Source organism: Lissotriton vulgaris, chromosome 12 (assembly GCF_964263255.1).
Source record: "Lissotriton vulgaris chromosome 12, aLisVul1.2, whole genome shotgun sequence".
In the NCBI taxonomy this organism is placed as follows: Eukaryota; Metazoa; Chordata; class Amphibia; order Caudata; family Salamandridae; genus Lissotriton; species Lissotriton vulgaris.
In genome coordinates this window covers 306,921,450-306,993,538 of record NC_141700.1, presented here as the reverse complement: position 1 = coordinate 306,993,538, position 72,089 = coordinate 306,921,450, and the positions used below count along the sequence as shown (strand labels likewise).

At 42.1% G+C, this 72,089-nt stretch overlaps 4 long non-coding RNA genes across 10 annotated transcripts; 2 read left to right on the top strand and 2 right to left on the bottom strand.

Moving 5' to 3' along the window:
- Positions 1-15,956: 15,956 nt before the first annotated feature.
- Positions 15,957-17,234, bottom strand: LOC147674017 (uncharacterized). 2 transcript variants are annotated; one of them, XR_015302543.1, is made up of 5 exons: positions 17,173-17,234; positions 16,935-17,066; positions 16,713-16,803; positions 16,507-16,609; positions 15,957-16,019 (listed from the first exon to the last, which is right to left on the bottom strand). It is a non-coding gene; the product is annotated as an uncharacterized LOC147674017 (long non-coding RNA). The 2 variants fall into 2 exon arrangements; XR_015302542.1 differs by lacking the exon at positions 15,957-16,019 and having other exon boundaries at positions 16,190-16,609.
- Positions 17,235-21,891: 4,657 nt separating this feature from the next.
- Positions 21,892-23,558, bottom strand: LOC147674016 (uncharacterized). 3 transcript variants are annotated; one of them, XR_015302541.1, is made up of 5 exons: positions 23,300-23,558; positions 23,108-23,165; positions 22,870-23,001; positions 22,648-22,738; positions 22,125-22,544 (listed from the first exon to the last, which is right to left on the bottom strand). It is a non-coding gene; the product is annotated as an uncharacterized LOC147674016 (long non-coding RNA). The 3 variants fall into 3 exon arrangements; XR_015302539.1 differs by having other exon boundaries at positions 23,108-23,558; XR_015302540.1 differs by adding an exon at positions 21,892-21,954 and having other exon boundaries at positions 22,442-22,544; positions 22,648-23,558.
- Positions 23,559-28,493: 4,935 nt separating this feature from the next.
- On the top strand, positions 28,494-30,160 carry LOC147674015 (uncharacterized). Of its 3 annotated transcripts, XR_015302538.1 has the most exons (5): positions 28,494-28,752; positions 28,887-28,944; positions 29,051-29,182; positions 29,314-29,404; positions 29,508-29,927. It is a non-coding gene; the product is annotated as an uncharacterized LOC147674015 (long non-coding RNA). The 3 variants fall into 3 exon arrangements; XR_015302536.1 differs by having other exon boundaries at positions 28,494-28,944; XR_015302537.1 differs by adding an exon at positions 30,098-30,160 and having other exon boundaries at positions 28,494-29,404; positions 29,508-29,610.
- Positions 30,161-34,429: 4,269 nt separating this feature from the next.
- On the top strand, positions 34,430-36,096 carry LOC147674014 (uncharacterized). 2 transcript variants are annotated; one of them, XR_015302535.1, is made up of 5 exons: positions 34,430-34,880; positions 34,987-35,118; positions 35,250-35,340; positions 35,444-35,546; positions 36,034-36,096. It is a non-coding gene; the product is annotated as an uncharacterized LOC147674014 (long non-coding RNA). The 2 variants fall into 2 exon arrangements; XR_015302534.1 differs by lacking the exon at positions 36,034-36,096 and having other exon boundaries at positions 35,444-35,863.
- The last annotated feature ends 35,993 nt before the right edge of the window (positions 36,097-72,089 follow it).

The window sequence follows — 72,089 nt, the reverse complement described above, 5'->3', positions numbered from 1 at the left end:
TTAGCTCTAATAAATGACATGCAATTGTATGAAATCTAATGTTTTTCCTGTCTGTTTTGTGCTGCTTATGAGATGGGGGAACATGATTTGTCTTTAATGGGATCTGGGACTGAGCACTATTCATTCATACATTTGACAAGTGTCAAGTTTTAAAAAGGTAAAAAAGGTATATGAAGAGGATTTATGAAAAATTAATTGAGATTAATGGTGAAATGCTAGCTCTGGGAGTAAAGCTTATAATTATTTTGTATAGAAAACAGAAGATGGTGTACATGCTCAGAAGAATGTTTTTTCTTGCAACTTCAGTAGATTTGATTCTTTGAGATCAACCTATACAGGTGTTTTTACCTAATCAATGTAGCTAAAGGCACCATTTCAAAGGCATAAAGGAGAAGGGATAGTGTGCACCCCAGCTGGTACCCCACTCAATAGGATGGGGGTAGAGAGGGTTCAATTGACCTGAACCTGAGCCCATGCTGTGGTGCATAATATTTATGTATGAGCAAGGAAGAGAGGACCAAAGATCATCTTTTGGAGAACCTGGAAGATAAGTGCAAACCAATCAAGTTGAAGGCCTCTTCAAAGTCTATCAATTCCACTGCAGCAGAATCGTAGCACTTTCCCACATTTGCCAATGCCACATGTGGGTGCTTGTTACAATTCTGGGTGCTGAATTCAGGCACAAACCCCTTTTGTCCTCAGTGAAATATGGATCAGGTTGTTTTTATCAATATAATGTCTACAGTTTTTTTTAGGAATGTGGTTTCTCTGTTGATTAGTGAGTATGGCTCTATGAGGCATATTCACTTGGAGGTTTATTTGGTTTCAGTATAACTGTCAATATGATGCCTCATGCAGGTTAAGACAATTTGTAGAGCCTCTCCATATATTTCCGGCAAGTAGGGGTTAAACGGGAAGAGTTGTGTTTGAAGAATTCCAGTGGGAACCATTGGGACACAGTGTTTTGCTAATAGGCATTCTAACATCATTTGTTACTGGATTTTAAATCTCGACTGTGAGTAAGTTGATATTGGTGTAAAATTGCTGGTGGTATTTTGGAAAGGTTTCTAAAATGTCAGGATAAATGGAGCCCGGGCCGGGGAATGTGAAGCTGGACCCAATGGAGGCCCGGGACAAACGCCGCTTGGAGGCGGAAAGCTCCCCCACGGGCTCCAGCCTGGGAAAAAGGGGCGACCGCGATTGGTCACTCCAGGCTATGTTGGGCCTCCCCCAATCAGGGGAAGAGGCCACAAGCAGCGGAGGGGTTAAGAATGGGGCAAGAGGCCCCCTTCAGCATACAACCCACTCACGCAGGCTTACGCTGTGTCCTTGGGATGCCTAAAGGCAGGTGAACTGAGGGAGCCAGCAGTGGACATTTTAGCCACAAGCAGAGTAGATGGGAGGCTCCAACAGGGCCCTTGGGATGCCTCACAGCAGAGGTACCAAAGGAGCTAGAGGTCAGAACTCAGGCTGGATAGATGTAGTACTTACTTGGGGTCCTTGGGATGCCACACGGCAGGGACCCGGAGGAGCAGGGATGGGCCAAGATGGGTCTGAAGGCAAAGGGGACAGCACTTGTGGCCAGAGAGAGTCCAGATGGACACACACCAAACCAGTAGCAAGTTGAAGCCTAACCCCTTACAACAGTGGCCTTGGTAATTGGGCCCCTCCCTAGGAAGAGATATGTCTGAGAGTAGATAACAAACAAAAAACGGACTAAATGAACTATGATGACAAATCAGTTAATGAGTCAATTGAAATGTGTGTATGACCATGAAGAGGAAATGGATTGGTGTCACTACAACGCAGGCTATTACAACGCCTGCTGTTACAACGCGATTTTTACATCGCATACCACTACAACGCATAGTGCTTTTAGGCGCTGGATAGTGAATTATTTAATTTACTATTCCAACTCCAGTCCCCGTGGATAGTAGGGAAGGTGCTGGATAGTAAATTAAATATATTCCCTACCCTAGAGCGCCCCCCAGCGCAATGCGTTGTAATGGTTTGCGTTGTAATGGTTGCGATGTAATGGTAGTGCGTTGTAATAAATGCGTTGTAAGTGATGTTCCCCAGAGGAAATGTTTAAATGTTATGTGTTAATAAACTGAGACCTTTTTTGGCACCAAACAAGTTGTCATTGGTGGTGTGAAGGGTCAAGGGCCACAGTTTGAAAAAAGGCTAAGGGAGGGGGAGGTAACTCGCCTCTTGGGAGGGGTTTGTTACTGGACTTATAAACAAGTTCCAAATCCTTGGTATTATTCTGTTCTCCATGTTGTGATTGGCACATCAATATAGGAGTTCTGCCCACTAGCTCATTTCTACCTCTTTTTTAACTCATTCATAAACCCTTTGCCTTCGTCTCTCTCTTGCTGTCCTTCCCAACCACTTTCTTTCTTTTGCTATCTTTCTCAGCCTTACACATATGTATAGACAACCACACTCTTGGTACCCTCTTGATCATTTTTTTGTGAAAAAAATATACCATGTTAAATGCCAGCCCATATCAATGGCATTAACTTTGGAATGTGTGCACATTCACATGCCAAAAAGTTGAATAATTCCAGGAGAAAAACCATTAGGAGAAATTAAAGTGTTGTGGAGTAACAATTCTCCTCCTTCCTGATTTTGTAATATGATATGGTCTTCCTCCATTTTACTTTTTTTTACTCTCTTCCTTTTACTCTCTCACACTTTGTTTATTTTCCATCCCTTTCATTGTTTCATTTCTCAGTCCTTATCTCCCTACCTTGGTCTTCTGTTGAAATAATGTCATCCGGATGGAGTTTGGTTTCAATTCAAGAATGTCTTTATTCAACCAGCCTAAGAATGACTTCCATGTGCTAACCATAACTCATAACTGCCACAGGTAGAATCACCACACTTCAGGAATTCACAACAGAACATTAATAGAAAAGATTCCAAAGAGTGTTTTACAAAAACAACATATCCATCCTGTTCACATAATACAAAAGCACATTGGAAAGAAACAAAACACCAAAATTACATGAAATATAAATCCAACATTAAAATTGAATATAAGAACTCCAGGGATATGCCCCCAGAGCAATGATAAAAGACCTGTGAATTAAACTTGCACATATTCCTCAATATACTTAAGTGATCTCCTCTCTCTCTCCTTGCACATCCCAAACTCACTCCTTCACCAGTCACAAAACTCCTTCTTACTTTTATATCATAACCACCAACTTCGGGATCCCTTCTTTATCATTCCACACTACTCAATGAGCCACCACTTGATTGGCCTCCGAACTCGCCATCTCCTGTCAACATAAATCCATTGAAATCACTTGCTATACCCTTCACCTCACACCAACTACCTTTTTGAGAAAGAGCTACACTGCACCTGTTCCACTTGGCTCCATTTTCCAGAACCACATGCCATTCATTCACCTTATTGACTTTGAAAGGCCCTCTGAACATTGAGAGACCTCTCCTCATATGTTGAGCCTTAATTTAACCCAAATTCAAACTTCAATTGGACACTGGAACCTTCTGACCAAGGAATGTACACTTTACATCACAGTGTTCGAATCCACTTGGTACTAACTTGGATCTAGGTTTCCAACCTCTCATAACCTCAGAGAAATGAGTGACAGACTATTTACAGTGGTAAGATGTGCCCACACCAACTCATTTATAGCACAGTGTGCGTTAGAGCCATCCTGAACAGTCATTAGGGTAGCCCCTTTCATCCTACAATTTGTCCTTTCAGCAATATCATGAGCTTGAGGGCTGTACAAATATGTGCAATGATGCTTAGTACTATTGCCACTCAAAAACGTCTTCATTTCCTCTGACAAAAGTTGAGTACTATTATCAGTGATTAGAGTATTGGGAAAACCCTCCACCCTGAAAATCTCTTCAAGAATGGAAATAATGTTTATTGTGGCAATTTCACACATAAACTTGATGTCCATCCACAATGAAAAAACATCCACCAGAACCTTTGCAAATCTTAACTCTCTACCAGCTAATGGGCCGATAAAAGGTTTGTGAGCAGTTTGAGGTTCGCAACCCACACATAAGTCTTAAAATTGTAAACACTCCAAACTGTGACCAATGCTTCATGTTCAATCACTGAAGAATTCTGTTCTTTCTCTGTCAATGAAAATGAAGAAAACACCAGAATGAAGAAAACACCACAGTCCTCACCACAGTATTGTATGCCGGCACCAATCCCTGTGGCGCTAGCAAAAACAGTCAAATAGATTGCACCTTAACATCAAATGGCATTATAATTCCTGCTGAACATACATTTTTCTTGATTAAACCAAAGCAATTCTCTTGTTCTTCGCCCCATCTGAATGAACATCCCTTCCTTAACTCCTCAGTCTTAACAGCAAAGTTCTCCATGAACATTGAGTAAGATTTAATTAACCCATAAATGATGTCAGTTGGTCCTTGTACTGAGGTGAAGGAGATGGCCTAATGCTAAATAAAAAAATCTTCCTCCTATAACTATATTATTATGGATGATTCTTCCACCTAATGTTTATAGTTGTCCCACAGATTATAGACCATTACAACATTTTATTTATTTATATTTTATCGGTATTAAAACAACATTCAAATCACAAATATATAAATGTAAAAATTATTTCATGTCTCGGATCAGTCCTGTCAGCACTGATCCGAGACATGACATTTTTTTTACATTGGAATACACTAGCTGTCAAAGATAGCCCAAACAGCATCCTTGGGAAATTAACTGTGCCCTCCATGGTAACAAATGCATTAAGATTTTGGGAATTTTTATATAATCAAATCTGATGATAAGCACTCCTCAAGTCTAACTTTGAAAAGACCTTAGCACCATTTAGCATTACTAAAAAATAGTTGGTATAAGTCTAGACTCCTCCCCAGCCTGGGTTTCTGCTAATGACTACCCCACACATGGAGCTCAGTACAACATGTCTTTATTCTTCAGTGTGTAACCGCGAACTCAACACACTAAAGCTGTGTTCACTTCACCACCCTCTAACATTTACATCACAGTTCTACGGAGTCCACCAGGACCCAAAAGGATTACTAAGTTAGACTACTATACATTTACCCCTCTGTTAAATAAAAATTACATTAATTTACAAATATATACAATTACAGCTCTTCAAGGAGTCTGCATAACACACATCCGACGGTGTCTTCTGAAACTGGGGACAGGCAGTTGAAGTGCCCATGAACTGCGTTGGTGATGCAGAAACAACAGCAACCAAGAAGTCTTCTTTGTTCTTTCAGGGCCAGTCTCTACATTGACATCAGTGCTTGACGAGCTATGAGCCACACGTCAGAAATTTAAAGGAATCTCATGTAATGGACTTCCTCAGACATTGGGCAGACACCAGGTGTCCTTTACTGGTCACAACATGAAATGCCTCAGCATTAAAGGGAGCATCAGATTTCCGTTTTCTAGGCTGATGAACAAGCACTTGATCTCCTCTAAAGTGAATGTGACATATTTTGCATGTGAGTGCTTGTCTGCATAGGTCTTCATTTTTCTGTTACGATCCAAGTCTCTTATACAGATTTCTTCCTCAGTACTTGATCTTCTGTTGGTCCATTGAGAATAAATTGGTTGTCATAGCTTTCCTGAACATTAAAGTTGCAGGGATTTCACCTGTGGTTGAGTGAGAGGTCAAATAGTAAGCTCAAGGAGTGGAGTTCAAGACAGTTTTAAGGTTGAGCTTTTCCAATACAGCATGCTGAACGACGTTCCTGAGAGTATTCATAAAAAGTTTGACAAGGCCATTGGCCTGGTGCCAAAGAAGTGTGCTCTTCTGATGTTTCACATTAAGATAACTAAGAAAGTCTCTGAATTCTCAAGTGTTGAAAGGTGGGCCATTGTCAGATGTTATGATCGTAGGAACACTCCAAGTCGCAAAGATGCTGTCTAATTCTACAATGACTCTTTCTTGAGTGATAGATGAGAGATCTTCTATCAATGGAAAATGGGAATATTCATCAACACTCACCATCAGGTGGTGTCCATTGACATAAAGACCGAAGAAATCAACAGCAGTTCTTTCCCATACGTGCTTTGGAAACTCTGACATGTTTAAGGTGTATTGACTGATTTTCAATAAAAGGCAATTACAGAGACGACAGCCCTTCAATTCTCTTTCAACTCTCATTGAGATGAGGAAACCAGACTCAGTCTCTGAAAGCTTGTTTCGTGGCTACTATTCCACGATATCCTGCCTGGACCACTTCCACTACCTGTTGTCGCAGACTCTCTGGAATAATAAATCCCAAACCTCTCAAGATAATGCAATCTTGAGTAATGGACAGTTTTTCTTTGATATTTTATACTTTTGGTCCTCACTGGCAAAAGATTGAGGGTGCTGGTTCCAAGATTGATGTGCAATAATGTCTTTGAGTTTTACCATGTCACTATCTTGTTTCCTCTGGGGTCACTCCCCCCAATGCTGTGTTATGATGACTCTCATTACTCAGTTCCGATAAGCAGATTACCATTTCTTGTCTTTGGCTTGCTTTGCCTTTAGGTGTCTGTTAGACCTGACATCATTGGCTTGAGTCTTTCCTCCATTTCTTCTGTTTGCCTCCACTGTTTACGATGTTTTTGCTGGTATATGCTTTGGGCACTGTGCCACTGCTGATCAGTGCCACAGTGCAAGTGCTCCCTATGTTAAATTACTGTATTGATTGAATTCCATGTTTGGCTTATTTGGTTTACTGTCAGTCCCTAGTCTAGTGCACCAGGAGTGCCAGGGCTTGTTAGTACAAATGCAGCTCGTGGGCTTGCAGCACCTGTTGTGCCACCCACAAGAGCGGCCTCGTAAAAGTATGTCTGAGGGTCTGCCATTGCCAGACCCACGTGCAGTCTAGTACTGTCACGCTAACTGCGCAAGTACACCTACTTGCCAGTCCCTAAACCTTCCCTTAACTTCATGTTAGTCACCCCTATGGTAGGCCCACGGGCAGGGTGCGTTGTAAGTATAAGGTAGGACAGGCTTGACCAAGTTGGCATGTCCTAATAGTGAATTACCGCCATATTCGTTTTTCACTATTGCGAGGTAACCTGCTCTCCATTAGTTAGAATGGGCTGCCAGGATTATTAATGCTATAATCCTAGCTGGTTCGGGGAGCATGGTGCAATGTCGAGTTTGGTATCCCTGAACTCGGGGTTTAATTACGCATCCGTTGGTGTGGATGGTTTTTGGACTCTGGGTTTGAAAATAGCACTTTTAGAAAGTGGCTATTTTCTTGTCTAACTATTTCTGGTTTTTGCTGGTTTGGTGTGTGTGTGACAGGAGCTGGGTGGCTCCGGAGGTCTGAATGAGTCAGTGTGGGATGAGTGGGACGTTTACGTTGAGAGTAGGGGGAGAGTAGTTGCTGATAGCCTGCCCTGCCTGATGCAATGCTGGCTCCATCTCCTGCCAGGCGACTGATGGCTCTGTGCCTGCCATGGACGATCCTGGCCCCACCTCCTACCAGGAGGCCGATAGCTCTGTTCCTGCCAGTGACAATGCTGGCTCTACCTCCTGCTGGGCGTCTGAGGACCCAGCCCTGCTCAGTGAATAGGCCAGGTGCCTCTGCCAGGCTCCACCCACAACAGACCCAGGATGTTGGGAAATTCCCCTGCATGGACAAAGGGATCAAAGCCAAAAAGGGGTATAAGAGAAGGACCCCTGAACCAAGAATTTAGATCACTTCTGACAAGGAACCCTGAAACCAAGGACAAGAAGCCTGCTGATCCAAGGACTTGCCTACCCCTTCTGCCAGTGTGCTGTTTGCTGGGGGGAATCCTGCATTGCTTCTTTATTTTTGCCAAGGAACCAGGAGAGAGGAACTGTGTGTGTACTCTCACGCTTTGCTAAGAAAATCTTCAAGGACTGGAAAAGTGCCAGTCTCCTGTTGAAGTCACAGGGCTAAAGGACTTCATATGCTTAAAGTGCTATTTGCTGGAACCTGTGAATCCAGCGGATCACTGAAATAATATCGACTACCAAAATATCGACTACCCAAAATATCGAGGAAAAAATATCTACAACCAAAATATCGAGTTTGTATGTACAAACAGGTAAGTACAAAAATATCGAGTACAAAATATCGTTGTAAAAAATATCGTTGTAAAAAATATCGACTTTACTGAAAACAATGTTTAATTACATTAATATAAAAAATTAATTACTAAAATATAATTAACAATACTTAAAATAACTTTTAATAATTAAATAATTAATGAAAGTAAAAAAATAATATTTTTTTAATCATATTTCTTAAAACATATATATATATATAGTAACAAAATTTAATTAAATAATAGGCAATATTGTATATGTACCCCAAAAACCCAAAAATGACCCTGAACCCTAAAAATACCCCTTTACCCAAAAACTAAAAACTGACCCTGAACCCTAAAAATACCCCTTTACCCAAAAACTGAAAACTGACCCTGAACCCTAAAAATACCCCTTTACCCAAAAACTAAAAACTGACCCTGAACCCTAAAAATACCCCTTTACCCAAAAACTAAAAACTGACCCTGAACCCTAAAAATACCCCTTTACCCAAAAACTAAAAACTGACCCTGAACCCTAAAAATACCCCTTTACCCAAAAACTAAAAACTGACCCTGAACCCTAAAAATACCCCTTTACCCAAAAACTAAAAACTGACCCTGAACCCTAAAAATACCCCTTTACCCAAAAACTAAAAACTGACCCTGAACCCTAAAAATACCCCTTTACCCAAAAACTAAAAACTGACCCTGAACCCTAAAAATACCCCTTTACCCAAAAACTGAAAACTGACCCTGAACCCTAAAAATACCCCTTTACCCAAAAACTAAAAACTGACCCTGAACCCTAAAAATACCCCTTTAATTTAACATAATTAGCAATTAATCTATTAAATTAAATTAATTACCAATTACATTTTAATTAAATACCATATATTATTTAATTACCAATTAATTAATTATTACTACCAATTAATAAATTTACATATTTAATTAATTATAATTAAATTACTTCCCACCCTATTCCCCTATAAACCCACAACCCGCTACAGAAAATACATTATTTTAATTTACATAATTAGAAATTAATCAATTAAATTAAATTAATTACCAATTAAATTTTAAATAATTAACATATATTATTTAATTACCAATTAATAATTATTACTACCAATTAATGAATTTACATATTCAATTAATTATAATTAAATTACTTCCCACCCTATTCCCCTATAAACCCACAACCCGCTACATAATAAAATTACACAATAATTAAAAAAATCATTAATTAAAAATAATTATAAAATAAAATGACACTTTTCACACATATTATTACATAAAAACACTATAAATAATTAAATATTATTTTAAAAACTATATTTTTTACTATCTAGATTATATACTTGGATATTTTCACTGTCTATATTATTTACAGTCGATATTACTTCACTTACCTTAAAAACGATATTTTGGCTGTCGATATTCTGTCTAGTCGATATTTTGTCCAAACGATATTTAAAACTCGATATTCTGTCCAAACGATATTTTGGAGTCGATATTATGTCTGTGCACCGAATCCAGCACCTCAGAAAGAACCAGCAATCTCGACGCCGACGGACGTCGCCGAATCCAGCTCGACATCGTGAGTAACGGCTCCAGTGTCCCGCTTCCTCGACGCCGGCCGCCGGGCCCGATCGACGCCAGCAGCAACGCTAGTGAGTAGTGAGTCCGGCTCCAGCTCCAAGGGACCCCGTGTCTGCACCGCTGCTGATCGCATCGACTTCGAAGCCCTCTCGACGCCGTGAGCGCTCACTCTTGCAACAGCATCATCGACATCGACGACTACTGAGGCCTGATCGACACCGACGACGCGACGCCGGATTGCTCGACGCCGCTGATCAGCGTGTGCTTCATTTTCCTAAGGTACTGTGTTGTTGGGGGTCCCTGTGACTCCGGGCCAGACGTAGCGCACCTCGCGGTCGACGCCGACCCTTTGGATTAACTTTGCCTCGACGTCGTGTGACTCCCGTGTGGGTTACATTGTTGCCAAGAACTGTGTTTCCAGGAAGAAGAGTGGCTTTTGATACGAAAGACTTTGTGCTGAAGAAGAAACTACATTTGAACTATTATTTTCCCTTCCAAGAGTATTTATTAAGATTGTGTATATTTTTGTCGTTATTGGGTCTTGTGCTAAGCCTTATATAAAAATCCTTATTTTTATAATACTACTGTGTCGTGTCCATTTGTAGTGTATTCACTTTATTACTGTATGTGGTCATAAATGCTTACCACACAGCCTCTGAGATAAGCCTGTCTGCTCTGCCAAGCTACCAAGGGGGTGAGCAGGGGTTATCAAAGGGTGTGATCCCCTTGCCCTGACTAGAAAAGGTGTGTCCCTATTTGTCAGAAGTGTATTCCTCTGCCAACTAGAGACAGCCGGTTCTATCATTGGCGGCAGCGGTGAGGATTTGAACCTTGCATTTATGACCCATGTGCAGTGATTAGTGTGCGCTACATAGTGAAAGCAGACCATAGCGCAGCCACAATCTAATTTGGAAGGATCCTATTTTTGTTCTCGGCTTTTCTGAAGCTTGATTTTTTGAACACTGCCAGTTTTGACCTTGAGTGACACCGGAGTCACTACCCCTGTTGTTGTTGTGGAGGAATTCGATAGAAGTAAAATCGAGGATTACACGTTAAATCAGCTGAAATCCTTTCTCAAGCAGTTTAAAGTTCCTACCAAAGGTCTCAAGATTAAGGAAAACTATCTCAAAGCATTGTAGGCCTGGTTAGAGTCCAGAGATCCCACTGATCCGGTGCTGGTACCGCCAGTGGAAGGGGATGAGGAGGCGCCAGTGAATGGGCCTGTGTCCTCTCCCGGTAGCAGTGTTTCCTCCAAAGGTCTTTCCCCTGAAGAAAGAGAAGAAAGGGCGAAAGAGCGAGCATACAACATGGAAATGGCAAGGCTTAAGATAAATGGGCAGTTGGAGTTAGAAAATGCAAGAGGTAGGAGAGAAGCTGATTTGGAGACCAAAAGGTTGGATTTTGAAAGAGAAAAGTTAGCTTTGGAGCGTGATACCAAGTTGAGGGAGTTGGAGATCCAAGCTCAGAAGTTAGAATTGAATCCCTCTGGTGGCAGCATCCCATCTGGGCCTGCAGAAAGTAGGTTTTATTTTCCCAAAGATGTGATAAAAGATTATCATAAGAATGAAGATATTGGTCAATGGTTTAAAGCATATGAGTTAGCATTGTTGGCCCACCGGGTCCCTGAGAAGGATTGGGGAGCGGGGTTGTGGGGTCGCTTTGTGAATGAGGGGAGAGATACCCTGTTAGACATGCCTGTTGAGGATAGGATGTCGTATGCTCATATGAAAGATGTTTTAATGTTAAGGTATGGCCTAACCCCAGAGAAGTACAGACAAGCTTTTAGAGAATGTAAGAAGTTGCCTGGTACGACGTGGGTTGAATATGTGTCTTTTTTTTGCAGAGCCATGGATGGTTGGGTAAAGGGCAGCAAAGTGGAAAGTTATGAAGCTCTTTATGATTTGTTTGCTTGGGAGCATTTGTCTAATAACTGTTTTCCAGAGCTGCACCCGCACCTTATTGATAGCAAGATATCTAACCCTAGAAAACTTGCTGAGGAGGCGGACCGCTGGGTCAGTACATGGGTCCAGAAGGGTCCAGTGGGAGACTCAGCCAAAGGTGGGCAGGGTCCCCAGCAGAAGAGTGGGGGGACAAGGGAAAACAGAAGGAGTTCCAGAAAGGGCCCCAAAGTAATCCCCAAGGGAACCAAGGGAAAGGTTCCAAGCCTCCCCCTGAGAAGAAGCCAGGGGCCCCGACGGGTAAACCTGTTCATAGGGGCCCACTGACATGCTACGTTTGTGGACAGGTGGGACACCGGTATTATGATCCCCAGTGTCCCATGAAGAATTCTAATGCACCACCACGTGCACCCCCCGTCAGTTGGCGAGTGTAGCGTTGGGAAGGGAGGAGATGGTTGCCCCTGGTGGGAGGGGTCCCGCAGAAATGTCCCTGGTCTCACTAGGAGACATGCAAATGGTCCCTCCACCCCCTCTGCCTAGTAACACTAATAAATATAGGCAGTGGGTGACCATTAATGGCCATAGAGTGGAAGCTCTCAGAGACACCGGAGCAAGTGTGACAGCTGTCAAGTGTCACTTGGTGTCCAGAGAGCAGGTGGTTCCCCACGCATTCTACCCTGTGATAGCTGCTGACAACTCCCAGAAAGAGTGTGAGGTAGCTCAGGTTTTCTTTGAATGGGGGGGGTTCAGGTACTCTTCAAGTTGCTGTAAGGCCCGCCATGCCTGTTGATTGTCTCCTGGGCAATGATTTAGAAGACTCCCCTTGGGCTAAGGTGGAGAGGGAGACACATTTGAAAATGTTGGGTGTGCCAGAGTGGGCGTGTGCAACCACTCGATCCATGACAGCAAGTAAGGGTGTTGATGGGGTCCCGGAGCCTGAAAGTATGGCCCAGGACCCAGCTGTGAAGAGAAGAGGCAGGAGGCGCGGGAAACCGGCCTCCATAGTTCCCGTGGTCCAGGAGGAGGTAGACCCTGAGGGGGATGCCCTGGAGCCCACAGGGGAACAAGTGGCCGAACTGGGAGACCTGCCCGAGCTGACCCACTGGCAGCAGGATGGTGGTCCCTCCAGGGAGCAATTTTGTGCAGAACAAAAGGTGTGCCCTTCTCTTGTGGGTATGAGGCAGCAGGCCTCAGCCCAAACCTCAGGTGATCAGTCAGAGTCACATTTTGTTTACTGGGAGAACGACCTCCTGTATAGCGAGCCTAAGGCTGCTGAGCCTGGGTCAGCCCGTGTGCTGGTGGTACCCCAGCGCTTCAGAGCCTTCCTACTGGGTTTGGCTCATGACATTCCGTTAGCTGGACATCTGGGGCAGGACAAGACCTATGACAGGCTTGTCACCCATTTTTATTGGCCTCAGATGAGAAGGGATGTAGACATCCATTGTAAAACTTGTCACACTTGCCGGGCAAGTGGGAAAAGCGGAAGGAAGCAGAAGGCTCCCCTCCAACCTTTTCCAGTGGTCAGTACCCCCTTTGACCGGGTGGGGATTGACATTGTTGGGCCCCTGGACCCCAAGACAGCCCTGGGCAACAGGTTTATCCTGGTCTTGGTGGACCATGCCACACGGTACCCGGAAGCCATCCCTCTCCGAACAGTGACGGCCCCCGTGGTGGGACGGGCACTGATGGGTGTTTTCTCCCGAATGGGGTTCCCCAGAGAGGTGTTGTCAGACCGGGGCACCAACTTCATTTCTAACTATATGAAGTCTCTGTGGAAGGAGTGTGGGGTAACCTACAAGTTCACCACTCCTTACCACCCTCAAGGTAATGGGTTGGTTGAGAGATTCAACCGTACCCTTAAAGGCATGATCATGGTTCTTGAAGAACCAATGAGGCGAAAATGGGACGTCCTCTTGCCATGCCTGTTGTTTGCTTACCGTGAGGTGCCACAGAAGTCTCTAGGGTTCAGCCCCTTTGAGCTTTTGTATGGTCACCCGGTAAGAGGACCTTTGAGTCTGGTCAAAGAAGGCTGGGAGCAATCTCCCAGGAAACCTCCCCAGGATGTATACAGTTACATGCTGGCCTTTAGGAACCAGACTCGGCGCTTCAGAGATCTTGCTCAGGCAAATCTGGAGGACAGCCAGGAGGAGATGAAGCGGTGGTACGACCGGAATGCCACTCTGGTTGAGCTTCAGCCTGGTCAGGAAGTTTGGGTCATGTCCTCTGTGGAACCTTGTGCGCTCAAGGACAGGTGGACTGGACCGTTTAATGTTGTGGAGAAGAAGAGCGATGTCACCTACTTGGTGGACTTGAAATCTCCCAGGAACCCCTTGAGGGTCCTGCATGTCAACCGTTTGAAGCCCCACTTAGAAAGGTCCGAAGTGGGCATGCTCCTAGCCACGGATGCTGGAATGGAGGAGGAGAGTGAGCCTCTTCATGACCTCCTGTCTGCAAAAGAGCAAGATGGGTCAGTGGATGGTGTGGTCCTCTCTGACACACTAACCCCTGAACAGCAGCAAGATTGTCGCTACCTGTTGGGGCAATTTCCTGATCTGTTTTCCTTGGTTCCTGGTGTCACTCATTGGTGTGTCCATGATGTGGACACCGGAGACAGCACTCCTGTTAAGCACAAGGCTTACAGGGTGACTGACAAAGTCAGAGCATACATTAAGGAGGAGGTCTCCAAAATGTTTGCCTTAGGGGTGGTTGAGTCCTCTAGCCGTCCTTGGGCCAGCCCAGTGGTCTTGGTCCCGAAGGCTGCAGCGCCTGGTGCTTCACCAGAACTTCGGTTCTGCGTGGATTACTGAGGAATCAATTCAGTCACCAAGACTGACGCGCACCCCATCCCCAGAGCTGATGAGCTCATAGATCGGTTGGGGGCTGCACGGTACCTTAGCACGTTTGATCTAACGTCTGGGTACTGGCAGATCGCCTTAACCGATGGGGCAAAAGAGAGGTCAGCATTCTCCACACCAGATGGGCTATACCAGTTCCGGGTGATGCCCTTTGGGATGAAGAATGTCCCTGCCACCTTCCAGAGGTTGGTCAACCAGGTCTTGGCTGGACTGGAGGATTTCAGTGCCGCCTACCTGGACGACATCGCAGTGTTCAGCGCCAGCTGGGAGGAACACTTGCGCCACCTCCAGGAAGTGTTGTTGGCCCTGCGCAGAGCAGGCCTCACAATCAAAGCCAGTAAGTGCCAGATTGGGCAGGGTTCTGTGGTGTACTTGGGGCACCAAGTAGGGAGCGGCAAGGTTGCCCCCCTGCAACCCAAGATTGATACCATCCTGGCTTGGGCACCGCCCAAAACCCAAACTCGGGTGAGAGCCTTCTTAGGTCTCACGGGTTACTACAGGAGGTTTGTCAAGGATTATGGTAACATTGTGCACCCCTTGACTTCGCTGACTTCCAGGAAGCAGTCACGAAATGTGATCTGGACTGACGCCTGTCAAACGGCCTTTGACACCCTGAAAGCTGCAATGTGCACAGCACCTATACTCCAGGCACCCGACTTTTCTAAAGAATTTATTGTCCAGACGGACGCTTCAGAGCATGGCGTGGGGGCTGTTCTAGCTCAGGTGAATGAAGAGGGCCGAGACTTACCTGTAGCCTTCATCAGCAGGAGGTTACTTCCCAGGGAAACGAGGTGGAGTGCGATAGAGCGAGAAGCGTTTGCTGTGGTCTGGGCGCTGAAGAAGCTAAGACCCTACCTGTTTGGGACTCACTTCCGGGTTCAGACAGACCACAGGCCCCTCAGATGGTTGATGCAGATGAGGTGTGAGAATCCAAAACTGTTGAGGTGGTCCATTTCCCTACAGGGGATGGACTTTACGGTGGAACACCGCCCTGGTACAGATCACGCCAATGCTGATGGTCTGTCCAGATTTTTCCGCCTTAGTGATGAGAACTCCCCAGGGGAAGGGTAGTTCTCCCCACATTTCAGCTGGAGGGGACACGTGTTAGACCTGAAATCATTGGCTTGAGTCTCTTCTTCATTTCTTCTGTTTGCCTCCACTGTTTACGATGTTTTTGCTGGTATATGCTTTGGGCACTGTGCCACTGCTGATCAGTGTAAATATTTATCAAGGACCCCCTGAGTACATGGAAATGAAGTTCCTAGACCAGGGAAAAGCAAATAATTTGATATGTATCAATCTAGGCAACAGAACGTAATAAGTGGTCGAAATGAACTGAGCTAAAACATAGGTTGTTTGTAAAAAAGGGGTAGTTCAATTTTATTCATAAATTCTTTTTAAAAAACACATTAAAATAATAATACATATTCACAAATTGTATGCGACATAATAAATCAACAATACACAGCAACACTTTAAGAGAGAAGGACAAATAATCCAACAAATGAAGGTTATATAAAATGAACACAGTTTTTAAGAGAGAAAGGTGTGGTTAAAATAATCTCTACGCGCGTTTCGGCGAACCAGCGCCTTCTTCTGGAGCAGCCACGATAGTATCTGAAATGGGAAAATTCCATAAAACAAAAAATATTATGTACAATAATGCATCAATTTATATTATGTTACACAGAGAAAATTAAAACAAACCCATGTTAGGCTAATAGTCTCAGACTTTCCATTATATTGTGACCAAGCTTATTAATATTACAATAATACTTTGACGGATTTCTTTTCCTTGCCTTAATGATCATCAAGAAAAATAGAAAAATGGAGTGAATCCTTTTAACTCATATATTCTTATATGAGATAATGGCCAAAAAAGGGAGAAGGAGTGGATACCTTTATACTAAATAGATTATTCCCAAGTTTTGGTGGTGAGGAAGCAGGGTTCTTACATAGGATGGCAAATGCGAGGAATCAAATGATTGATATTAGTGATGGAAAATACGAAATATTCTAAATGGTGGCAATTCGCAGCGTGCTATCAACGCGGGACTTAAACAATGGTATACAATACATTCATATCATAGATAAGGTCACTTACTTAAAAAACACGGAGTATATTAATGCTATTTGATGTTCTCAATCTGGATTATCTGTATAATGACTTTCTTTTCTTTGGTTAGGTGACGAAGATATTCTAGACCCTAAAAAACATAGACATTTCATGAACATTGATTGTTGTCTTAGTGTAGTCTATGATTTTCTAACCAGCCCATATTTAATGAAAGGACCAAGCTAGTGTTTTACCTATTTTAGTTAAGGTTTGCAGATAGATATTCCATAGTCACACGATGTAATTTGTTTGTCTTGATTGTTGATTTTTGAATTTCTATATTTCCTAGAAGAAATTATGAGTTCTTTTAGTTTATTGAATCTTTTCTATTTTTGATATTTTATATTAACTAGACAGTTAGTGAGGATACATTAGTAGTTTTTTGAAAACATTTTCATTTTCGAGGATGAAGGTACCTTAAGTGAGGAGTGGGATTTCAGTTAGACCCGCCTGCCGGAGTTAAAATTTATGGCCACGATAATGAATATTTTTGTGGATCCCAAAAGATATAGTCCTCCTGATGTGGAGATAACAAATGGCGAGATTGCCTATAGAATGGATGGAAAGAATTCTGGCATCAATTTTTGGAGAACAGTCAATGCATGGCGACTTCATAGACTTACTGTCTCTTAAAGAAGAAGGACTGATAGTTACCTTTTTACTTGTGCTCAAGGAGCGATGGATTTCAAAGTGGTTTAAAATAACTCCCTGTCTGTAAAATGAACAAACAGGGGGGGAAAGGAGAGAGAGAATTCTGTTACCCACTGTTTACTTTGGAGATTATCAGTTAACTAAACAAGTGATCAGAGTAAAATTACCGCATAGGGATTTTAGCGAACACTTACCCAATAGATATCAACAGGGCTCAGAGATTCCGGCGGCGGGACACGGGGGTTCTATGCTCCTTCCACGAAAGACGGCATTTTAAAGTGCCTTTACTTCCTGTATATATACCCTATTTGATTGGATGATTGAGTACACCTGACCTGGTGTTGACATAAAAAAAGGACCAAAAATTAAGAAGAAATGAAAAGAGGACCAGATTCTCTAGAGCAGGAATCAACAATGGCTCCCACGTAAAATGTCACTGGTGTGAACATGAAAGAAGGACCAAAAAATAGGAAGAAGTAAAAAAAGGACCAGATTCTCTAGAGAAAGAATCAGCAATGGCTCCCATGTAAAATATCACTGGATATACATCGGTGCTGATGTATAGCACAAGGATTAACCAGCTTAACCGAGTGGAAAGCAATTGGGGAGTGGAGCTATATTTTAACTTGGGACTAGAGTCAGATTTAGCTGATGTCAAATCCAAGCAAAAAGATTCTAAATATATAGCGCTTCAAGATTAGGTGCACAAAAATGACTCATTATAGATTTGGTGCTGGTTTTTTCAATATTTTTAGAGTAAAAAAGATTTCTATAGGAAAGTTATTTTTCCTGAAATTCGTAAAAACTGTACTTCCATTAAACAAAAAATAATGCGTGTGAATTTAACGAGGCTCCATGCCTTTTGTTATTTTAGAAAAGTCGAGCATTAATATTCCTTCGATCTAGTTGTTGCTTAATTACACCTGTACGACAAAGTAAGGTGCAGGGAAAGATTCCCCTAATCAGGAGCTTAAACTTTAGATAAAAAGGGAGCAGGGTGAACTACATCTTGGGAGAACACTGGGATTGACTTTTCTTATTACTGAATGCCTATTATTAGGTAATTTAAATTTAATCATAAAGAGTGAGAAGCTGTTTTTGCTGCGGTAGGGAGAGTCAAAAGATGTTCTAGCAAATAGCGTGCTCCCATGGCAATTCGCTATTCATTCCTTCTCGAAAGGTGTTGAAGACAAATATCCAGAACACCTCTCTCTTTTTTCTGATGGCACAACCCCCATTGGAGTCTGCAGTATGAATTTTTTCTAGGACTCTCCATTTAAGGTCCTCTGCCTGATGTCCCTTTTCTAGGAAATGCTTCACCATTGGGGCAGCGAGTTTGTGGGTTCTTATCGCTGAACGATGTTCATTTAACCGTGTTTGTATAGTTCGAGATGTTTCTCCTATATACCCGAGGAGACACGGGCACTGTATAAAGTAGATCAGATTTGAAGATTTACAGTTCCACATTTCTTTTGCCACTGTTGTGTGGCCATTGTGTGTGAATTCTTTTCCTCTTATGATACTAGCACAAGAGGAACATGAGGAGCAGGGGAAAGTTCCTTTTATCGGATTGCCTGATACAATCGACCTCTGTGTTAAAAGATTTTTGTCCGATGTAGGTTGGAAACGTGAACGAACAATATGTTCTTTGATGTTTTTATTCCTTTTGTAGGCAAATAGTGGTTTAGCTAGTTTCAGTTCTGGAGTACAATTGCTATTTAAAATGTGCCAGTTTGAATTTATGACTTGTTTAATTTTTGTGTCAAGGGTGGAATGTTTAGTTACACAGACCACCTGGTTGGTGGTTTTAGCTGGCTTTTGTTGGAGCAAATAATTGCGATCATAATAGCGGGCACGCTTATAAGCGTGTCTCACTAGCCGGTGTGGGTAGCCTCTCTCGATGAATTTACTTCTCATCGCAATCGCCTGTTTATCAAAGTCTGCCAGGCTGGTGCAGTTGCGCCTAACCCGTAGAAACTGAGAGAATGGAATTGAATCTTTTTGTGATCTAGGGTGGAAACTACTGTAGTGCAGCAAGGTGTTTCTTGCTGTGGGTTTCGTATGTAGATCCATTTTTAAAAAACCATCATCATTTATAATTTCAATGTCTAAAAATTCAACCTTCTCATCACTGATATGCGACGTGAAGTGGAGATTAGGGTCTGCTTCGTTTATCCAATAGACGAACTCGTCTAGTGCCTCCCTCCCATTGGTCCAGACAAAAAAAATGTCATCTATGTATCTGGACCAATGGGAGACAGACTCGAAAAAGGGCGCCAATTCATTATAGATGTTTTTTGCTTCGAAGGCCGCCATATATATATTCGCAATCGAGGGCGCTACTGAAGCCCCCATACTTACACCCTTTATCTGGCGATAAGTATTCAAGCCAAATTCAAAAAAGTTGTCAGTTAAGACAATTTTTAGACATGCCAATAAAAATGATTTAGGGCAGGGTATGTTGTATGAGTCAATGAACCAAGATGTAGCTGTCATTGCTCCAAGGATGGGAATATTGCTATACAGAGACTCTACGTCCAATGTAACTAGAAGGTCTCTTCCAGAGGTAAAGGTTAAGCCTTCTGTCTTTTGAATCATGTCACCTGTGTCACGCACATATGACCTGATCTTAGATATAAATGGACGTAGGTGGTTATCTATATATTTGGAAAGGGGCTCAGTAGCTGTACCAATGGTTGACACTATGGGTCGATAAGGTGGATCTAAAGGGTTTTTGTGAATCTTAGGCAGCCCGTATATACAGGCTGTTTTTCCCAGATTGTGATTTAAGAATTCAAATTCTTTAAGATTGATGTGACCATCTTCTAAAGCTGTTTTGGTTAAAGATCTTATTTTTTTAGATAGATTCAGTGAAGAGTATGCTTGAGTAGGGATGTAAAAGGTCTTGTCGCTTAGCATTTTTAACATGTTTAGTTCGTATTGGGAAGTGTCAATAAGGACAATCCCACCTCCCTTGTCGCAACTCTTAATGGTAAGATCTTTGTTGGTGGAAATAGTTGATAGAGCTAGATGTTCTTCTTTGTCTATATTATAGATTGGTTTTGGAATGTATCTCAAGGCCTGGTCCAATTTCTTTAAAACGACCAGCTCAAAAGTGGCCACTTCTGGTCCTAGTTGTTCCAAAGAGGGACTAAAGGTCGAGGGAAGACATAAAGATTTGGCATTGGTTGTTTCTATATCAGTATCATCATTAGTTGAGAAAAATCTTTTCAAACGTATTTTCCGAAAAAAAGAAATTATATCGCAATATAGTTCAAAAAGGTTTGGAGTTGAATGGGGCACAAAAGAAAGACCTTTAGATAGCAGAGCAATACTGGAAGAATCTAAATCAGTTTTAGAAAGATTAAAGATGGGAATTATATTCCCTGCTTCCAATACTGCCTGCTTCTTGTCTCTCGAATAAATTGTGGTTCCTCCTGTTGTTGTTGCTGATGGTGTTGGGGTTTGTAGTTCCCTCTCGGTTGTCCCTGAAAGTGGACTCTGGGACGTCCTCGTCCCATCCCTCGGTTCCCTAAAAAAGGCTGTCTGCGGGCCCCTCTACCTGAATTGTAGTTGTAATTGGGTTCTGGTTCATAATACCCTTCAGTCTCATTCTCTGAGTCTGAACTTTGGGAAAAGGTGTTTACCCGTTGTTGTACTTCACTGTTGTCTGTAGTGAAATGGTTTTGTTTATAAAAATCTACTGTTAAATAGGGGTAGGTATTTTCAATTGTAGCATATCGTTTGTCTTTAAGTAATTTATCGTTCTTTCTTTTATCTAAGTAGCTGGAAAACGATTCTACTTCCTTATTGCACTCAGCAATTTTTTTCATTGCATCGTCTATATTGCCCATTTTTTTGATTTTATCCTCAAGCTCATCGATATCTGATCTTACTTCCGCAGCTAATTCTTTCGCGGTTTCGACTATTAGCATCATCAGGTCCCTCGAACACCTGCTAGCAATTCTGCTCCATTTGTCAAGAAATGCCTTGTGGTGTACAAAGAGACCGGGAATGTTTTTAACACGGAGACCTAATGGAATAATGCCCAGGCGGAGATAGGCCAACATAAATTCGCCGTGGGCTTCAATACGTGTTAGTTTTTTCTTAAGGTCCAGTAATTTTTTAGTGTCATCATTATGACGCAGGGGTTCGCTTGAAGGGTGACTAAAAGAACTTGAAATACCGACTAGTGTCTCAAATTCCTCGTCGGTAAATCCAAAGGTTTTTTGAAGAGCCATATGCTCTGAATGTTTATATGGATCTATATATAAATTATCTGGTATATATGATGGCTCTTAAAGCAAGGAAAGGAATAACAATGTATCCAGTGAATAAAACAACAATAAAGTGGCCCTGCACAGACAGGCTGTGGGAAAATTGTGTAAATATTTATCAAGGACCCCCTGAGTACATGGAAATGAAGTTCCTAGACCAGGGAAAAGCAAATAATTTGATATGTATCAATCTAGGCAACAGAACGTAATAAGTGGTCGAAATGAACTGAGCTAAAACATAGGTTGTTTGTAAAAAAGGGGTAGTTCAATTTTATTCATAAATTCTTTTTAAAAAACACATTAAAATAATAATACATATTCACAAATTGTATGCGACATAATAAATCAACAATACACAGCAACACTTTAAGAGAGAAGGACAAATAATCCAACAAATGAAGGTTATATAAAATGAACACAGTTTTTAAGAGAGAAAGGTGTGGTTAAAATAATCTCTACGCGCGTTTCGGCGAACCAGCGCCTTCTTCTGGAGCAGCCACGATAGTATCTGAAATGGGAAAATTCCATAAAACAAAAAATATTATGTACAATAATGCATCAATTTATATTATGTTACACAGAGAAAATTAAAACAAACCCATGTTAGGCTAATAGTCTCAGACTTTCCATTATATTGTGACCAAGCTTATTAATATTACAATAATACTTTGACGGATTTCTTTTCCTTGCCTTAATGATCATCAAGAAAAATAGAAAAATGGAGTGAATCCTTTTAACTCATATATTCTTATATGAGATAATGGCCAAAAAAGGGAGAAGGAGTGGATACCTTTATACTAAATAGATTATTCCCAAGTTTTGGTGGTGAGGAAGCAGGGTTCTTACATAGGATGGCAAATGCGAGGAATCAAATGATTGATATTAGTGATGGAAAATACGAAATATTCTAAATGGTGGCAATTCGCAGCGTGCTATCAACGCGGGACTTAAACAATGGTATACAATACATTCATATCATAGATAAGGTCACTTACTTAAAAAACACGGAGTATATTAATGCTATTTGATGTTCTCAATCTGGATTATCTGTATAATGACTTTCTTTTCTTTGGTTAGGTGACGAAGATATTCTAGACCCTAAAAAACATAGACATTTCATGAACATTGATTGTTGTCTTAGTGTAGTCTATGATTTTCTAACCAGCCCATATTTAATGAAAGGACCAAGCTAGTGTTTTACCTATTTTAGTTAAGGTTTGCAGATAGATATTCCATAGTCACACGATGTAATTTGTTTGTCTTGATTGTTGATTTTTGAATTTCTATATTTCCTAGAAGAAATTATGAGTTCTTTTAGTTTATTGAATCTTTTCTATTTTTGATATTTTATATTAACTAGACAGTTAGTGAGGATACATTAGTAGTTTTTTGAAAACATTTTCATTTTCGAGGATGAAGGTACCTTAAGTGAGGAGTGGGATTTCAGTTAGACCCGCCTGCCGGAGTTAAAATTTATGGCCACGATAATGAATATTTTTGTGGATCCCAAAAGATATAGTCCTCCTGATGTGGAGATAACAAATGGCGAGATTGCCTATAGAATGGATGGAAAGAATTCTGGCATCAATTTTTGGAGAACAGTCAATGCATGGCGACTTCATAGACTTACTGTCTCTTAAAGAAGAAGGACTGATAGTTACCTTTTTACTTGTGCTCAAGGAGCGATGGATTTCAAAGTGGTTTAAAATAACTCCCTGTCTGTAAAATGAACAAACAGGGGGGGGAAAGGAGAGAGAGAATTCTGTTACCCACTGTTTACTTTGGAGATTATCAGTTAACTAAACAAGTGATCAGAGTAAAATTACCGCATAGGGATTTTAGCGAACACTTACCCAATAGATATCAACAGGGCTCAGAGATTCCGGCGGCGGGACACGGGGGTTCTATGCTCCTTCCACGAAAGACGGCATTTTAAAGTGCCTTTACTTCCTGTATATATACCCTATTTGATTGGATGATTGAGTACACCTGACCTGGTGTTGACATAAAAAAAGGACCAAAAATTAAGAAGAAATGAAAAGAGGACCAGATTCTCTAGAGCAGGAATCAACAATGGCTCCCACGTAAAATGTCACTGGTGTGAACATGAAAGAAGGACCAAAAAATAGGAAGAAGTAAAAAAAGGACCAGATTCTCTAGAGAAAGAATCAGCAATGGCTCCCATGTAAAATATCACTGGATATACATCGGTGCTGATGTATAGCACAAGGATTAACCAGCTTAACCGAGTGGAAAGCAATTGGGGAGTGGAGCTATATTTTAACTTGGGACTAGAGTCAGATTTAGCTGATGTCAAATCCAAGCAAAAAGATTCTAAATATATAGCGCTTCAAGATTAGGTGCACAAAAATGACTCATTATAGATTTGGTGCTGGTTTTTTCAATATTTTTAGAGTAAAAAAGATTTCTATAGGAAAGTTATTTTTCCTGAAATTCGTAAAAACTGTACTTCCATTAAACAAAAAATAATGCGTGTGAATTTAACGAGGCTCCATGCCTTTTGTTATTTTAGAAAAGTCGAGCATTAATATTCCTTCGATCTAGTTGTTGCTTAATTACACCTGTACGACAAAGTAAGGTGCAGGGAAAGATTCCCCTAATCAGGAGCTTAAACTTTAGATAAAAAGGGAGCAGGGTGAACTACATCTTGGGAGAACACTGGGATTGACTTTTCTTATTACTGAATGCCTATTATTAGGTAATTTAAATTTAATCATAAAGAGTGAGAAGCTGTTTTTGCTGCGGTAGGGAGAGTCAAAAGATGTTCTAGCAAATAGCGTGCTCCCATGGCAATTCGCTATTCATTCCTTCTCGAAAGGTGTTGAAGACAAATATCCAGAACACCTCTCTCTTTTTTCTGATGGCACAACCCCCATTGGAGTCTGCAGTATGAATTTTTTCTAGGACTCTCCATTTAAGGTCCTCTGCCTGATGTCCCTTTTCTAGGAAATGCTTCACCATTGGGGCAGCGAGTTTGTGGGTTCTTATCGCTGAACGATGTTCATTTAACCGTGTTTGTATAGTTCGAGATGTTTCTCCTATATACCCGAGGAGACACGGGCACTGTATAAAGTAGATCAGATTTGAAGATTTACAGTTCCACATTTCTTTTGCCACTGTTGTGTGGCCATTGTGTGTGAATTCTTTTCCTCTTATGATACTAGCACAAGAGGAACATGAGGAGCAGGGGAAAGTTCCTTTTATCGGATTGCCTGATACAATCGACCTCTGTGTTAAAAGATTTTTGTCCGATGTAGGTTGGAAACGTGAACGAACAATATGTTCTTTGATGTCAAGCGAACCCCTGCGTCATAATGATGACACTAAAAAAAAAAAAAAAAAAAAAAAAAAAAAAAAATTACTGGACCTTAAGAAAAAACTAACACGTATTGAAGCCCACGGCGAATTTATGTTGGCCTATCTCCGCCTGGGCATTATTCCATTAGGTCTCCGTGTTAAAAACATTCCCGGTCTCTTTGTACACCACAAGGCATTTCTTGACAAATGGAGCAGAATTGCTAGCAGGTGTTCGAGGGACCTGATGATGCTAATAGTCGAAACCGCGAAAGAATTAGCTGCGGAAGTAAGATCAGATATCGATGAGCTTGAGGATAAAATCAAAAAAATGGGCAATATAGACGATGCAATGAAAAAAATTGCTGAGTGCAATAAGGAAGTAGAATCGTTTTCCAGCTACTTAGATAAAAGAAAGAACGATAAATTACTTAAAGACAAACGATATGCTACAATTGAAAATACCTACCCCTATTTAACAGTAGATTTTTATAAACAAAACCATTTCACTACAGACAACAGTGAAGTACAACAACGGGTAAACACCTTTTCCCAAAGTTCAGACTCAGAGAATGAGACTGAAGGGTATTATGAACCAGAACCCAATTACAACTACAATTCAGGTAGAGGGGCCCGCAGACAGCCTTTTTTAGGGAACCGAGGGATGGGACGAGGACGTCCCAGAGTCCACTTTCAGGGACAACCGAGAGGGAACTACAAACCCCAACACCATCAGCAACAACAACAGGAGGAACCACAATTTATTCGAGAGACAAGAAGCAGGCAGTATTGGAAGCAGGGAATATAATTCCCATCTTTAATCTTTCTAAAACTGATTTAGATTCTTCCAGTATTGCTCTGCTATCTAAAGGTCTTTCTTTTGTGCCCCATTCAACTCCAAACCTTTTTGAACTATATTGCGATATAATTTCTTTTTTTCGGAAAATACGTTTGAAAAGATTTTTCTCAACTAATGATGATACTGATATAGAAACAACCAATGCCAAATCTTTATGTCTTCCCTCGACCTTTAGTCCCTCTTTGGAACAACTAGGACCAGAAGTGGCCACTTTTGAGCTGGTCGTTTTAAAGAAATTGGACCAGGCCTTGAGATACATTCCAAAACCAATCTATAATATAGACAAAGAAGAACATCTAGCTCTATCAACTATTTCCACCAACAAAGATCTTACCATTAAGAGTTGCGACAAGGGAGGTGGGATTGTCCTTATTGACACTTCCCAATACGAACTAAACATGTTAAAAATGCTAAGCGACAAGACCTTTTACATCCCTACTCAAGCATACTCTTCACTGAATCTATCTAAAAAAATAAGATCTTTAACCAAAACAGCTTTAGAAGATGGTCACATCAATCTTAAAGAATTTGAATTCTTAAATCACAATCTGGGAAAAACAGCCTGTATATACGGGCTGCCTAAGATTCACAAAAACCCTTTAGATCCACCTTATCGACCCATAGTGTCAACCATTGGTACAGCTACTGAGCCCCTTTCCAAATATATAGATAACCACCTACGTCCATTTATATCTAAGATCAGGTCATATGTGCGTGACACAGGTGACATGATTCAAAAGACAGAAGGCTTAACCTTTACCTCTGGAAGAGACCTTCTAGTTACATTGGACGTAGAGTCTCTGTATAGCAATATTCCCATCCTTGGAGCAATGACAGCTACATCTTGGTTCATTGACTCATACAACATACCCTGCCCTAAATCATTTTTATTGGCATGTCTAAAAATTGTCTTAACTGACAACTTTTTTGAATTTGGCTTGAATACTTATCGCCAGATAAAGGGTGTAAGTATGGGGGCTTCAGTAGCGCCCTCGATTGCGAATATATATATGGCGGCCTTCGAAGCAAAAAACATCTATAATGAATTGGCGCCCTTTTTCGAGTCTGTCTCCCATTGGTCCAGATACATAGATGACATTTTTTTTGTCTGGACCAATGGGAGGGAGGCACTAGACGAGTTCGTCTATTGGATAAACGAAGCAGACCCTAATCTCCACTTCACGTCGCATATCAGTGATGAGAAGGTTGAATTTTTAGACATTGAAATTATAAATGATGATGGTTTTTTAAAAATGGATCTACATACGAAACCCACAGCAAGAAACACCTTGCTGCACTACAGTAGTTTCCACCCTAGATCACAAAAAGATTCAATTCCATTCTCTCAGTTTCTACGGGTTAGGCGCAACTGCACCAGCCTGGCAGACTTTGATAAACAGGCGATTGCGATGAGAAGTAAATTCATCGAGAGAGGCTACCCACACCGGCTAGTGAGACACGCTTATAAGCGTGCCCGCTATTATGATCGCAATTATTTGCTCCAACAAAAGCCAGCTAAAACCACCAACCAGGTGGTCTGTGTAACTAAACATTCCACCCTTGACACAAAAATTAAACAAGTCATAAATTCAAACTGGCACATTTTAAATAGCAATTGTACTCCAGAACTGAAACTAGCTAAACCACTATTTGCCTACAAAAGGAATAAAAACATCAAAGAACATATTGTTCGTTCACGTTTCCAACCTACATCGGACAAAAATCTTTTAACACAGAGGTCGATTGTATCAGGCAATCCGATAAAAGGAACTTTCCCCTGCTCCTCATGTTCCTCTTGTGCTAGTATCATAAGAGGAAAAGAATTCACACACAATGGCCACACAACAGTGGCAAAAGAAATGTGGAACTGTAAATCTTCAAATCTGATCTACTTTATACAGTGCCCGTGTCTCCTCGGGTATATAGGAGAAACATCTCGAACTATACAAACACGGTTAAATGAACATCGTTCAGCGATAAGAACCCACAAACTCGCTGCCCCAATGGTGAAGCATTTCCTAGAAAAGGGACATCAGGCAGAGGACCTTAAATGGAGAGTCCTAGAAAAAATTCATACTGCAGACTCCAATGGGGGTTGTGCCATCAGAAAAAAGAGAGAGGTGTTCTGGATATTTGTCTTCAACACCTTTCGAGAAGGAATGAATAGCGAATTGCCATGGGAGCACGCTATTTGCTAGAACATCTTTTGACTCTCCCTACCGCAGCAAAAACAGCTTCTCACTCTTTATGATTAAATTTAAATTACCTAATAATAGGCATTCAGTAATAAGAAAAGTCAATCCCAGTGTTCTCCCAAGATGTAGTTCACCCTGCTCCCTTTTTATCTAAAGTTTAAGCTCCTGATTAGGGGAATCTTTCCCTGCACCTTACTTTGTCGTACAGGTGTAATTAAGCAACAACTAGATCGAAGGAATATTAATGCTCGACTTTTCTAAAATAACAAAAGGCATGGAGCCTCGTTAAATTCACACGCATTATTTTTTGTTTAATGGAAGTACAGTTTTTACGAATTTCAGGAAAAATAACTTTCCTATAGAAATCTTTTTTACTCTAAAAATATTGAAAAAACCAGCACCAAATCTATAATGAGTCATTTTTGTGCACCTAATCTTGAAGCGCTATATATTTAGAATCTTTTTGCTTGGATTTGACATCAGCTAAATCTGACTCTAGTCCCAAGTTAAAATATAGCTCCACTCCCCAATTGCTTTCCACTCGGTTAAGCTGGTTAATCCTTGTGCTATACATCAGCACCGATGTATATCCAGTGATATTTTACATGGGAGCCATTGCTGATTCTTTCTCTAGAGAATCTGGTCCTTTTTTTACTTCTTCCTATTTTTTGGTCCTTCTTTCATGTTCACACCAGTGACATTTTACGTGGGAGCCATTGTTGATTCCTGCTCTAGAGAATCTGGTCCTCTTTTCATTTCTTCTTAATTTTTGGTCCTTTTTTTATGTCAACACCAGGTCAGGTGTACTCAATCATCCAATCAAATAGGGTATATATACAGGAAGTAAAGGCACTTTAAAATGCCGTCTTTCGTGGAAGGAGCATAGAACCCCCGTGTCCCGCCGCCGGAATCTCTGAGCCCTGTTGATATCTATTGGGTAAGTGTTCGCTAAAATCCCTATGCGGTAATTTTACTCTGATCACTTGTTTAGTTAACTGATAATCTCCAAAGTAAACAGTGGGTAACAGAATTCTCTCTCTCCTTTCCCCCCCCTGTTTGTTCATTTTACAGACAGGGAGTTATTTTAAACCACTTTGAAATCCATCGCTCCTTGAGCACAAGTAAAAAGGTAACTATCAGTCCTTCTTCTTTAAGAGACAGTAAGTCTATGAAGTCGCCATGCATTGACTGTTCTCCAAAAATTGATGCCAGAATTCTTTCCATCCATTCTATAGGCAATCTCGCCATTTGTTATCTCCACATCAGGAGGACTATATCTTTTGGGATCCACAAAAATATTCATTATCGTGGCCATAAATTTTAACTCCGGCAGGCGGGTCTAACTGAAATCCCACTCCTCACTTAAGGTACCTTCATCCTCGAAAATGAAAATGTTTTCAAAAAACTACTAATGTATCCTCACTAACTGTCTAGTTAATATAAAATATCAAAAATAGAAAAGATTCAATAAACTAAAAGAACTCATAATTTCTTCTAGGAAATATAGAAATTCAAAAATCAACAATCAAGACAAACAAATTACATCGTGTGACTATGGAATATCTATCTGCAAACCTTAACTAAAATAGGTAAAACACTAGCTTGGTCCTTTCATTAAATATGGGCTGGTTAGAAAATCATAGACTACACTAAGACAACAATCAATGTTCATGAAATGTCTATGTTTTTTAGGGTCTAGAATATCTTCGTCACCTAACCAAAGAAAAGAAAGTCATTATACAGATAATCCAGATTGAGAACATCAAATAGCATTAATATACTCCGTGTTTTTTAAGTAAGTGACCTTATCTATGATATGAATGTATTGTATACCATTGTTTAAGTCCCGCGTTGATAGCACGCTGCGAATTGCCACCATTTAGAATATTTCGTATTTTCCATCACTAATATCAATCATTTGATTCCTCGCATTTGCCATCCTATGTAAGAACCCTGCTTCCTCACCACCAAAACTTGGGAATAATCTATTTAGTATAAAGGTATCCACTCCTTCTCCCTTTTTTGGCCATTATCTCATATAAGAATATATGAGTTAAAAGGATTCACTCCATTTTTCTATTTTTCTTGATGATCATTAAGGCAAGGAAAAGAAATCCGTCAAAGTATTATTGTAATATTAATAAGCTTGGTCACAATATAATGGAAAGTCTGAGACTATTAGCCTAACATGGGTTTGTTTTAATTTTCTCTGTGTAACATAATATAAATTGATGCATTATTGTACATAATATTTTTTGTTTTATGGAATTTTCCCATTTCAGATACTATCGTGGCTGCTCCAGAAGAAGGCGCTGGTTCGCCGAAACGCGCGTAGAGATTATTTTAACCACACCTTTCTCTCTTAAAAACTGTGTTCATTTTATATAACCTTCATTTGTTGGATTATTTGTCCTTCTCTCTTAAAGTGTTGCTGTGTATTGTTGATTTATTATGTCGCATACAATTTGTGAATATGTATTATTATTTTAATGTGTTTTTTAAAAAGAATTTATGAATAAAATTGAACTACCCCTTTTTTACAAACAACCTATGTTTTAGCTCAGTTCATTTCGACCACTTATTACGTTCTGTTGCCTAGATTGATACATATCAAATTATTTGCTTTTCCCTGGTCTAGGAACTTCATTTCCATGTACTCAGGGGGTCCTTGATAAATATTTACACAATTTTCCCACAGCCTGTCTGTGCAGGGCCACTTTATTGTTGTTTTATTCACTGGATACATTGTTATTCCTTTCCTTGCTTTAAGAGCCATCATATATACCAGATAATTTATATATAGATCCATATAAACATTCAGAGCATATGGCTCTTCAAAAAACCTTTGGATTTACCGACGAGGAATTTGAGACACTAGTCGGTATTTCAAGTTCTTTTAGTCACCCTTCAAGCGAACCCCTGCGTCATAATGATGACACTAAAAAATTACTGGACCTTAAGAAAAAACTAACACGTATTGAAGCCCACGGCGAATTTATGTTGGCCTATCTCCGCCTGGGCATTATTCCATTAGGTCTCCGTGTTAAAAACATTCCCGGTCTCTTTGTACACCACAAGGCATTTCTTGACAAATGGAGCAGAATTGCTAGCAGGTGTTCGAGGGACCTGATGATGCTAATAGTCGAAACCGCGAAAGAATTAGCTGCGGAAGTAAGATCAGATATCGATGAGCTTGAGGATAAAATCAAAAAAATGGGCAATATAGACGATGCAATGAAAAAAATTGCTGAGTGCAATAAGGAAGTAGAATCGTTTTCCAGCTACTTAGATAAAAGAAAGAACGATAAATTACTTAAAGACAAACGATATGCTACAATTGAAAATACCTACCCCTATTTAACAGTAGATTTTTATAAACAAAACCATTTCACTACAGACAACAGTGAAGTACAACAACGGGTAAACACCTTTTCCCAAAGTTCAGACTCAGAGAATGAGACTGAAGGGTATTATGAACCAGAACCCAATTACAACTACAATTCAGGTAGAGGGGCCCGCAGACAGCCTTTTTTAGGGAACCGAGGGATGGGACGAGGACGTCCCAGAGTCCACTTTCAGGGACAACCGAGAGGGAACTACAAACCCCAACACCATCAGCAACAACAACAGGAGGAACCACAATTTATTCGAGAGACAAGAAGCAGGCAGTATTGGAAGCAGGGAATATAATTCCCATCTTTAATCTTTCTAAAACTGATTTAGATTCTTCCAGTATTGCTCTGCTATCTAAAGGTCTTTCTTTTGTGCCCCATTCAACTCCAAACCTTTTTGAACTATATTGCGATATAATTTCTTTTTTTCGGAAAATACGTTTGAAAAGATTTTTCTCAACTAATGATGATACTGATATAGAAACAACCAATGCCAAATCTTTATGTCTTCCCTCGACCTTTAGTCCCTCTTTGGAACAACTAGGACCAGAAGTGGCCACTTTTGAGCTGGTCGTTTTAAAGAAATTGGACCAGGCCTTGAGATACATTCCAAAACCAATCTATAATATAGACAAAGAAGAACATCTAGCTCTATCAACTATTTCCACCAACAAAGATCTTACCATTAAGAGTTGCGACAAGGGAGGTGGGATTGTCCTTATTGACACTTCCCAATACGAACTAAACATGTTAAAAATGCTAAGCGACAAGACCTTTTACATCCCTACTCAAGCATACTCTTCACTGAATCTATCTAAAAAAATAAGATCTTTAACCAAAACAGCTTTAGAAGATGGTCACATCAATCTTAAAGAATTTGAATTCTTAAATCACAATCTGGGAAAAACAGCCTGTATATACGGGCTGCCTAAGATTCACAAAAACCCTTTAGATCCACCTTATCGACCCATAGTGTCAACCATTGGTACAGCTACTGAGCCCCTTTCCAAATATATAGATAACCACCTACGTCCATTTATATCTAAGATCAGGTCATATGTGCGTGACACAGGTGACATGATTCAAAAGACAGAAGGCTTAACCTTTACCTCTGGAAGAGACCTTCTAGTTACATTGGACGTAGAGTCTCTGTATAGCAATATTCCCATCCTTGGAGCAATGACAGCTACATCTTGGTTCATTGACTCATACAACATACCCTGCCCTAAATCATTTTTATTGGCATGTCTAAAAATTGTCTTAACTGACAACTTTTTTGAATTTGGCTTGAATACTTATCGCCAGATAAAGGGTGTAAGTATGGGGGCTTCAGTAGCGCCCTCGATTGCGAATATATATATGGCGGCCTTCGAAGCAAAAAACATCTATAATGAATTGGCGCCCTTTTTCGAGTCTGTCTCCCATTGGTCCAGATACATAGATGACATTTTTTTTGTCTGGACCAATGGGAGGGAGGCACTAGACGAGTTCGTCTATTGGATAAACGAAGCAGACCCTAATCTCCACTTCACGTCGCATATCAGTGATGAGAAGGTTGAATTTTTAGACATTGAAATTATAAATGATGATGGTTTTTTAAAAATGGATCTACATACGAAACCCACAGCAAGAAACACCTTGCTGCACTACAGTAGTTTCCACCCTAGATCACAAAAAGATTCAATTCCATTCTCTCAGTTTCTACGGGTTAGGCGCAACTGCACCAGCCTGGCAGACTTTGATAAACAGGCGATTGCGATGAGAAGTAAATTCATCGAGAGAGGCTACCCACACCGGCTAGTGAGACACGCTTATAAGCGTGCCCGCTATTATGATCGCAATTATTTGCTCCAACAAAAGCCAGCTAAAACCACCAACCAGGTGGTCTGTGTAACTAAACATTCCACCCTTGACACAAAAATTAAACAAGTCATAAATTCAAACTGGCACATTTTAAATAGCAATTGTACTCCAGAACTGAAACTAGCTAAACCACTATTTGCCTACAAAAGGAATAAAAACATCAAAGAACATATTGTTCGTTCACGTTTCCAACCTACATCGGACAAAAATCTTTTAACACAGAGGTCGATTGTATCAGGCAATCCGATAAAAGGAACTTTCCCCTGCTCCTCATGTTCCTCTTGTGCTAGTATCATAAGAGGAAAAGAATTCACACACAATGGCCACACAACAGTGGCAAAAGAAATGTGGAACTGTAAATCTTCAAATCTGATCTACTTTATACAGTGCCCGTGTCTCCTCGGGTATATAGGAGAAACATCTCGAACTATACAAACACGGTTAAATGAACATCGTTCAGCGATAAGAACCCACAAACTCGCTGCCCCAATGGTGAAGCATTTCCTAGAAAAGGGACATCAGGCAGAGGACCTTAAATGGAGAGTCCTAGAAAAAATTCATACTGCAGACTCCAATGGGGGTTGTGCCATCAGAAAAAAGAGAGAGGTGTTCTGGATATTTGTCTTCAACACCTTTCGAGAAGGAATGAATAGCGAATTGCCATGGGAGCACGCTATTTGCTAGAACATCTTTTGACTCTCCCTACCGCAGCAAAAACAGCTTCTCACTCTTTATGATTAAATTTAAATTACCTAATAATAGGCATTCAGTAATAAGAAAAGTCAATCCCAGTGTTCTCCCAAGATGTAGTTCACCCTGCTCCCTTTTTATCTAAAGTTTAAGCTCCTGATTAGGGGAATCTTTCCCTGCACCTTACTTTGTCGTACAGGTGTAATTAAGCAACAACTAGATCGAAGGAATATTAATGCTCGACTTTTCTAAAATAACAAAAGGCATGGAGCCTCGTTAAATTCACACGCATTATTTTTTGTTTAATGGAAGTACAGTTTTTACGAATTTCAGGAAAAATAACTTTCCTATAGAAATCTTTTTTACTCTAAAAATATTGAAAAAACCAGCACCAAATCTATAATGAGTCATTTTTGTGCACCTAATCTTGAAGCGCTATATATTTAGAATCTTTTTGCTTGGATTTGACATCAGCTAAATCTGACTCTAGTCCCAAGTTAAAATATAGCTCCACTCCCCAATTGCTTTCCACTCGGTTAAGCTGGTTAATCCTTGTGCTATACATCAGCACCGATGTATATCCAGTGATATTTTACATGGGAGCCATTGCTGATTCTTTCTCTAGAGAATCTGGTCCTTTTTTTACTTCTTCCTATTTTTTGGTCCTTCTTTCATGTTCACACCAGTGACATTTTACGTGGGAGCCATTGTTGATTCCTGCTCTAGAGAATCTGGTCCTCTTTTCATTTCTTCTTAATTTTTGGTCCTTTTTTTATGTCAACACCAGGTCAGGTGTACTCAATCATCCAATCAAATAGGGTATATATACAGGAAGTAAAGGCACTTTAAAATGCCGTCTTTCGTGGAAGGAGCATAGAACCCCCGTGTCCCGCCGCCGGAATCTCTGAGCCCTGTTGATATCTATTGGGTAAGTGTTCGCTAAAATCCCTATGCGGTAATTTTACTCTGATCACTTGTTTAGTTAACTGATAATCTCCAAAGTAAACAGTGGGTAACAGAATTCTCTCTCTCCTTTCCCCCCCCTGTTTGTTCATTTTACAGACAGGGAGTTATTTTAAACCACTTTGAAATCCATCGCTCCTTGAGCACAAGTAAAAAGGTAACTATCAGTCCTTCTTCTTTAAGAGACAGTAAGTCTATGAAGTCGCCATGCATTGACTGTTCTCCAAAAATTGATGCCAGAATTCTTTCCATCCATTCTATAGGCAATCTCGCCATTTGTTATCTCCACATCAGGAGGACTATATCTTTTGGGATCCACAAAAATATTCATTATCGTGGCCATAAATTTTAACTCCGGCAGGCGGGTCTAACTGAAATCCCACTCCTCACTTAAGGTACCTTCATCCTCGAAAATGAAAATGTTTTCAAAAAACTACTAATGTATCCTCACTAACTGTCTAGTTAATATAAAATATCAAAAATAGAAAAGATTCAATAAACTAAAAGAACTCATAATTTCTTCTAGGAAATATAGAAATTCAAAAATCAACAATCAAGACAAACAAATTACATCGTGTGACTATGGAATATCTATCTGCAAACCTTAACTAAAATAGGTAAAACACTAGCTTGGTCCTTTCATTAAATATGGGCTGGTTAGAAAATCATAGACTACACTAAGACAACAATCAATGTTCATGAAATGTCTATGTTTTTTAGGGTCTAGAATATCTTCGTCACCTAACCAAAGAAAAGAAAGTCATTATACAGATAATCCAGATTGAGAACATCAAATAGCATTAATATACTCCGTGTTTTTTAAGTAAGTGACCTTATCTATGATATGAATGTATTGTATACCATTGTTTAAGTCCCGCGTTGATAGCACGCTGCGAATTGCCACCATTTAGAATATTTCGTATTTTCCATCACTAATATCAATCATTTGATTCCTCGCATTTGCCATCCTATGTAAGAACCCTGCTTCCTCACCACCAAAACTTGGGAATAATCTATTTAGTATAAAGGTATCCACTCCTTCTCCCTTTTTTGGCCATTATCTCATATAAGAATATATGAGTTAAAAGGATTCACTCCATTTTTCTATTTTTCTTGATGATCATTAAGGCAAGGAAAAGAAATCCGTCAAAGTATTATTGTAATATTAATAAGCTTGGTCACAATATAATGGAAAGTCTGAGACTATTAGCCTAACATGGGTTTGTTTTAATTTTCTCTGTGTAACATAATATAAATTGATGCATTATTGTACATAATATTTTTTGTTTTATGGAATTTTCCCATTTCAGATACTATCGTGGCTGCTCCAGAAGAAGGCGCTGGTTCGCCGAAACGCGCGTAGAGATTATTTTAACCACACCTTTCTCTCTTAAAAACTGTGTTCATTTTATATAACCTTCATTTGTTGGATTATTTGTCCTTCTCTCTTAAAGTGTTGCTGTGTATTGTTGATTTATTATGTCGCATACAATTTGTGAATATGTATTATTATTTTAATGTGTTTTTTAAAAAGAATTTATGAATAAAATTGAACTACCCCTTTTTTACAAACAACCTATGTTTTAGCTCAGTTCATTTCGACCACTTATTACGTTCTGTTGCCTAGATTGATACATATCAAATTATTTTTTTTTCCACTGCTGATCAGTGCCACAGTGCAAGTGCTCCCTATGTTAAAGTACTGTATTGATTGAATTCCATGTTTGGCTTATTTGGTTTACTGTCAGTCCCTAGTCTAGTGCACCAGGAGTGCCAGGGCTTGTAAGTACAAATGCCGCTCGTGGGCTTGCAGCACCTGTTGTGCCACCCACAAGAGCGGCCTCGTAAAAGTATGTCTGAGGGTCTGCCATTGCCAGACCCACGTGCAGTCTAGTACTGTCACGCTAACTGCGCAAGTACACCTACTTGCCAGTCCCTAAACCTTCCCTTAACTTCATGTTAGTCACCCCTATGGTAGGCCCACGGGCAGGGTGCGTTGTAAGTATAAGGTAGGACAGGCCTGACCAAGTTGTCATGTCCTAATAGTGAATTACCGCCATATTCGTTTTTCACTATTGCGAGGTAACCTGCTCTCCATTAGTTGGAATGGGCCGCCAGGATTATTAATGCTATAATCCTAGCTGGTTCGGGGCGCATGGTGCAATGTCGAGTTTGGTATCCCTGAACTCGGGGTTTAATTACGCATCCGTTGGTGTGGATGGTTTTCGGACTCTGGGTTTGAAAATAGCACTTTTAGAAAGTGGCTATTTTCTTGTCTAACTATTTCTGGTTTCTGCTGGTTTGGTGTGTGTGTGACAGGAGCTGGGTGGCTCCGGAGGTCTGAATGAGTCAGTGTGGGATGAGTGGGACGTTTACGTTGAGAGTAGGGGGAGAGTAGTTGCTGATAGCCTGCCCTGCCTGATACAATGCTGGCTCCACCTCCTGCCAGGGGACTGATGGCTCTGTGCCTGCCATGGACGATCCTGGCCCCACCTCCTACCAGGAGGCCGATAGCTCTGCTCCTGCCAGTGACAATGCTGGCTCCACCTCCTGCTGGGCGTCTGAGGACCCAGCCCTGCTCAGTGAATAGGCCAGGTGCCTCTGCCTGGCTCAACCCACAACAGACCCAGGATGTTGGGAAATTCCCCTGCATGGACAAAGGGATCAAAGCCAAAAAGGGGTATAAGAGAAGGACCCCTGAACCAAGAATTTAGATCACTTCTGACAAGGAACCCTGAAACCAAGGACAAGAAGCCTGCTGATCCAAGGACTTGCCTACTCCTTCTGCCAGTGTGCTGTTTGCTGGGGGGAATCCTGCATTGCTTCTTTATTTTTGCCAAGGAACCAGGAGAGAGGAACTGTGTGTGTACTCTCACGCTTTGCTAAGAAAATCTCCAAGGACTGGAAGAGTGCCAGTCTCCTGTTGAAGTCACAGGGCTAAAGGACTTCATCTGCTTAAAGTGCTATTTGCTGGAACCTGTGAATCCAGCACCTCTGAAAGAACCAGCAATCTCGGCGCCGACGGACGTCGCCGAATCCAGCTCGACATCGTGAGTAACGGCTCCAGTGTACCGCTTCCTCGACGCCGGCCGCCGGGCCCGATCGACGCCAGCAGCAACGCCAGTGAGTAGTGAGTTCGGCTCCAGCTCCAAGGGACCCCGTGTCTGCACCGCTGCTGATCGCATCGACTTCGAAGCCCTCTCGACGCTGTGAGCGCTGCTCACTCTTGCAACAGCATCATCGACATCGACGACTACTTAGGCCTGATCGACACCGACGACGCGACGCCGGATTGCTCGACGCCGCTGATCATCGTGTGCTTCATTTTCCTAAGATACTGTGTTGTTGGGGGTCCGTGTGACTCCGGGCCCGACGTAGCGCTCCTCGCGGTCGACGCCGACCCTTTGGATTAACTTTGCCTCGACGTCGTGTGACTCCCGTGTGGGTTACATTGTTGCCAAGAACTGTGTTTCCAGGAAGAAGAGTGGCTTTTGATACGAAAGACTTTGTGCTGAAGAAGAAACTACATTTGAACTATTATTTTCCCTTCCAAGAGTATTTATTAAGATTGTGTATATTTTTGTCGTTATTGGGTCTTGTGCTAAGCCTTATATAAAAATCCTTATTTTTATAATATTACTGTGTCGTGTCCATTTGTAGTGTATTCACTTTATTACTGTATGTGGTCATAAATGCTTAACACACAGCCTCTGAGATATGCCTGTCTGCTCTGCCAAGCTACCAAGGGGGTGAGCAGGGGTTATCAAAGGGTGTGATCCCCTTGCCCTGACTAGAAAAGGTGTGTCCCTATTTGTCAGAAGTGTATACCTCTGCCAACTAGAGACAGCCGGTTCTAACAGCGTCTCTTTGTACTGTCTGAAACCTGGTTGATTGGTGCCTCAGAGAGATTCTGATCACAGCATTATCTTGAAATTTGCTGTAGCTATTTGCTGCTCTTTTAAAACCTGGTCATGTCTGCCTTTAATGTCATCAATGGATATGATGTATAGTTTTAAGTTGCGTGGCAGCGCGGTACCTTCTTTTACGGCCTTCGCAGCAGGTTCTTGGCCACTGAGGTGTTGACTTCTCAGTGAAGCTTTTGTTACCTTTAACTGCTTTACATAGGCTGGAGTTGCGCTTTGACTCCACATACACCAAGAGTAGATTCAGCACTTTGACTGAGGCACATGTGGCATGCACAATCAGTTTGCTGGAACAGGGCAAACAATATGGGGGAGCACTGTTGATCTTCAGGTTACTAATCCCTTATTGCGTTGCCTGTTGTAACGTCCTCCACAGCCTGGGTATCCACTAATGACTACACCATACATGGAGCTTAGAAGAACAAGTCTTTATTCCTTTTTGTAACCGCAAACTCACCAGTCTAAACCTGCATTTACTTTACACTTGCATCACAGTTGGGAAACGACCTTTCCAATGATGCGGCTTCAAGCATACGTTCATTTTCATTGCAAGCTGAACACGGCTTGCCTTCACCACACATTTGGCTGAAACACGCATATGCATGGTTAAGGCAGGAGGGAGTTCTAGTTGCTGGCTGGCGGGGAGAGGAACCATAAAGGAGAATCTGCGTGAAGGACGTCGACATGATGAGGTAAGTTGGGATGGGGTAGGTTTTAAGGTAGGGGGCCAGTTTTAGGGTGCATGGCAGGGGGCAAAGGGGAGTAGGTTTTAAAAATTTAAGTAAGGGAGCTGATTGTAGGACTCGGGCATGGGGGCATTTGGGGTAGGTTTTAAGGAGGTGTCAGAGGCTTAGGGCTCAGGGCAGGGGAAAGAGGCATCTTTCAGTGCAAGGGGACAGTTTTTAGGGCAGGGGGATGCCGGTTAGTTTATGGTGTAAAGGGTAGGGTTGTTTTTACGGCTGATCAGTGGTCAGGTTATAGGCCAGGTGTCAGGATTTTAGGACTCATGGTAGAGGGAAAGGAGCGAGAACTATACCGCACATCCTTTTACCAAACATGCCTTTACCATGAAATTGCGTGGTATAGACATGCGTGGTAAATACTTGTGGTATAAAGGAATGTGTTGTTGAGACGCATTTGTGGTTCAGGCTGAGTGGTAGAGGCAGGCGTGGTTCAACCATGTGTGCCTCTGTCATACAACCGTCACAGTTCTACACAGCCCATCTCACAGCACACTACAATTAGGTAAAGGAAAGTTATCAGTGACATTACTTTGACTATCACTTCTCAACTCAACACAAAATCTCAATTGACCATCAGCTGTTTGTGTGTCTTGGTAACAGGAGATATCTAATTTGAAGCTGCACCAAGCTCTGTAACTTCCTTCTTTATCATTTCATTCAACATTTTTTTACTTCATCCCTGACTACCAAAGGGACATTTCTCATTTATGATAGATTGGTACTGCCCCTGAACACTCCCTGCAACCGCTCCAAAATGTAATCAACACTCACCTCTTCAACTCTCATCATCTATTCAGTGGACCTGGGAATGATAATGTGCAAATCAGACTGATGCATCCATCTCAGAATAGGTGGTCCACTTTCTACAACATAAGCTTTTCCCTCAGTCTCCCTAACTGAGAACTTAATAGTAGAGTTAAAATAGCCCACAATGTAAATTTCCCCATTGGTGGCAAATATCCTTAGGAAGAAGTTTAATAATAGATCATTCTCTCACAAACATGCCCTTGGGAATAATGGTGTACCTACACCCAGTATCAACTATCAACTTGATACCTCTTCCTAACACATTGAATAAGGCTTGTGGCTAATTTTTCTTCTCTCACTCCCTCTACGCTGGCCCAAATTTAACACCCGATCAATCATCATTTCACCATACGTCTTCATCATAACAGCCACCCTAGATTTGGGCAATTCCTTATACATGCGCACAAAATTATTTTTGTGAGCACACTTCCTACAGTCCTTACCAATGGAATAACAAGACTTCAAATCCCCTCTGACAATTACTACCACACCTATAACAAACTTTGAACCCGGATTATTCACAATATTTCTTGGTGACTTGATAACACTTTTAGACACAGCTCCCACACAGTTGCCTGACTTCTCCACATCGCCAACAGCTACTAACTCTTCCTTGTCTCCCGAAACACCACCTCCTCTATTACTCATTTACTTCATACAAAATTCAGACTCTTCGACCAGCTTAGCTATATCAATAGCTTCTTTCAAAATTGTATTTTTGCAGCCCATAATCGTTCCTGAATTTTCCTACTCCTACAGCGAATAATTGACTGATCATATATACATTTTTCTCCCATGCCACCAAATGACATTTCAGTGATAATACTCACAATCTTATAACAAATTCATCCTTTGACTCTCCAATTCTTTGTTGTTTGGTATATAATTGTACCTAGACATTACTACATGTTCTTCCTTGGCAAACCTACATTCCAGACTCAATTTGGTCTCTTTATATATGTCTAGTATTCTTTGCCTGTTCCGACCCATCACTTCATTGAGACATGTATTTTTGTGTTGACCCACAAATCCTAAAGAACTCAGTAAGATAGCTTTCTTCCAATCAGGACTAAACTTTTGGCCATCGGATCGGGAGCCAATAAATAATCATCAAATATGACAATTCAATCTTCCCATTGGATGGGCGGAGGACCTTGATGAGGAAGGAATAGTGGGGGAGTAATAACCTCAGCCAGTTTCATGGTGGTGACCACCCTATATGTTAATGGGGAAGAAAACAACTTGAAAGCCAATAAAATCACCACTGTACCGCAGATATCACTAGGATTTCCATAGAGATGATGGTCCCAAGAGTTTCCCTTATTCATTCGTCATGAACAAATAACACACTTGCACCCAGTTTAAATGTATATCAACAAATCCACTGCTCCTCTGCTCCAAAACTACTCCTCGAACCCACCCACCAGGTAGAGCATATACAGCTAAAGCGAATGGAGAAGTACCGCCCGGGGACCGCATACCTACACCAGATACTGATGAGAGACGCAGGCCATACAAATGCTCACAGTACGTGTGCAGTGCAAGCAGTGCCGCTTAACTGCCTAGTGCAAGCAACTCATGAACGTGACACTTACCTCGAGTTAAGGCATGTTGTTTCTCTCATATAAAATAAAATCTGACCCCTATTTACCATAGTTGTACTACGCGATGGCGAATGCCTCTAAATACCAGGCATCACGGTCTCTACTTGGTGCTCCTTACACCTTAAAGAGTATCTCAGTGAAATAATTTCAGCACATCTCTGCAGGTCCAATATCACCAGACAGGTAGAATGACCTCGTAACTCATAGCCAAAATGTTGCAATAATGTCAGCCAAATTGAGTTTGGCTCCAATTCAACAATGACTTTAGTCAAACTGCCTGAACGTGATGTCCCTGTGCCAGCAACAACTCTAAACACACACAGGCCGAACTCTCACTCATCAGGAATCCCCAACAGAACATTATTAGAAAATATTTAAAGGAGTTCTTCAGAGACACAATGTAGTGATCAAAAGACTAGATGTCACAAGAGAATAAGGTAAACTTCTTTATTCCATATGTAGTTGCGCTGGAGGTGAATATTACACACAACATATTCCTCATTCACTACTTATCTCCCACTTTTTTCTCACTCCCTTTCTCCCACTCCCTCGATCTCTCTCTCTTTCCCTCCTCTTTAACCTTTGCCTTCCCATATACTTTGTTTGCTGAACTTTCCCAGAGACTTACTAGTAGTGTTGCAGATGAAAGAGGGTGCCAATGTTTCTAAACGAAATGAACAATTGCAAAGCAACGGTTGCGCTATGAGCAAAATAAATCCCTAGCCCCCTTTGAAATGGCAGCCATGCAATCTATCAAACGCCCTATTTAGCATATCTACATTCAAAAAGACTACGTTAAACATACTCTTTTGTATTTAAAAAACACAATTCCTCATATTGGCAGGCTGCACTTGGAAGATTTATTTCTCAAACTTAATCAGGCTATTGAAGAAATATGTGCATCTTTAATTCATTAATCACAGCAATGGGCAATTGCTATTTATAGTTTGAGCTGTTAACTCTTCCACCTTATAATCATGTTTTCATGGCTGCTTCCTGAACAATCTGCTGATACATATTAGGAATGAGTTTGGTACCTGTTCGGCCAAGCAAGGAGCTATTATTAAATGTATGCTTATTAGAAAACAGTGCTCTCAACCTGGGAGCAGTGGGGACTGAACCATCTATTACAGGGGAGGGGGAGGGGAGGGGGTGATTCCTGCAGGTCAGGTTTGAGCTCACAGGTGATGCAACAAGGAAGGCACTAACAACATGTTCCAAAATGGAAGCGTTCCAGGTACCATGCCCCTAACTCGCTGCATTACTGCTATACCACTCTGCGTATAAGCACTGCCGACGTAATTCTGTAGAGACGATATGAAGATTTTCATATAGTTCTTCTAATATTGTTATTCCAATATTTCCCCTGGCACATCCGGTAATCCATTCGTAAACACGTACGTGCGAAATCCTAATGCGAAAAACTGCTACTGCTTGAGGTGCGTATGCAAATGAAGTAAACAATCTTTAAAACCACGCATGGGGCATTTTATGTCACAACAAAGTATAAATGAGGAGTTTGAAAGTAATCTAAAATGGCGGCCTTGAATTCAGTGCCATGAAACCGAACAGAGGTTCCCATAATGAGCAGCTGCAGGGTTGCATTGAAGGTAAACTTGTGACTATTTAGGCTGGTTAACAGCTTATCACAAGAGACTAAGAAATAATTCCTCGGAAATGATTGAGGTGCATCTGCTTTCTTTATTATTAAATTAGAGGAAAAGGAGAAGAAATGAATATTTTACTCAAGCAGCAGTAACGTGGGAAAATACCATGCATCTGAAGTTTTAGTGGCCTGGGAGAGCTGGAATTTATTTGTTGCGAGCAGAAAATAGACAGCAGGCATAAAAATCAGCAGATTCCTGCAAGTAAAATTATTTATCAAGCTAACAAGGGAAGAACCTTCGTGGTAAGAACCAGCCGGAGAGGAAGGCGCGCGCCTTTATATGTTACCTTTGGGTTAGCGCATCAGTAAAAATGCCAACTGACAAGCACTTCACATAAACATTTCTTTCTAAATGAGCTGCCTTATTAGAATGGAGAAATCTAGGCATAGCAGCACAGCAGCGAGCAGAGAGACCCCGACTGACTCTTAAAGTCTACATAAAACAGAGACAATTCCATGCTATTATTGAAACTTGAATTGGCAATGAGCATTGTTTTACCTGGAAGAACAAGTTTACTGGGAATAAAAGAGTGTGACAAAAAGGGGGTGCCAAAATAGGGTGCATTGCCTGACAAACAGGCCCTGTCCATGGCTATCAAGCCTAATACACATTAAGAATGCATAAACCATAGAAAGTGACTGAAACAAATAGGACCTTTGCTAATACTTACCATACAGATTTTTTAAAACCTTAAGAAATTGTTTTAACATACTTCTTCCTTTCAGTTTGACAAACTAGTTATGCATGTCAAAAGGCAAGGACTTAGTCAGTGCAGAGAGAAGTTCAAACAACCAATCATGTGTGCTGTAGAAGTGAAAACTCAAATGAGGACCACATGGCCTACCAACAGCACACCATACCCCCCATCCGCGAAGGATTGGCTTGCTTTGTCAAAAATGTGCCGTAGGTCCGGATAAACCTCGCCTTCCATTTTTTAGTAAGGCCAGTTAATGAAATGGGAGTGACGGGAGGTAAAGTCATTAACACTAAAATGCGGGGCAGTTTAAGTGGTAAAAACAAAACCACAAATGATAACATTCACCTAGAGCAGAGAAGTTACAAAGGGTTCATTTTGTTTCAGTTTGTCATCACTGTTTTCACCAGTCGGTTTATGGGTAGGCTTATATCAGATGCAAGCTGAATGCTCAGTAACAAAACTTTTTTGCATTGTTACCTGAAGTTGTTTTTAAATTATTTTGACAATGTATTACTTTGGCAATTTATGGAGGTGCTATCAAGCATTTTCCTACTTAGAAGGTATTCCAAAGAGTGCATGTCTTTGGAAGGGACTGAACCTCAGGGGGGGGTTCAAGATGAAAGAGAGACATATTGAAATAATAAAGTAGATTTGGTGAACCCTGCACGGTAGAAAACAATTTGGAGTGAAACTATATCGATAGAAGATCAAGTCACACATACCAGCTAAGATAAATGCTCTCTGAAGAGAGTATGATACTAATATATTGTATCAGCCCCACATGAAATTGATGTATGGGGGAAATGGTATCAAAAACGATGTTTTGAGGAATTTGTGTACTAAACACAAAAAACTTCAATGACACTGGAACAGAAGTTTTAGGCATTCCATTAGCCGGCAGTAGAGCTCTTTGCAAGACTTTTCTCCAAGTTTTTAATACGGTTGCTTCCTCATTCTATGCATAATTCGTCTTGAATTGAAAATTGGCCCTATGCTATTTCTATGCTATTTTAGCAAAAATAGTGAGAGATCAAACTACTCTGAATATATTTAGTAAATGTAAAGCATTACAAATTGCATTGGGGTCAGTGAGTAAGCATTAGTAATATTGCTAAACTAAGAATAAGCGAGATTAATTCACTGAATGTTAAAATAACTTTCAATATAAATAAGTAAATATTCTTACAAAATAAACATGATTTTTGCCTTTTGTGGTCTGATACCTTGCAGCAGGTCACCATCAGGTTTCAATATTTTTGTACTTTTTGAAAGTCAAATGGGATCCTAAATTAACATTCTCTTGGTTCATCTGGCATATTTTATTAACTTTGCTCGGAAAAAGGTACAGGAAATCCGTAACCCTATCTGTCTAAGAATTATGTTAAGTGTATTTGTAATGCACACTATATCCGTGAGGGTATCTTGACTCTGAGCAGCTGAGTGTGCCTAGGCCTGCCTATGGTAGGTTGGTTATTAAAAAAACAGATCTTCAGCTTCACTGTGGCATTAAAGAAGAAAAGAGGAGGCTTTGCTGTGGAGCGGGAACAGTTCCAAGATTTAGGAGCACTGTAAGAGAACACCTGTTCTCGTGATCTGGTTCTGGGTATGCGTGGGATGTGTGTAAGTAGGAGTCTTGTGGAGCAGAGATGTCAGGGTGGTTGGTTGAAGGAGAAGGGATTGTTCAGGTAGGTGAGGCTAAAGTTGTGTAGTGCCTTGAATTTATATAAGGAGTTTGAAATAAGCGCATTTATCAGGAGCTCTGGGGGATGGAAAGTGAGTTAAGACAGTGTAGGGGTCCGGTTGAGGGTTGAAGATACTGTATATGGAAAGGATTTTGTTACAGAAGAAGTCTGAGAGCTTGCTGTAAACGTCTTGTGATGGAGTGGTTTTGTTGAAGGCAGCAGGAGGTGCAGTGGAATCTTTAATGATGGTTCACATTTCCTTGCTGTTGTTAGTGCCAGCAGTGATACTTTCTGCAAGAGCTGTCTTGTTGGTATATCTGCAGGTAGTAGTGTCTTAGGGCAGATTTGAATATGTCTTTATCTGTGATGTCTTGGCTTGTTCTCCATTTGCAGTGCAGTTGCTTGCAGTGGCATTTCATCAGCTTGAGTTCCTCTGTGTACCAAATTGCCTGTGGTTGAGCTCTTACCGCTAAGTTGCGCTTCAGGGAAGCCAGGATGTTGGTGCATGCAGTGATTCAGTTGTTGAGGTTCTTGATGGCTTTCGGCCTGTGACTGGTGTGCTTGGTCCAGTGCGTGGAGAGGGCGAAAGTCAACACCTCTTCTGTGATGCTTTTGCAGCTGCAGCTTGTGGTTCTGGTGGTGGAAGGACAGTGGTGCTGTGGGATGGGTATACTAAGATCCATATGCTGAAACTGATGAGGGTGTGGTCTGTCCAGGTCATTGCTGCTGAAATGTCGGCTGGGATGTTGCTGATTGCGGAGAAAATAGGGTCTGATAGGTGTCCGGTGGAGTGGGTGGGTTCAATAACGATCTAGATGAAGTTAAAGTTAGCAAGGTTTACTTGAAGGGGCATGGAATTTGGATCAGTTTGGTCTTCTAGGGGAAGGTAATGGCTACAAGGAGGATGAAAGCGCTGCCATTGAAGAAGAGGGATGCATGATGTTATAGCAGGATTGGTACAGGGTCCTGATGGTATGCCCAGGGAGAAGTTGACTGTGATGCATATCTTGAACGTGAGGTGTTTCATGTAGCTGATGGGGATGTCTGTGTAGGTGGTGCATCGGATCAAATCTTTGTATATGAAGGGGACTCCACCTCCAGACTTCTGCTTACTGTCTCGCCTGGCAATCTTGTAGACAGCGGGGATGGCAACAGCGATGTCCAGTGCAGAGGTGGGTTTAGCCACTTTGTGTGAGGAAAAGCAGGTCTGGAGTGTGGTAATGAAGTAGGTCCCATATCTGTGTGGAGTATTTGGTGAGTGAATGGGTGCTGGTCTCTGTGAGCATGAGCCTAGTTTGTGTGAGTGTAGGTGAGTGGGATGCTAGGAGCTGTTGGTGCAGGAGTAGTGGGTTTGGGGTGTGGGAGAGTGCATGAAAACTTGCAGAAGGTGCATGTAAATGCTCCTTCCATGTTGTGTGGTGTTGCAGCAGTGTGGCGAGTGGGGACTGGGATTGAAAGCACAGAGGAGTATGGCATGGTATCAGTAGGTAGGAGGAGAACCAGGGTTCCTGGCACTGTGTGCAGTCCAGGTGCAGCCGGGCTTGCCTTTGGCTTGCCACTTAGCTGCATGCATCTGCGGCAAATCAGCATTGCAGCTGACATTAAGTAGGTCTTGGGAGAGGGAGAAGTGTAGGGAAGGAAACCAGTAATGTCACTTCCTGTGCAGACGGATGATGGGAGAACCGGAGAGGCCACTGCCTGTGCTGATGTGTTCTAGAAATTAGGTCCTCTTGCTTGACTTCCTATTATAAAGACGGCTTTGGCAACAAACCAGTGATGTCACTTCTTGTGCAGATGGAGGACCACCAAACCAGTGATGTCACTTCCTGTGCAGCCAGAAATTGGAACTTAAGTCCTTTTGCATGGCATATTATTTTGAAGACAGCTTTGGTGGGAAGCCATTGATGTCACCTCCTGTGCAGATGGGTGATGGGTGATCCAGTGATATCAATTTCTGTGCTCCAGTCATGACACTTCCTGTACAGATGGATGGAGAGAAACCAATGAGGAACAGCACAGGGTCAAGGCTGATTTGCATATGGCCATGTCTGAACTGGGGTGGTGTGGAGTGCAAAAAAAACAATGGATTTAGGCCCAGATCTCTGTACTGGGGTGCATGTATGACATTGTTCTGCATTCTGTCCATCAACTGTTGTTTTTGCATCGAGAAACCAATGATGCCACTTCCTGCACAGATGGGTGGTGGGAAATCCAGTGATGTCACTTCCTGTGCTGACAGGTGATGGGAAATGAAGCATTTATCTTGTCTTGTTCTTTTTAAGATGGTTTCGGTGATCACTGATGTCATCAGTGATGTCATTTGAGATGTCATGAGTGATCTCATCAGTGATGTCACTGACCATGTCATGAATGATGTAATATGTGACATCATCAGCAGTGGATTGCGGGCGCGCGAGTTATACTTAGTACTACTAACTATAACGGAGGAATTTCAATGGTTTTGTACGAGTGAAATGTCCAGCTAACTATAACACCACTAAAACCTATGGTTTTTTCAGTGAATTTCCAAGGTTTTTTTTAAATGCTAATTCTAAACTATAAGATGTCTGAACCTATGGCTTTTTCAGTGAATTTCAAAGGTTTTGTAAATGACAATTATTAAATGTATTAATTGTTATATTTATTTTTTTAATACTAATTTACTACATTTTTTACACTATATATTTTTAGATATTTTATTTTCAAAATGACATTATAATTACATTTTACATTACATTACAAAATACACTTTCTCAGAATGCATTACTTTAGTTTAAATACTTTGCAAATAGGCAATAGACTTTTAAGTACATTAGTTACAGTTGTTGCAATGGGCAACAAAATTTCAAACAATGCAACATTGAGTTGAATGGGAATTTCTAGTTAAATGCATTTAGTTACTTTATGAATTACTTTTCTAACCACAGCACTGGATCCTAGATTCAGTCCTGGGACATCTCCTGTAAACAGTTGAGTAAAAGCGTTTTGGTTACAGTAGTGATTTTTAAGGAACATTATTGTATTTTAAAAGTTTACACTTAAAAACTTTTTCACATAGAATCACCAATGTTATCCTACGGGAGGAAATTCACCTAGCAGGTAAGTAGTGTTATCATTACTTTTTCTTACTCAGTGGTGGATCCTGGATCCAGCACTGGTGCATCTCCTGTAAACAGTTGAAAGAATGTGTTTAGGTCATACAGTTGATTTTTAAGGAATATTTGTAGTTTGTGAAAGTAGATCCTTGGAAACTTTTCTGGTGAAAATCAGACAATGGATTCCTATGGAAGGAAATACAAGTTATTGGTAAGTATGGTTATAATTACTTTTCAGGGTCAGTGCTGGGCTAAAGGATGCAGCACTGGGTTCTCTCCTGATAATAGGTGAGTAAATCGGAATTCGTTGTTCGGATGATTTTAGGTGATTATTTTAAAGTTCCAAAACTCCACATTTAGATGATTTTTCAAGTAAAACCAGTCAATGTTAGCCTATGGAAGGAAATTCAAGTTACTGGTAAGTATGGTTAGAAATACTTTTCAGGATCAGTACTGGGCTGAAAGATGCAGCACTGAGGTCTCTTCTGATAACAGGTGAGTAAATAGGAATTCGTTGTTCGGCTGATTTTAGGTGAATATTTTAAAGTTCCAAAACTCCACATTTAGAAGAATTTCCAAGTGAAACCAGTCAATGTCAGCCTATGGAAGGAAATTCACTTAGCTGGTAAGTACTGTTATCGTTACTTTTTCTTACTCAGTGGTGGATACTAGATCCAGCACTGGTGAGCCTCTTGTAAACAGTTGAAAGAATGGGTTTAAGTCATGCAAGCGATTTTTAAGGAATATTTGTAGTTTGTGAAAATAGACACTTAGAAACTTTTCTGGTGAAAACCAAACAATGGATTCCTATGGAAGGAAATACAAGTTAATGGTAAGTACGGTTAGAATTTATTTTCAGGGTCAGTGCTGGGCTAAAAGATGCAGCACTGGGTTCTCTCCTGATAACAGGTGAGGTAATCGGAATTCGTTGTTCGGATGATTTTAGGTAAATATTTTAAAGTTCCAAAACTCCACACTTAGAAGAATTTCCAAGTGAAACAAGTCAATGTTAGCCTATGAAAGGAAATTCAAGTTACTGGTAAGTATGTTTAGAATTACTTTTCAGGATCAGTACTGGGCTCAAAGATGCAGCACTGACGTCTCTCCTGATAACAAGTGAGTAAATCGGAATTCGTAATTTGGATGATTTTACTTTGGTCCACTACATATAGAGTCACTTTCCTACACCATCCCCTCCCTTCACCACTGTCTAAACGTGCCCTGTGTTCATTTTAATTCAGGAGATTAAGTCTCCTTGAATCCGCAGAGAGGTGTAAAAGGGGCATGGCCTCTGAACACCTCTCTGCAATGCAGCTCCCTGGTGCATACTGGAGGTACTGGTGGGCTAGTTGGCCCCCAGGGACCCTCAAGATTGAAGAGAAACACAATGGTAAAGGAAGGGGAAGGGGCCTAAGGTGACATGTGTGCAAACACGCCCTGTGGTGCGTTTTAAAATTGGGAAATAATTCCTCTTCAATCCTGAGGTCCCCTGGGGGCCAACTAGCCCAGCAGGTACCGCCAGTATGCGCCAGGGAGCTGCGTTGCAGAGAGGTGTTCAGAGGCCACGCCCCTTTTTACACCTCTCTGCAACACAGCTCCGTGGTGCCAGGGCCTGCCCCCGATGTGTTTTAAAAAAGGAAAAAATTGGGAAGGGAGCCGCGTGGCTCCCCTCCCGGGGCCATAATCTGCCCCGGGGACCCCATATCCCGAGGCATGGGCCTTTTTTAAAAATATTTATTTTTTGGAGGGGGGCTGCCTTGCCTCCCTCCTGTGGCCACTTATGGCCCAGGACTCCATCCCCCGGGCCCGGCCTTTTTCTATTATTAATATTTTTTTTATTTACATTTTGTGGAGGGGGGCCGCATGTCCCCCCTCCCGGGCCACTAATAGCCCTGGGGACCCCAACCCCTGGGGCTGGCCCTTTCCGTTGGGGGCTGTGGGGGGGTCCCCAATCCTTCCGTGGTCCCAGCATGCTCCTCGCGTCCTGCGGGAGACGGCATTGGTTTTCCACATGGAGAGCAGCTAACATGCTGCTCCCCCTATGGAAAAGCAATCTGCTTTGCTATTTGGAAGAGAGAGCAGGTTTGCCTGCTCTCTCTTCCAAATATCAAAGCAGTTTGCATTGCCAGGGTGGGAGCCGCGAGGCTTCTGCCCTGTCATTGCAAACAGCAGTGTCCCAGGGATGGGCACCCCGGGACACTGCAAGAGAAAGCCCAGGGGGGTGGCGGTCCCCAGGGCCTCGACAAGGCTCTAGGAAGGGGGCCACGTGGCCCCCTCCAACATTTTACAAAGCCCCGGGGTGGTGATCCCCGGGGCTGGGGATTCTGTCCTGGACCCCCAAATTTGAATATTTAGTGCCCCAGGGAGGTGGCAGTCCCTGGGGTGTGTGGGGGGCTTGACCCCCCCACACAGGGTATATTTAAAAAAATAAAGCCCCGGGGTGGTGGTCCCCGGGACCCCGGAGGGGCTGTGAACCCCCGCCATTCATTTTTTTAAGCCCCAGGGGATGGCAGTCCCTGGGGCTGGGGGGGCTGAGAGCCCCCCAACAAAGAACTAGAAGCCCCGGAGGGTGGTGGTCCCCGGGGCTAGGGGGTGCCTGAGAGCCCCACCAACTAATTTTAAGAAGCCCGGGGGTGGTGGTCCCCCGGACCCCGGAGGGGTCGTGAACCCCCCGCCATTCATTTTTTTAAGCCCGAGGGGATGGTGGTCCCTGGGGCTGGGGGGGCCTGAGAGCCCCCCAACAAAAAAAAGAACTAGAAGCCCGCCATTCATTTTTTTAAGCCCGAGGGGATGGTGGTCCCCGGGGCTGGGGGGTGCCTGAGAGCCCCACCAACTAATTTTAAGAAGCCCCAAGGTGGCGGTCTCCAGAGCCGGGGGACCTGAGAGCCCCCCACACCAAATTTTTAGAAGCCCCGGGGTGGTGGTCCCAGGGCCTGTGGGAGCCCCCCACCCAATTTAAAGATGCCCCAGGGGGTAGCCAGTGAGGGGGATCATGAGCCCCCACGTATATTATGATAAAGCAGTGACTCCCCACACTTTTTTTCATCATGCCCCCGGGATTTGGCCCCCTTGGGGGCTAATTAACCTTGAAGCGCTTCATTTTTTTTTTGATCGGTAGGTTCCGTGCATCACGCGCAGATTTTGCCAATTATTTTTTAAATAATTTTAAAAAATTGGGCCTTGGGGGTCTTTGTGGGACCCCATGAACAGGCCTAGGGGGTCAGGGTGTTTCTACTCTGCCCCCTTTTCGCGCTTTTTGAGATTTTTTATAGGTTTCTTGTGCCTTGATTCTATCGAGGCACAAGATGGCTGCCAACACTTCCTGATTTGGAGTGTTGATAGCCAATTAGAATTCAGCTCCTGCACGGCAGGGTGCGCTTAGGGTGCGGGGATCCTGCGCGGCCATAGATATATATGTACTTTTAAATGTCATTTTCTCATGAACTACTGACCGGATTTACACCATTTAAGCAAAAGGCATGGGTCTGAACCAAGGACTACCTCTTAGCCAAATGTGGTGTAATTCCGTTCAGCAGTTCGGGCTGTTTCCGCGTTGAAAGGTTCCTATGGGAAATTGCATTGGGGAAAACACGTTTTGGGACCCCCCTTTTTTCTCGACCCCCCCTCTTAACGAATCCCCCAGAGACTTTAAGGATAGGAGAAGATCGGAGCTGGCCATTAGTTTTAAAAATTTCGCAAAGATTAGTCAACCGGCACCAAAGTTATTCCGAATAGAATATTGCGGATTTCCTATGGAAAATAGGTCCTAACTATAACTATCTACTGGTGACCGCCAGTAGATAATACATATAAATATATATGCTCTGATCAGGTAAAGAAACCTTTTAAGGTACAACAAAGAAACACAATACGAAACAATATCAGCAAGAAAAAATACATGTATTCACTTAAGAGGAGTCGAATTGTCTTTCCAGGGCTAAGGAACTCAGCACTGAATACTACTATGAGCAGGTGCTCCTAAAGAGCAAAGGCCTGCTAAGGGCAGCCTCAATCCTGAAACTTCTCTTTTAACGTTTTATCTCTCACACTCTGAAATAGAACTGACCGTGCAGTTTCCAAATGCATAATATGGTTCGTCCCCACCAGCCATTCCATGATTTTGCTGTATCCACGTAAAGCACTACTGCGCTCTTTCAGAGTAGCACAGCCATGATATTTTCCGTTTCTTCCTCTCCCAAACTCAAGATTGATCCTATGGCTGAACATTAGCCATTTTAGTCGCTTGGCAGTATTTACCTATCAGTGTGTATTTAATGTGTTCCATTATTTTATTGATTTCTATGACAATTATATTGTTGCACGAAAGGCCATTCAGTCACAGTGTGTTAAATGCATTGAAATGAATTTAGTTTGACTAGTATACTGAGAGGAAAACTTACAGTGCAATGCCTTAAAGGTGAACGGCCAACTGGATGAAGGTTTAAATTGTTACATTTCGGTAGACGGCGTTCAGGCGTCTTTGGGAAACATGAAGCACTTGGTTGTGATTAGGGGTGTGCAAAAAACAATTCACATGACATTTTTGAAAATTCCATGAAAATTCGGCGAATTTACACAAAATTACACTCTTGCAGCGAAATGTGGTTTCCTATGTATCTTTTGTCATTATTTTTAAGCGAGTGGGCACTTTAGGTACAAACGAATTGCGATATACCAGCGGGTAGCACAAAAAAAATCTTGCTGAAGAGACTTGCTGAGCCAACTAGTCTCCTGCTGGAATCTAGAAAGTCTAGTTTGCTTGAGGTGAATGCTAAGATATTAAAAGTTATGCAACATCACGGAATGCAACATTTAGAGAACTTCAATGAATTTCAGATAACGTGAAATTTGGATACTTTACGAATTTTGCCAGTGTAATTAAAATTTCTCAGACTCTGAGGGCTATTTCTGATAAAGCCAAATCAGTAAATGGTTAAATGTGTTCCCGTGGCATATTGATGTTAGCTTCAGGTGCTATGCGAGAATGCTTTGGTAACACTGCTGACTACTACGTTAACTAGTAAAGACAACTTAGGTGTTACTTGACATAACTACACCAAATGACATTCAACTGTCACGTGTCGCAGAGGAACCCAACAAACTGTTGAGGTGCACTCACATCCTAGGCTTGCCCAAATCAACTATAAGTGGCACTTCACACTTTTTATATAAGTTGCATTTTTGTTAATGCCAATTAGTGTACATTTACACTCCGGATAATTACAGTGTACATTCAGTAATTGTTTTACTATTAAACCGTCTGGTAGACTACGGATTCATTGCCAGGTGTCAATTCCTGCAGGTAATATATAAGCCGTACAAACAGGCAGCAGCTGCTGTTCATATTCTATGTTTGCAGTTTCAAATTAAAAGTATTCCCCAGGGCTGTGTCAGCTGGTTTTTAAATCTAGTACATGTAACCTGGTAATTGATACATGTGTTATTATATGTGCATCCCAGCAAGAAACACCATCAACGCAGATCTGGACACATTAAGGGAAAAAAAATCATTCACAAAATATATAAGTCCTGCTTTAAGAAAAAGCTAGTAATGTAAGGCATGATCAAGTTAAAGACTTGGATGGGTGTAAGCTAACTACCTGATTACTAAAAATGTGGCATGTAAACCTAGTTCAAGAGCCATGGGCACATGTATAATATTAAAGAATAACACAAACGTGAGCATTAATCCTACCCCATAGAAGTGAATGGGTTAATGAGCTACAACAAATTCACACATTTTAGGCAATGAATGTGAAAGGCTTTTAAATTAAGTTTGAAATACTTTTACTTTCAGTAAAAAAAAAAGTCTTCTAATGGTTGTTTACTTTCTACAATGCAAAGCAGGTAGAACATGCTTTTCCCCACACTTTCAGCAGCACTTTCATATCCATATTTCATGTGTAATTTGCATGTAGTGCTAAAGTATGTGGAAACACACATTCACTCTCTCTTCATTAGGCACTGACTTATACGTGCGTGGATAATAATCACAATGATACAGAATTCATCCCCAACCGTCACTGACCATTTTTCTTTACACACCAATAGAAATATACACAGTTGTCAAGAATGATAAACAAATGTCATAACTTAAACACTTTATGGGATGACATTTTCTTTTACGACAATTATGGAGTCTGGGGCCATGGGCACTTTGCAGGCTAGGGTAATTAAGCCCTTGCATTGCCCTTGAGTCATGCAAGTTAATGCAAGGGCAGCATAATCTTTAAGTCAGATTTACCCGGCCACTCATAGCCACCTTGCATGGCCCTGCATAGCTTACTGAATCTGGAGTAACGCAAGGCAGCGCAAGTCGCAACCTTGCATGCTCTGTCCTGGGTAGATGCCCCATATATGGAGATAGGGTATTCCCATGCATCCACCCTTAGTTTTTGGCACATACCCATATTACCAACACTAGTAAACAAAATGCTATGCATTTATGGGGGAGGCGTAATGAGGAGAAATATGTTAATTTCTCCGAAATATGTTCATTTCTCCTCATATTTTCTTCTCATGATTTTCAGGATTTGTTTTTGTGCACAAAAACAATCCTGCCTGCAACATGGCACCCTTGCACCATGGTACAAGGGTGCCTGTGTTGGTGCTTGGCAGCCACTAGTGTACCAGCAGAGGGAGAGCAGGAATGCGCCACATATGGTAAATATGGCCTGTTCCTGTCCTCTTAATAGGACGCAGAGCAGCAAATAATCTTGCTGCATTGCGTGGAATCAAATATTGATAAATCTGGCCCTTTGCATCAAAGAAATAAAAAAAGATTTCCGCCTTCATCCGACTTCACCCAGTTAGATTAGCAGTAGGAGTAGAGCACCCGATCTTTGGGTTCCATGTTAAAGATGCCACATAGATGGGAATAACAGGATACATGGCTGTTGTTCTATGAGTTTGGAGTGGATGCATGGGACAGTGGTGGATGGAGGTGGTGGTGGTAGGCAAACTGTACTGTTCGGGTCTAGGTGTGTTCGGACAGGCTTTGACAAATGGTAGGTCAGGTCCAGGGGTCCAAGTTATAACTGGGGACTGCTTCTATCCTGGTAGGGTGGGTCTGTCCCTGATTAACTATAGGTTAAATGTGGGGTGGCAAGAAGCTCCCTGTACAACCCTGTGCTGCAAATAGAAGGTTTTCCCTTTTCAACAACGGTGCACTTTATTTCATTTATGTTCGAGAAAATTTAAGCGCCTTCTGAAGTGAGTGGCTGTAGATTTAAAACAATTATGAAGTTGAGTTGCGTAATAGTTCAACTTTGTACACAACTAACAAGTCAGTACATTCCAAACACATAGAATTCATAGTTGTCCCCCTACATACACCTTTGTTAACCATGCACAACAAGCATGTGTCATACATTTTTCAATACGTAAAGTCTGACTTGCAACTTGAAAAACACTTGGCAAAATGGCAATTGCACTAACACATAAGTGGTGCATTCTAGTGGGCCTGCTCACAACGGCATTTTGTGTACTCTAGTAGTGTTTTTTTGCATACTCTTACATCCCTTTATGAATTTAGCCCCAACACATCTAAAAATAAACAATATGGGGAATACTCAGGGACTATCAGCCTGATTCATCAAGCTGAAATCGGCTCGCAAAGGGCCAGATTCTGAGAATCTGGCGCTTTACGAGCTCTATTTTTGCATTTGGGATTCATCATCCCAAATGCAAAAATCGGTAATAGCCATGTTGCAATTTTGCGAGGAATTAAATTTAAGGAATCTCTATTTGAGATTCCTTAAATGCAATTCATCATCCATTAAAAATTTGCGAATTCTCAATTTCGGCCTGCTATTTACCGCGAGGTCAAACCTCGTGGTAAATAGCGAAAACTTAGAAAAATGCTTTTAAAAGCATTTTTCTAAGTTGCATGTTGCACACACACATGTCCTTTGAACATGTGTGTGCGCAACACCTGTTTCAATTTGCATTTAAGGGGTGCTACAGGGTGTCCTTTGGACACCCCTGGCACCCTTTAAATCGCTATCTTATTTGCGATTAGCTAATTGCTAATCGCAAATAAGGAATACTCCCCATTCATTCCTGTGGGCCTTTTGGCCCATAGGAATGAATGGGGAGTTATTCCTTATTTGCGATTAGCAATTTGCTAATCGCAAATAAGGATTGTGTAGGAATCGCAAATCTTTTTGCGATTCCTACATGAATCCCGTTTTGCGAGTCTGTAATAGAGATTCCTTATGAATCGCTATTATAGACTTGCAAAACGGGTCTATGATGAATCAGGCTGTATTTCACATACATTTAGCTGTGATTGTAAGAACTGTGACTTGTTGGTATTGTTACTAAAATGGATTTGTGTGCTTTAGGGTGTTTCTCAAAGGCATGTAAGAGTATGTAAAAGAGTACTCCTGTAGTATTAGTTCCCCTACTGACAAATAAGAATTGGGGATGGATGTGGTCCACCGACGAGATTGCCAACTTTGGTGCTGGAAACCAAGGTTCGAGCCTCAGGGTCGCGTGACGTCCACATCCTGTGATTCTGGGAAAAATCACCTAATCTCCCCGTGCCTGAATGGACAAGGACACATTTAGACACGGGGGAATGAAATTCAATGTAAAGCGCTCCAATACCTTCGGGTCGAGTTCGGCTATATAAATCTACATTTAAAAAAATAAATTATTTTGTGAATCAACCTCTAGGTGTTCTGTTATACTCATATCTTGAGCAGCTAGTGCATGTCTTCTTTATTTCGAAGCAATTCAGATTTTTAAGGCTGAATTCTTCTGAAATATGGCGACAGCTGTACATTTCTCAAGAAAATACAACTGTTTAAGGTAAGCAAACCAGTACGTAACAAAACAGATTAACACCAATATTACCTGTATATTTATACTACGCTGGGAAATGATGAATGTCATCATTTCCAATGTTTTGATATAAAATAACGGAAAAGAAACCAGACTAAGGGAAAAAAATAACATTTAACTGGCGATTCCATTTTTTTTAACATGAACCTGGGGCCAGGTGTCCACACTTTCTTTAAGATCGATTTAAATCTGACTTCCGCTTCCTACCTAACTGCCAGTAAATGAAACGACTGTGACTTGCAAAAGGCTAAAATGAGTAAAACGGAAATTGCCCTTAGCTGCGTATAAACGCCATTTCCTATTCCGTCTGCCTCTGTTTGATTGTCATTCTCACATCGCTGGTGATTAAGCTGTAGGATGTTAATGTGCGTTGTTAATTAGGAGTTAATATCTCCGCGCAGCCTCGTGCACTCTCTCCCTCTCCAGAGGTTGCGTCTCTGAATGAGGCCTGTCTCCTGTGACAGAACCTGCAATCCCCGCCGCCCTCTCAGCTCAGTGCGCAACAGCTGGAGCTCTGGAATGTTCCAAGCCGGCTTTCGTTTCCTCCCTGAAATTATATGAGTGCTAATATCTTTATCATCTTGCCGGTAGAGGCGTGATGCCCGATCGGACCGCACAGCATGCTTCCAGCACGCTTGTTTTCACAACGGCATTTTCAAAACATTTCCTACACAATTATTTTTTTATTCATAGATGTTTTATTGTTAACAATTCCATTAGAAGCCCAGGGGGAGAATTACAGTAATTTTTCTACATGGAAAGAAAATGTAAATATGCACGAGCTGTTAGTGCAGATACACTGAATATGAGCAGGCACTGGAACTAAAAGTACTTTGATGGAGGGAATAAAGAAGGCCGACCGATTTGTGACAAGAACTGCGTACTCCGTCTGTGCTCTGTTTTAAAAAAGCGACGAAGCAGTGCTATTAAGAATAGCAGTTAACTTGATCACAAATGCAGACTATTCAGTCCACCGTGCAATCCAAGTTACAATTCATGTAGTAGTAGGATAAAGGCATATATACTACATATATGTCTTTATTGTATAAAGTCTAAAAATTGTTGTCCATATACATGGGCAAAAATCTAAAATTTGCAATAAAAAGACAAAAAACGTGCCAAACATGCAATTTGCAGCCTTCCTGGAGTTGCAGCTTTCATGAACCTGGGCCACTCCACCTCTTTGAAGGTGTTTTTATTACACAAAATACAGTGATGTCAGAATACATCTATCACACGGAATCGTAAAATGCAGGAAATGTTAGGCTGTGAAATTTGGATTCATCATTATAATTCTAGAGCTTTGACACTGTCAGAGCTACTGGGATTAAGCAGCACCACCAGTGCTTAATTTTAAAACAAAGAGTGCTGCTCGAGAAAGCTCTGCTCAGAAAAGTGCTGCTTCAGAAAGCTCTGCTCAGAAGCCCCCCAACTGTGCAATTTAGTGTTGTCGCATCCAAACCAGGGCTGTGTAGTCTGGAGTCCACATCATGACTCTTTAATCCACCACCAGGTACTCCATACCACTTTATTTCACAGTTGCAGGTTCCTGCTTTCTCCTTTTATGGCAGTTTTCCCTCATTCTTTTCAGCTTTATTTGTTTTTCTCTCTGTTGCTCGCTGTCAATATCTGATGAGAAACAATAAGTGCTGCTCCCCAAAAATGAAAGCCGCTGTCCCTGATCAGCATCCACTGGCTCAAATTAAGCACTGATATATGAACTAAAAAAATATGCAGAAAGACATCTAAATTATGTAGCAAAATGCTGATTGTATGATACATTTTATAGTCGTATTGTTTACATCCATTTAAGCTAGAAACAGCATTTTGGTGATATCTAGAAATGTTGAAATAATGTGGTAAATCAAGTTGCATATATGCTACGTTCACAGTCATGCAGAGAACACTGCTGCCACTGATTCATCTAATGTCAATGACCCTCTCCATTTCCCATTGTTTATCAGAAAATGTATTCAGGATAGGTAAACAAAACCTAAACATTTTATCTCCAGCCAATGCACATTGTTAGCTGCACTTTGAGGAAATCAGCTTCTTCATGTTAACTACCCCACCATGAACATGTAATATGACAAAATATGGGTACCATGTGTAATATGGTCCAAAATTGTCATCTCATGGTTCTGGTGACATTTTCAAACCACTCATCCTTTGAGGGGTTATGACGTCACCACAATCCCTTAATGGCAGTATTACACCATATTGTACAGCTACCCATGATGTCTCCTTTCTTCTTCTCTCTTAGAGAGGTAAACAATGCTCTCCAGTCTTGACAGATACATGCCGCTTTTATGGTTATTGTCTCTTTTAACCGAATAAAGTACTTTTTGACTTGACAGATACATGCTAAACAAAGCCATATCCAGTCCCTGTAATGCTATTTTAATGAACATAACAAAAAGGGGTTCATTTTCGAACCAATATTTCATGGGAAAAATGCTTGCAATGTTGGAAAAAGATAGATAATGATGGTGCTGCATTTTTCGAAACAAAAGAAACAAACTGTGTCCCTTCGCCACGGTGATGTTGTCATAGACATTATAAAAAGAGGAGTTATTTTGTGGGCAAATTTCTTTTATGAAAGAATGTACGACATGTCAAAATCGACAAACAAGGAAATATTAACATACTTGCACACAGCACACTTGGAGAAATGCTGGGGGCTTGTTTAAATTAAAACTGAGGAAAACTCAAGGTCCTAAACAAAAAAAAATAGAAATAGCCAGCAAGAAAATGCCTGACTCAAATCATTCTCATAAACATACACAAAGCACAGGCACAGTCCAAGATTGCCCTCATCGAAATGTTTACAGGCAGAGAATGCAGTTTTACTTCTCTATACTGAATAGTCCCTTTGTAGTTGAGTTACATTTGTCCAACCATAGGCATTTTTGATGCATAGTATGACAACAATGTTACCACTGTAGGAGTCATGTAGTCAACTTCAACTGCTTGCCACGTCAATCCATTTTATTGTGTCTTGTTTGCAGGTAATGTGCCACGAGAGCCGCATTTTCAAAATTACATCTAATTCTGCTTTGATGTTGTCCAATCCGTAGGTGTATCTTTTATATGGTTTGACCAAGGTAGATTAGTCCGGAGTGGCACACTATACAATACCCCACATTGCTAGTGCTATAGATACAGTGGAAAACCAAACATAAAGGTTTTTGACTCTTCTGTAAAAAATGTAGTATTGTTTCTGAACATATGAACAGCAAAATTGCCACATCAATAATGGCCTGGTGTAGGTGGTAATCCCCATCATGTTCTAATGGTATTGTGACTAGATTATGGTTGGTATGCCCTCACTAAATGATCTCCGATATTGCATATTTTCTTTTAAGAGCACACATTGGCACTGGAAAATGTGATTAGTGAAATGTGTGACCTGGAAATAAACCAACTTTGGTAATTGCACAAACCTCTGAGTGATCATTAATTGGAATTTGTTGAAGAAATGATGTCCGGCGTGCTCCGCCGGCTTTGAACGATCCTCTGCGCAGGGCAAGGAAAAGCGGAAAGAGCAGAAACTAAAGAGATATATATATAGATATATATGTATACATATATATATATATATTACCTGCTGGCAGTCGCCAGTAGGTAGTTATAGTTAGGACCTAATTACCCTAGGAAAATCGCAACATTCTATTCCCAATAGCTTTGGCATCGATTGACGAATCTTCGTGAAATTTTCAAAACTTATGGCCTGCTACTGTCCGCTCCCATCTTGAAAGTTTTGGGGTTATTCAGCAAGGAGGGGCAGAGAAAAAAGGAGAGTCCCAAAACGTATTTTCGCCATGCAATTTTCCATAGGAAACCTGAGACACGGCTACAGCCCAAACTGCTGAACAGAACTACACCAAATTTGGCAGAAAGGTAGCCCTTGGTTCAGAAAGAGACCTTTTTGTTAAATGGTGTAAATCCGTTCAGTAGTTGCTGAGAAAATCAAAATTAAACAAATTTATAAAACTAGAGGCACGCAGGATCCACGCACCCTGCAGATTAGGATCCGTGCACCCTGCCGATCACGAGCTGCATGCTAATTGGCTGTGAACACTCCAAACCAGGAACAGATGGCAGCTATTTTGTGCCTCGGTAGAAGCGAGACACAAGAAAACAGTAAAATGAAGGCAAAAAATAAGAATAGATGGCAGGATGCGGGGAGCTGGCAGGGACCGTGGGGGGCTTGAGGACCCCCCATGGCCCCCACCGAGGAGGGCTAGGAACCCGGGGATTGGGTCCCGGGGCCAGAAGTGGCCCAGGAGGGGGGCCACATGGCCTCCCTCCCCCAATTTTTTTTTTTTAAATGAAATTCAGGCCCCGGGGGATGGGGTCCCCGGGGCCTTAAGGGTGCATAGGAGGGGGGCTATGCAGCCCCTCTCCACGAAAAATAAAATTTAAAGTTGGCCATGCCCCGGCGGATGGGGTCCCTGGGCCGGAATTGGCCACGGGAGGGGTGCCACGTGGCCCCCTTCCCATACCAAATTAAAAAAAAAAGAAATGGGGGCAGGCCCTTGGGGATGGGGTCCCCAGGGCCAAAAAAAGAAGAAAAAGAAGGGGGGCTATACAGCCCCCCTTCTTAAAAGTAAACAAAAAAAGAAACAGGATCCGGAGGAGGCCACGCCCCCTCCCTGCACCGCTCTGCAAACGTGTCCCCTGGCGCGTTTGCAGAGGTGGAACTAATTCTACTTGCATACTGGGGGTCCCTGGGGGCCTACTAGCCCACCTGGAACCTCCAGTATGCGCAAGGGGGCTGCATTGCAAAGAGGTTCAGTGAGGCCACACCCTTTTTTACAACTTTCTGCAACGCAGCCCCCTGGCACATTTGCAGAGGGGGAACTAATCCCCCTTGCATACTGGGGGTCCCTGGGGGCCAACTAGCCCACCTGGAACCTCCAGTATGTGCCATGGGGTTGCATTGCAGAGAGGTGTAATGAGGCTATGCCCCTTATTACACCTCTCTGCAATGCAGCCCAATGGCGCGTTTGCAGAGGGGGAACTAATTCCTCTTGCATATTGGGAGTCCATGGGGGCCAACTAGCCCACCACGAGCCTCCAGTATGCGCCAGGGGGCTGCGTTGCTTTGCCCCCGGGGGCGGTGGTCCCTGGGGCAGTGTGGGCGGGATTGGGGCCCCCCCACACTTCTTTATCACTATGCCCCCGCGATTTGGTCCCCCCAGGGGGTAATTAAAAAAAAACAGACTGGGTTTTAAAAAACAAAAATTTGGGGCCTGGGGGTCAGGTCGTTTCTACCCTGACCCCTTTTTGTGTTCTACATGTTTGTTTTTCTGCTTTCTTGTGCCTCGGTCTACCGAGCACAAGATGGCTGCCAACACTTCCTGCTTTGAAGTGTTGACAGCCAATGAGCATGCAGCTTTCTCGGTAAGGTACGCGTACCGTATGCGTACCGTACTCGACACGCACCCCGTGATTTTTTTTTTGGGCCTTGGGGGTCCTGGTGGGACCCCCTGAGCAGCCTAGCGGGTCAGGGTGCTTCTATCCTGTCCCCTTTTTGAGTTCTACACCTTTTTTTCTGCGTTCTTGTGCCTCAGTCTACTGAGGCACAAGATGGCTGCCAACAATGTCTGGTTTGGAGTGTTGACAGACAGTGGAAAGCCAATCAGCATGCAGCTCATGCTCGGGAAGGTCCACATACGTACGCGCACGTACGCGTACGGTACACAGACCTGTACGCGTACGGAGCGCGCTTATAAATATACATTTTATTCTTTTGATTTTCTCAGGAACTACTGGAGGAATCCACACCATTTAAGCAAAAGGTTGATCTGCGAATCAGACTCTACCATTTTGCCAAATTTGTTGTAATTCCGTTCAGCAGTTTGGGCTGTTGCCGTGTCTAATCGTCCTATGGAAAATAACATGGGGAAAACACGTTTTGGGACCCCCTTTTTTCTCAGCCCCCACTTGAAAAATCCCCCCAAAACTTTCAGGGAAGGAGCGGAGCAGAGCGTGCCATCTTCTTCGAGAAATTCGCGAAGATTCATCAACCGGCGCCAAAGTAATTCTAAATAGAATGTTGTGGATTTCCTATGGAAACTAGGTCCTAACTATAACTACCTACTGGCGACCGCCAGTAGGTAATATATATATATATATATATATATATATATATATATATATATATATATATATATATATATATATATATATATATATATATATATATATATATTGCTTTGAATCTTCTAGCCCTCTGGTTCCCCACCGGCAGAAGTCACGGCACGGCAGCAGGTAAGCCTTTAACAGTTCTTTATTGTTTTTTACACACCATGTGCAAAATTCCATGCAAATATATGCCAATGTGTATGGAAGTATGAGGGGGTGTATGAGTCTCTGAATGGATGATTTTGTAGGTGTGTAATTAGATGTGTCTTACTGAATGCATGGGTTAGAGACTACACTCTGTGAATGTCTTTATTAGTCTGTTAGTGTGTAAGCGGCTGCATGACTTGGTGAGTAGCTACGTGAGTGTCTATATGGGTTATTTATTGGTTGTCTAAGTATCTCTCTGGGTGTCTGAGTGTCGAGGGTGGGCGGGGCGGTGTGTGACTCTGTGCATAGATATGTGAGTGGTTGTTTCACTGGGTGTATATGTTCAAGAGTTCATATGGAAACACCTGTATGGGTGGGTGAGTGTGTGTATGGGTGTGTTGGTGAGTGAATGGATGTTTCAGTGGTGCATGTGTGAGTAACTGTATATATGACAGGCATTATATGTGAGTGTTGGAGTATAAAAATGACTATATGTGAGAGTGAGTTATTGCAAGTGTATCTGCATTGATGCATGTGTGTTTCTATGAGGGATTGTTTAACAGAGAAGTATGTGTTAATATCTGTTTAAATAAGTGTGGTGGTGTGTGTATGACTGTATAAGCAAGGAAATGGTTGTGTGATAGTTTATTTGCATGACTGACCAGGTGTATGAGTAACTCTTTGGATGAGTGGCAGTGTGAGAGTGTCTATATTGGTTTATGAGTGGATAATATATCAATGTCTGTATAGATGAATCACTGTGTGTATGAGTGACTGTATGGGTTAGTGGGTGGATGTGTGTGTAATAGTATGCATCACTGAGCAGGTATGTACTAACTGCTATTGGTCTGTCTATGGTTTCGATATTGGTGGTCTGTATTTTAGAGTGGGCGTATGAAAGGTTTTATTAGGGTATAAGGAGATGCATCAGATGATCCCATGGATGATATCATGAGGGATGTCACTGAGCATGTCATGAGTGATATAATGTGTGACCTCATCAGCAGTGCATTGCGGGGGTGCGGGGTATAGGTAGGTCTACTAACTATAATGGCTGAATTTCTATGGTTTTATACAAGCAAAATCTCCAACTAACTATAACATCCCTGAAACCTTTGGCTTTTTAAGTGAATTTTGTTCCGGGCTGAGATAGAGGCACAGATTAATCTCCAAGGGCAGCTTGATCACATGAGCAGCTTTTTGAAAAACTGAAAGCTTTGCTCACAAAACCACCTAAACCCGGGACAGACTTAGTGCCACAATGGGAGAAAAATGGTACAATAAATCATTTCGCTTGGCTTATAGCTCACTGGCCAATGCAATCAAATCAAGGGTGGTAATGAACATCAGACAGGCTAGGGTAGCCTATAAGAAAGCCCAAAGGGTTGCTAAAAGAGCCTGGGACGATAGACGCTGGCAGGACCTTTATGAAGCGAGTATGTCATCTAACCAGATCAAATTTTTGCAGGTGGTGAGATTGTGTGGAAACCTGGATTCGCAAACTCCGGCGAATCATGTCCCAGTTGAGAAATGGGTGGAGTATTTTGCGTCTCAGTTTAGGGCCATAGAATCAGCTGAACAATGAGGTATGGAAACTCTAGCTCCTAGGTCCTCATTGGTAAGTTCACCACTAGTGTTTGTGAGCAGGGACACAGAGCTTGCCTTGGGTCTCGTCCAGGCTGGTAAAGCTCCGGGCATTGACTGTATCCCTGCAGATTTATTTAAATTTGACCTGGTGAACTGGGTCCCATACATCACAACATTAGCTAACGACATTGCAAATGGGGCTAGGATCCCGGACTCCTGGAAAGGGGCCGAAATCTTATCAATTTTTAAAAAGGGGGATCGCTCCGCGTCAGGGAACTACCGCCCTATAAGCCTAATAGACGCTATTCAGAAAGTGGTATCCAGAATGTTATTGGCTAAAATCCAGGATTGGGTAGAAAAAGAGAATATCCTATCGCCTATGCAAGCAGGTTTTAGAACCAGCGTTAGCATAATAGATCAAGTTCTTAGATTTCTTTTGATCTATTGGAAGGTGGTGCACTTGGGCGGAGGAACCATGTACGCTGCTTTTGTGGACCTTAAGTCCGCATTTGATCTTGTTCATAGAGAAAAGCTTTGGGCAGTTTTAGGTAAAATGGGAATGCCTTATGAGCTCCTGAACCTAGCAATACGTTTACACGAGGATAATTTTGCCAGGGTCAGATGGGGTAACCAGAGCCAGGTAACTGAAAGCTTTCCAGTTAGCTGCGGAGTCAGGTAAGGATGCGTACTTGCTCCTACCTTTTTCCTCCTTTTTATCAACCAGGTTACCCAGTACTTTGCAGATTTTCCAACTGACGCACCCAAATTAGGTGGTAAAAAGTTCCCCCTCCTTATTTTCGCAGACGACACCCTTATTATCTCGAAAACTCGAAAGGGTTTGCAATCTGCGATAAATAAGTTTGAGGTTTTTTGTAAACGAATGATTTACAGGTAAACGTATGTAAAACTAAATTTATGGTATTAACCAAAAATAAGCCACTAAAGGGTAATGCCTGTATGAATGGCACCGCCTTAGAGCAGGTAGAGGTAATGACTTATCTTGGAGTTGTATTAGACTATAGGACTAGATGGAAACCACAACTTGATGCCATTTGTCTAAAATTTGCTAGATTAACTGGTTGCCTTATTAAAGAGCAAAGAATGTCACAAATTAAAAGGATAGCACCAGTGCTTAAAATATATGAGGCTAAAATAAGCTCAGCCATCTTGTATGGCACGGATCTCTGGGGTTTCTCTGACCTTTCCCAACTGGCTAAAATCCCAAAAAAAATTCTACGTAATCTGGTGGGCCTTCCGCAATCGACCCCGATGTAACCCTTAATGCTTGATCTGGGCCAACAGTCGATTATAGATGTAGCCCGGTACAGGATGCTGGGATTGTGGAGGAGAATCTGGGCAACACCGGAACTGGCTATCTTTGCTAATGAAATTTTAGAAATAAGATCAATTCTGGGATCCAGCAACTTTCCGTGGTTTAGAGCTGTTAAGTCCATGCTGGTAAATATGGGTCTCAGTTTGTTATGGACGGCGCCTGAACTTAATGTTTCTCCATCAAAGAAACAATTCAAAGAACTTTATTGGGCCTTCATTAAAATCCAAATTGTTGCACAATCAGACTCTTTTACCCTAACTGGTAGGTTCCTGGCACATAAATTAGACCCCCATCTAGAAGATTACTGGGATACCATCACCAGGAGTAATGATAGAAAACTCTTCCACCAATTTAGAGTTGGCACTCTTCCGGTTAGGACTTTTACTAGCTCTTGGCGTGATCACTCACCTGAGTATTGCCCGTGGTGCAGGGATAAACCAGAATCGATAGGTCACATCTTTTTTGCTTGTCCAGCATACCTTGCACCACGGAGAAAATGGCTAAAGCCAATATGTTCTAGGCTTAGAACTAGAGCGAGTTCAGAAGCCCTATGGCTATTAAGAACCAACACAACAGAGATTGTGATTATTGCGGTGGCAAAGTTTTTGGGCTGGTCATGGCTTATTAGAACAAGGTACCTATCCAGGAGCTGAGTATATTTTACCTATATTCAATTTTTAGTATAGTTAATACGTCTGATCTTGTACATTTAATTATGTCTTAAACCTAGTATGATACCATCGTGTTATTGTAGTGTACAGTTTATCTAAAATGCAAATTACTTGGGGTATTAAGTTTTTATCATTGTTATTTTTGCCAAAGTACATTGTGATTGTATGTAATTCTTTTTACATTGTATTATGGATGGTTTTAATTGTTGTCTTTTATGATGAAATATTTCGAATAAAGACGTATGAACTGAAGTGAATTTCTTAAATTTTTAAATGCTAATTTTGAACTATAACATGCTTGAAACCTATATTTTTTCAGTGAAATTCAAAGGTTTTTCAAATGCTAATTTCTAACGATGCCTAAAAAAAGGTAGGACATGTGAAGAAAGAGGAAGAAAAGTGCAAAAAGAAGAAAGACAAATGCACAAAGAGGCAAAAGAAGTCCAGAAAGATGAAGAAAACTGCAGGAAGAAGAAGAGATGTGCAGAAAGAACCAACAGAGGAGCAGAAAGAGGCCTTGTTGCAAAATCATCCTGTGCCCACAACTTTTTCAGACGGGTACTGGTGGTAACTGACTCTGACTAACCAGGCCTAGAGCCAGTGCTATGCTAAAAGACACTTAGAATACAGTGAAAGCACCTACATACACTAGAGAACACAATGCAATGAGGTACCCTGTGATTAGCATAACCTCCTCTGTAAGGCCCTAGTACATAATAGAGCAGGGGGATTAAAACTACCTCTAAGTCAGAGGTCCAGAAATATGCTACTTTAACTAGTCGTTGCGTTTGCAGAGTGGTGGTGAAAGGTTGCTGGGCTTCCAACTATTGCTCAGGTATTCTGCTACGTTGGACTTACAGGAGGTACCAGGATGGAATCTTGGCCCCCAAACTCCCTCAGGACTAAATAGGACTTCATCCCCATCACATAGTCTGCCATGAGGCACGTTTGCAGAGTGGGGGAGAGAGGGGCCATGGCCTCCGAAGACATCTTAGCAATCCCACAGTGTGGGACTTACTGGAGGCAACAAGAGGGGTAGTGGGCAGCATTGGTAAGTTGAATACAGCCCACGCCCTCTTCAACTACCACTCTACAAACACGCTCCCTGGCACGCCCTTGGAAGGGGATTGAAGTCCCCTTCACTGCTTGGGTCCTTTAGGGGGCAACTAGCCTACCTTTTACCGCCAGTAAGCCCCACGCAGTGGGGTTGGTTAGAGGTAGACAAAGGCCATGCCCCCTTTCTTCACCACTCTGCAAACGTGCCTCCTGTTGCGTTTTAAGTTGGGGGATTAAGTCCCCTTGAACCCTGAGGGTCCTTGGGGTCCAACTAGCCCACCAGGTACCTCCAGTAAGCGCCACAGAGCTGCATTTCAGAGCAGGGTTAAAGGGGGCGTGGCCTGGACCACCTCTCCACAACTTAGTCCTGTGGTGCTTACTGGAGGTACCTGGTGGCCTAGTTGGACCCCAGGGGCCCTCAGAGTTTAAAGAGAATTAGTTCTCCAGCCTAAAACGCGCCACAGGGCGTGTTTGCACACATGTCACCTCAGGCCCCGCACCCTGCCTTCACCACTATTCAATCACTCCGCGTGGCATTTTTTAAGTTGAGGGAATTGAGTCCACCTGAATTCAGCGAGTCCCTGTGGTCCAACTAGCTCACCAGGTACCTCCAGTAAGCGCCACAGAGCTGCGATTCAGAGAGGTGTAAAAAGGGGCATGGCCTGGACCACCTCACTGCAATGCAGGCCTGTGGCTCTTACTGAAGGTACCTGTTGGGTTAGTTTGGCCCCAGGGGCCCTCAGTATTGAAGGGGAATTAATTCCCCAACCTAAAATGCGCCATAGTGCCTGTTTGCAAATATGTCACATCAGTGCCCGACACCTCCCTTCACCACTGTGTAAACGCACCCCGTGGCACATTTTAGGTTTTTGGATTACGTCCTCTTCAATCCTGAGGGTCCCTGAGGTCCAACTAGCCCACCAGGTACCTCCAATAAGCACCACAGAGCTGCGTTGCAGAGATGTGTAAAAAGGGACGTGGCCTCAGACCACCTCTCTACAACGCAGCCCTGTGGCGATAACTGGACATACCTTGTGAGCAAGTTTACCCCCAGGGACCCTCAGGATTGTAGGGGAATTAATTCCCCAACTTAAAACCCGCCACAGGGCGCGTTTGCATAGTGTTGCTGGGAGGGGGCGGGCCTCTGGCGCGATGCAGACTTTTTAAAAATGTTGTTTTATAGAAGGGGGCAGTGTGGCCCCCCTTACTTTCCTTTTCATTAGGCCCTGGGGACTCCATCCCCCAGGGCCTGACCCCTAATTGATTTATTTCATTTTTTTAAATGGTAGGGGGCCGCGCGGCTCCCCTCCTGAAGCCATTTTTGGCCCTGGGGACCCCATCCCTCGGGGCATAAATACTATATATTTTTTTACATATATTTTCAAAGGAGGGGGGCTGCTTGGCCCCCCTCCTGAGGCTTCTGTTAGCCCCCGAGGCTCTGCCTCATTCTTTTTTCTTTTTCTCGGAAGGGGGCCACTTCTGGCCCCCCCATCCCCCGGGGCCGACCCTCTCCTTTGGGGACTGTGGGGGAGCCCCAACGCCCCCAGGGTCCCTGCCAGCTCCCCGCCTCCTGCGGGAGCCGGCATTGCTTTTCCACATGGGGAGCTGCGAACATGCAGCTCCCCGTGTGGCAAAGCAATCTGCTTTGCTTCATTGAAGCGAGAGCAGGTTTCCCTGCACTCTGCACCCTGTAGGAACCGGCCTTGGGTGGTGGCGGTCCCCAGGGCCATCACAGGCTCCAGGAGGGGGGCCGCGCGGCCCCCCTCCCTTCAATTACAAAGCCCCAGGGAGGTGGTGGTCCTCGGGGTTCAGGGGTCTGTAACGGACCACCAGATTTGCATTTTAGTGCCTGGGGAGGTGGCAGTCCCCGGGGCATGTGGGGAGGCTTGAGACCCCAACACAGATATATATATATTTTTTAAAGCAAGCCCCGGGCAGTTGCGGTCCCCCGGGCTGCAAGGGGGCCATGTGCCCCACACAAATAATTAATAAAAGACCCTGGGGGTGGCGGTCCCCGGGGCTTGGGGGGGCCTTGGACCACCCAGGACATTTACAAATTAGCTCAGGGGTGGTGTTCCCTAGGGCTACGGGGGGGCTTCGTGCCCCCGCAAATCATTAATCAAGCCCCGGTGAGGTGGTGGTCCCCGGGGCAGTGTGGGGGGGTATTGGGCCCCCCCACCCATTTTTTCAGTGCCCCCAGGAAGGGGCCCACTCAGGGACTTCAATACAACAAAGCACAGGAGCCCATGCTTTCTTTTTTTAAAAATTTCTTAGCCGAATTCGTGCACCCAGCGCAAATTCGCCTGATAAAAAAAAAACCTGGGGGTCCATGTGGGACCCCCTGAGCAGGCCTAGGAGGATCAGGGTGTTTTTACCCTGCCCCCCGTTCTTGTTTTTTGTGTTTCTTTTTCTCTTTTCTCGGTTCTACCGAGTCACAAGATGGCTTCCAACACTTCCTGGTTTGGAGTGTTGACAGCCAATTAGAATAAAGCTTGTGGTCGGGAGAGTGCGCAGTTCCACTGCGCCTCTATATATCAACACTTTTAGTTTTTGGTTTTCTCAGCAACTACTGAACAAATTTACACCATTTAAAAAAAGAGTGGTTTCTGAAGCAAGCACTACCTTTTTGCCAAATTTGGTGTAATTCCGTTCAGCAGTTCCAGCTGTAGCCGTGTCTAAATTTTCCTATGAGAAATTCATTTTCCGACCTCTTTTTTTAAAAATTCTCAGGAACTACGGAACAGGTTTACACCGTATAACAAAAAGAGTTCCTTTTGAAACAAGGGCTACCTTTTTGCCAGATTTGGTGTAATTCTGTTCAGCAGTTCGGACTGTAGCCGTGTCTAAAGTTCCCTATGGAAAATAACATGGAGAAAACTGTTTTGGGACCCCCCTTTTTTTTTTACTCCCGCTTGGTGAACCACCCTGAAACTTTTCAAGTTAGGAGCTGACCGGAGCAAGCCACAAGTTTTGAAAATTTCGTGAAGATTCGTCAACAAGTGACAAAGTTATTGGGAAAAGAAAAAACGCTTTTCCTGTGGAAAATAGGTCCTAACTATAACTATTTACTGGCTACCTCCAGTAGATTATATATATATAAATATATATATATTTATTTATTTATTTATTTATATATTACCTACTGGCGGTCGCCAGTAGGTAGTTATAGTTAGGACCTAGTTTTCATACGAAATCTGCAACATTCTATTTGGAATAACTTTGCCGCCGGTGGACAAATCTTCGCAAAATTCTCCAAGAAAATGGCCCTCAGAATTGAAAGAGAATTAATTCCCCAACGTAAAACGCGCCACAGGGCAAGTTTGCATACATGATACCTCAGGCCCCACCCCCTTCCTT